This window comes from Schistocerca cancellata, chromosome 3 (assembly GCF_023864275.1).
Source record: "Schistocerca cancellata isolate TAMUIC-IGC-003103 chromosome 3, iqSchCanc2.1, whole genome shotgun sequence".
NCBI lineage: Eukaryota > Metazoa > Arthropoda > Insecta > Orthoptera > Acrididae > Schistocerca > Schistocerca cancellata.
Window position 1 is genome coordinate 772,578,025 of NC_064628.1, and position 72,089 is coordinate 772,650,113.

The following is a 72,089-nucleotide window of genomic DNA, read 5'->3' on the forward strand; positions in this document are numbered from 1 at the left end:
CATTATCGAGTATAACAATGCATAGAGAGAGACTGCTGATTTTCCATACTAGTTGGAGTTCGCTTTGTGTCCTTAAAAAGTTTAGAAGTACTTCCTTTTGTCATTAACAGACATTCCACAAAGCATATCACCACTGTTCAAAGAAACATTTTCGGTAAAATTTGCATTGTCACATCTTACACTTTTGCATGAATAATTAATAATTTCGAAAAGAGAATCAATAACTAATTTGCTAAAACAATAGCTTAAAAGAAATAATAATAAGAAGGCAAACTGCAACATAGTGATGTATTACACATCATCATTTGCATTGCAAACAGAGCAGTCAACTTATCTGTTGCAAGGTAAGAATTTGCTGTCAGGCCAAAAGAAATATTTTTGGACAGAATGTGAGGAACAGTTTTCAGTTAGTGAAATTTCATGTAAATTCAACAGATGCGTTTTATGATGGGACACATTAAAATTATATAACACTTAATCATTCTGAACATTCTTGTGAATCATTCTTTTACGCAACTAATGGACAACTAGTTAAATGCATTTCAGATTAATTGTAATCATGCTGCGAACGATTAATTTGCCTAAAAAGTTCATATTCAAAACAAGGATAACTACACGGATTCTAGATCTGAATCTGTGATCGGAATTTAGAAGTCTGACAGTTATCAGATTGTTAGTGAGAAATACAGTTACACAGTTTTGACTATACAACTCCCACTTTATAGGTCATGATTGTAGGTGTGCCGGCCGGAGTGGCCGAGTGGTTCTAGGCGCTGCAGTCTGGAACCGCACGGCCGCTACGGTCGCAGGTTCGAATCCTGCCTCGGGCATGGATGTGTGTGATGTCCTTAGGTTAGTTAGGTTTCAGTCCCATAGTGCTCAGAGCCATTTGAACCGTTTTTGTGATAGTTGTCTGTCTCTCATTCACAGAAACAATTTTAAAAACCAGTTCTTTCAGTCTGGATAGGAACTATGATTTGAACACAAAAATAATTTTGGCGACACGATAACATTTGCTTTAGACTTCCTTTACTTATTGCAATCGAAGTTCTTAAAATTACTCCACAATTCTCGACAGGTCGTACTGTGCCGGAATCAGTCTCTCAGTTCTCTTGGAACAAAGTTGCACTTCAAGCCTTAAGAAAGTTTGGCTTTAGCGAATATTCATATTTAATGTTAGTTTAATTAACATTTACTGCCACTACACAAGATATCACCGTTCATTCAAATATATTGATTGGGTATCTTTGATGTGACGTCATAAGCGCGTGACTGCGTGCAAGATCGCTTTCTAAGTTTTCATATATTTTTAGGTTTCAGATACATATTTTAACGGTTTTTGTGATAATATTTACTATATAAGTGACTTATTAGTGGTTTCTTCATTCACCTCCGCCTTTCATGTGTTGTGACCTGATATTTGTGAGTGTTTCGTATCGAGCAACTTAACCTCTTACCTGTGTTTACATTCCGCGCTTTCCAGTTGCAGCTGTAGCGGCGCATCGAAAGCTAAGTACTAATTAATTGTTTGTGTATAGTGGTTTATTTAGGAACTTTAGTAGTCTTCAACCGGTGTTCTTGGTGTTTTCTGGTGAAATAATTTCAGAAGAAATTTTTGGGAACTGTTTTCAGTTTCTTTACTGTGGCATTAGACGTTTGATTTTCTTTCTGTGTTAGTCTTTTGTTATATTCTCATTTGCTGTTGATTAATACTGTTAATAATAGTAGTTACTTCCCCTGTAGACAAAGTTTGTGATTATTGTAGTCAGTTTTTTAACATCTTCTTATTGTACTAGCGGAACTTAGATAAAGTAGTTTTCTTGTTTCAATAATTGTAAAATTTTACCATGAGTGAGAAGTGTGGGCTTTGCCATACGTTCGTGAGTAGGGAATTGCGGTGTGAGACTTGTTCGAAGTATTTTCACTGGGGGGAATGCAGTGGAGAAGCCAGTGGGCATTCTGGTGAGATCCTCTCCTGGAACTGCAGGTTATGTAGCAAGAGTAAGTTGATAGAGGAGCAGGAGCGTAAGATCTGTGCCCTTCAGGTGCAGTTGAAAAGCGCACAGTAGGAGCTAGATAGGATGAGGAGGGAGAAGGGCGTTGGGGAATGGGAGCTGGCTGTTGGCAAGAGATCTGCTAAGAGAAGGAGATTTTACTATTGGTGTTTGCAATAGATATGACCAACTGTCAGAGTCTAGTGGAGAGGAATCTCTAGTAGCTGTAGATGTAGGAAGTATGCAGCAGACCTCAGCAGTTACGGTGGCTAGGACAATTGCAAAGTCTAAGAGAAAGAAGAAGGTTCTGCTGTTAGGTAGTTCTCATGGTAGAGGTGTAGACCAGCAGTTGCAGGAAGTGTTGGGGAGCGACTACTAGGTCACCAGCATTGTGAAGCCTAATGCAGGATTGGCTCAGGTGACTGTTAACATAGGGGGGTTATGCAGGGATTTTACTAAAGAGGATCAGGTAGTGATTGTGGGTGGGGAGTATGACATAGATGGTGACCTGGAAAAAGATAGCCACTCAGACTGGCAACACTGATTCAGCGTCACGATCGGCCTCATCTTAATACAGCCGTCATGAGACTTGGGGGTGCGCTGATGACAGAAGGCATGAGTCACATTTCAGTGGTGTCGGTGGAGTCTATCAGCAGGACGGGTTTCACTAGACATGGCCTGCACCTCAACAGGTATGGAAAGGGGAGGTTGGCAAAGCTTATAGGTGACAGCATAGGTGGGGGTGGTGGGATCACTCATGGGAAAATTCCTGTACTAGTGGGTGTTAGAGCTGCACCTTTTTGAGATTGAAGTCAGCTGATAGGTATTCCTGCTTAAGGGAAGTCTCTCTAACAAAGAAACCACTTTCGACAAAGCTTAGGTATCCGAGTAATGAGGGAATTAGTATATTTCATCAAAATATACAACGTATTAGAGATAAAGTTTGTGACCTGCTTACAGATGTTGACTCTGAAATTATTGGTATATCTGAACACTTCCTAAATAAGGAGATAATTCAGAGGCTTCCTTTACCAGGATACAGGTTGGCTGGCAGCATTTCTAGGAGCTCTTTGCGGTGTGGGGGAGTAGCCATGTATGTGAAAAACGGTATCCCATTTGAGTCAATCGATGTTTCAAAGTACTGCACTGAAAAGGTGTTTGAATGTTGTGCAGGTGTGGTTAAATTTAGTGGAGTTAAACTTCTAACTGTTGTTATTTATAGATCCCCAGAGTTCGATTTCACAACATTTTTGCTTTAGCTAGAGGAGGTTCTTGGTTCACATTATAGGAAATACAAAAAGTTAGTTATATGTGGTGACTTCAATATTAATTGTATAAGTGATTGTGCAAGGAAAATGATGCTGGTAGACCTCCTTAATTCATATAATCTTATGCAAAACGTATTCTTTCCAACGAGACTCCAAGGGAACAGTAGAACAACCACAGACAACATTTTTGTTCATTCCTCGTTACTAGAAGGGCATTCTGTTAGCAAAAAAGTGAATGGCTTTTCTGATCATGATGCTCAGGTTTTAACTCTAAAAGATTTTTGTGCTGTAACACATGTTAAATATAGTTATCAACTTTTTAGGAAAGCTGATCCAGTTGCTGTAGAGACGTTTGTAAACCTTATCAAGGAACAAGAGTGGCAAGATGTTTATAGTGCTGATACAGTAGACGATAAATATAATGCTTTCCTCAAGACTTTTCTCGTGCTCTTTGGAAGTTGATTTCCGTTAGAACGTTCAAAACAGGGTACTAGCACAAACAGGCAGCCTGGGTGGGTGACTAGAGGGATAAGACTATCCTGTAGAACAAAGTGGCAATTACATCAAAACGTTCAGTCAAAGTCTAAATCCAGCAGCCCATTACAAACAGTACTGTAAGGTGCTTAAAAAGTTATTAGAAAGGCAAAAAGTATGTGGTATGCAGATAGAATAGCTAAATCTCAGGATAAAATTAAAACCATATGGTCAGTCGTAAAGGAAGTGAGTGGCTGGTCTGCAGAGACAGGTCGAGGATATAGAATCAGTGCGTAGTAGGAATGTCCGTGTTACTTAAGTCGCATATGTATACAGTATTTAATAATCACTTTCTGAATATAGCAGGTGAACTAAATAGAAACCTAGTCCCAACAGGGAATCATATAGCGCTCGTAGAAAAAAGTGTTCCGAGACTGTTACCTGGAATGCTCCTCCATGATACTGACAAGCGGAAGATTGAGTTAATAATTAAATCACTAAAGACCAAGAACTCTCATGGATATGACGTGGTATCTAGCAGAATACTGAAGTATTGTTCTATATATGTTAGCCCAGTACTTAACCATATCTGTAACTTTTCCTTTAGGAGTGGTCGGTTTCCTGACCAATTAAAGTACTCGGTAGTGAAGCCACTTTATAAAAACGGAGACACGGATAATGTTGACAATTATAGACCTATTTCTATGCCATCGGTGTTTGCTAAAGTTATCGAGAAGGTTGTATATACAAGGTTACTGGAGCATTTAAATTCACATAATTTGCTGTCAAATGTACAGTTTGGTTTTAGAAATGGTTAAACAACTGAAAATGCTATATTCTCTCTTCTCTGTGAGGTTTTGGACGGATTAAATAAAAGGTTGCGAACGCTAGGTGTTTTCTTTGATTTAACGAAGGCCTTTGGACTGTGTTGACTAAAAAAAATTAACACTGCAGAAGTTGGACCATTATGGAGTAAGGGGAGTAGCTTACAGTTGGTTCGCCTCTTACCTTAAGAACAGAAAGCAGAAGGTAATTCTCCACAATATTGAGAGTGGTAGTGATGTTCAGTCCCAGTGGGGCACTGTTAAGTGGGGCGTTCCCCAATGGTCGGTGCTGGGGCCACTGCTGTTTCTTATTTATATAAATGACATGCCTTCTAGTATTACAGGTGATTCAAAAATATTTCTGTTTGCTATTGACACCAGCTTGGTGGTGAAGGATCTTGTGTGTAATATTGAAACATTATCAAATAATGTAGTTCATGATATAAGTTCGTGGCTTGTGGAAAATAATTTGATGCTAAATCACAGTAAGACTCAGTTTTTACAGTTTCTAACTCACAATGCAACAAGAACCGATATTTTGATCAGACAGAATGGGCATATTATAAGCGAGACGGAACAGTTAAAGTTCCTAGGCGTTCGGATAGATAGTAAGCTGTTGTGGAAAGCCCATGTTCAAGATCTTGTTCAGAAACTAAATGCTGTTTTATTTACCATTAGAACAGTATCTGAAATAAGTGACAGTTCAACACGAAAAGTAGTCTACTTCGCACATTTTCATACGCTTATGTCATATGGTATTATTTTTCGGAGTAATTCTTCTGATTCAAAAAGGGTATTTTTGGCTCAAAAACGGGCTGTGCGAGCTATATGTGGTGTAAGTTCGAGAACCTCTTGTCGACCCCTATTCAATAGTCTGGGAATTCTGACATTGTCCTCACAGTATATATTTTCTTTAATGTCGTTTGTTGTTAGCAATATTAGCTTATTCCCGAGAGTTAGCAGCTTTCATTCAGTTAATACTAGGCAGAAATCAAATGTGCATGTGGAATGCACCTCCTTGACTCTTGTGCAGAAAGGAGTGCATTATTCTGCTGCATCCATTTTCAATAAGCTACCACAAGAACTCAAAAATCTTAGCAGTAGCCCAAACGCTTTTAAGTCTAAACTGAAGAGTTTCCTCATGGCTCACTCCTATTCTGTCGAGGAGCTCCTGAAAGAGCTAAAAAATTAAGCAAATTCCAGTGTTACATTGTTGATTTTCTTTATTTAAACTTACGACTTGTCGCCTGAATATGTTTTTTATATTTCATTTTTTCTGTTTATAATATCGTGTTATAATTTCATGTATTGACTCGTTCCATGACCATGGAGACTTCTCCTTAATTTGGTCCCACGGAACAATAAATAAATAAAATATAAAATCCTGTAAACGTTTAAAAGTTCATTTCTCAAATCCACACCGTTCTAACGCTCAAGATCTAAAACGACACGACTGTTCATAAGACACCATTTTTAATCACCAAACGCAACAAACATTATAGCCACTAGGTCTTCTAGGCACAAGCACGCTTGAAGAAAAATGCGAGAGATCAGCTCTCATCCTAACATGCCACACACGTTCTTGAATATCACTTAACGCAGGACATCTGCACCGTGTGAACTACGTACAATCTGACAATGTTATTGGGGTAGCTGGACGAATACAATTTTCTATTTAAAGCTATACTTTTATATTTATATTTATATTTACTATTAAAGACTATAATTCGTGATTCGTGAGTTTGTTAGAAAGTTCTCAGTTCTTAGTAACTGACGGTAAGCTATAGAGTAAAATAAAAATAATATCTGGCGTTCCCCAAGGAAGTGTTACAGCCCTCTGTTCTTTCTGGTCTACATAAGCGATTTAGGAGACAATACGAGTAGCCCTCTTAAACTGTATGCAGATGATTCTGCCATTTACCGTTTTGTAATGCCATCATATGATCTCTGCGTGGTGAGAAAAGTGGCAACTGATTCTGAATAATGAAAAGTGTGAAATTATCCACATGAGTATTAAAGGGAATCCGTTAAATTTCGGTTACGTGATAAATCACACAAATCTAAAAGGTGTAAATTAAATTAAGTACTTGTCGATCACACAGGTGTTGTTGGGAACGCAATCCAACCGATCTATTGGCAGAACACTTACAAAACGCAACAGGTTCACTTGTGAGATTGCGTACACTATGCTTGTCCGCCCTCTTCTCGAGTACCGCTGTGAGTTGCGGAATCCGCATCAGTTAGAATTGACAGGAGACATCAGACAAGTTCAAAGAAGTGCAGGTGGTTTTGCATTATCGCGAAACAGGAAAGAGAGTGCCACGGATATGATACTCTAATTGGGATGGCAATGAAGAAGGGATTTTTCATAGCGGCAAGCTCTTGTCATGAAATTTCAGCCACCAACTTTCTCCTCAGAGTGTTAAAATATTTTTTGCCAGGCACTTAATTGTAAATTGCAGATTAATCATGTAGATGTAGATTTTTTTTTTATGTTTCGGTCGTTTACTCAGTGTTGAAACGTTTAGATGAACGGTAAACTCTTGATTATCCGCTTTGCGGATCATTCGCGACCTATTTCTCCTCTTTTTTTTTTTAAACGGTAATCTAACGTTACAATACGAATTTAATAAATAATTTGCTGCTCGAACACCTCAAGTGCTGTACTGTATTGTTGCTTTGGATACTGTGGTCATTTGATTTCTATTAGTGCCGAACAGTGTCTGCAAACCGATAACGTGTTGTGCTGACGGTACACGATACAGCAGAAACAGGAAATAATGCACAATCTCGAAGAAGGAAGTATTGATAACGTGGAAGCTGGCACTGATTTGCTTTGTGGGTGAGGCTACAGTCTCCGGTATACGGAAAAACAAATACGATAGAATTGAGTTTGCTAGTATCTAAAGGTGTTGGTTCAAATGGCTCTAAGCACTACGGGACTTAACATCTGAAGTCATCAGTCCCCTAGAACTTAAAAACTGGTTCAAATGACTCTGAGCACTATAGGTTGGTTCAAATGGCTCTGAGCACTATGGGACTTAACATCTGAGGTCATCAGTCCCCTAGAACTTAGAACTACTTAAACCTAACTAACCTAAGGACATCACACACATCCATGCCCGAGACAGGATTCGAACCTGCGACCGTAGAGCACTATGGGACTTAACTGCTGAGGTCATCAGTCCCCTAGAACTTAGAGCTACTTAAACCTGACTAACCTAAGGACATCACATACATCCATGCCCGAGGCAGGATTCGAACCTGTGACCTTAGCAACAGCGCGGTTTCGGACTGAAGCGCCTAGTACCGCTCGGTCACAGAGGCCGGCTCTAAAGGTGTGTCAAGCAAAAGGCTATGAAAATTTCTGCACACTCAGAACTGGATAAACTCATGTTGGAATAGTTTCAGCGGAGGAGAGCAGAGGGCATACATATATCTGGCCCAATATCCGCCAAAGAGACCTATATTTTCTTCAAAACCTTGGTGATTGAAGAAGATTGAAATGTATCTTCTGTCTGGCTGACAAGTTGAAATAGCGTTGTAGTAATGGAGAGATTCCTTCGAAGGGGAAATGTTAAGTGAAGATAATAAGTCTGCTTCTTCATTTTGTGATGATTTCCATGAGTTTATTGCACCAGAAAATTTAGAGCTGGAACAAAAGTACTACACGGACGAAATCGAGCTATTTTGGAAGTGTCTACTAACAAACGTTTTACCCTTAGAGACAGAGAGTAGAGCGCCTGGTTATAAATCAAGTAAACAAAGAATAACTGTATTGTGTGGTCCTAATAGTAGTCTATGGGATCACATAAAGTTAATCCTGGTATAATCCGTAAAGCCAAAACAACCGCTCTGTTTCAATTTACCCGTCCATTATTTTCACCAGGAAGGGGCCGGGAAGGTCCGCACTATATTTCAAGCATGGTTCAATAAACTTTTTGTGCCACGGGTGCAAGAACATACAATAGAGGGTCTGCCTGTGAGGGTTACTGGACAGTGCACTATCGCATCCGCATGAACTTGTTCTGACGGGATGACATTCGTAAAATATTTACCCCTGATGTGATAGTCTTAATTCAGCCAAATGATCAGAGTGTCATTGCTGCCATGAGAAAAATTTATAGAGGAAATCTATTGCAAAACTTATTGATGAGGGCAGCAATCTTCAAACATTTTGAAAACAATTGACTGTGCTAGACGTAATTAGGAAGTGTCGAAGGCTTGGCGGAAGGTAACACAACCATAGCCAAGTCATGGAAAAACATTAATCCTAAAATTGATGAAATCAGTCATTCTGATGACGAAGAAGGCTGCTCATTAGCAATGTTTTTTAATGTACTCAGGGTGTGAAAATGTTGCCAAAAACAATTTTTTTGACTGGTTTAACGTGCACCGCCCACAACCAGATCATGAGGTATTATTGAGTGACAGTGCTATTGCTCAGCGAGTACAAGGGAAATACGAGTAGGTGAACGACAGTGAGCAAGATGACAACACTCCTCTAATTCAGATACAGTATACAGTTATGCAGCGGTACTTCAGTGGACCGGAGAGTTACTAGACTATCTGGAACAGCAAAAAGGTGCTCCCCTTTCTGATAAGTTGTTGTTGCGTAAAATTCATATTAAACAAAAGCTACCTCACTGAGGTAGAAATCAATACAAGAATATTTTGTTTCAAAATGGTGTAGTGTGATGTGAAACTGGATTGCACTCTATTCTTTGTAAGTACTATATTTTGAAACATAATGCGATGAATAAATTTTAACTTATTATGAACACAGTTAAGTAATCTTAATTATGGCATTGTAATTAATTTTTGTTTTTTACAACTCTAATACATTTAATTACGGGTTATCCCTAGAATTCGATTATCCTCGGTTTTCAGCTGCCCAATGATCGCGGGTAATCGAGAGGACACTGTATCTGAACACTTAAATCCGCAAGCCACGTTCTGGCGTCTGTCGGGGGGTACTTTGCGTAACATTTCTTTCATTTCTCCTCTTACCCCTTCCAGTTGCGAGTACTGTAAGGGATGAACGATTGTTCGGTAAGCCTCAGTGTGAACTGTAATCCCTCTGATTTTACCTTCATATTCTGTTCACGAGATATGCTCCACATTTTCAGTTCTAGAGATGAATGTTTAATGTTGACTGTCTAAGTAATCTGGAAAGTGCTTCGTGTAGCGATTATTAAGCAGATATTTTTGTCACTTTTCCATTCACTACTATTCACAGCCGTAGTTACAGATGCTACAATGTAGCTATATCAGTAATATCGTGTCGAACGTTAACTCCGCCGATAAGTGCTGGCCCATTTGTAAACGGAAGATCTTAGATGCTATCCTCACGAGTCCATCGTCTGGTTAACTGCTAAAGTTAATTTTTAGGTAAGCCATTACAACAGTTTCAGACGATTCCTGGTTCCTACTAACCCTTTCGCTACGGTGAATTTCTGTATAAGTCTGGAGCGAAAGGGCCGCCCAGCCGGTAAACTGCTGTAGCAGTTCCGCCTCGTGTCATACGAGGTGCATTCAAGTTCTAAGGCCTCCGATTTTTTTCTAATTAACTACTCACCCGAAATCGATGAAACTGGCGTTACTTCTCGACGTAATCGCCCTGCAGACGTACACATTTTTCACAACGCTGACGCCATGATTCCATGGCAGCGGCGAAGGCTTCTTTAGGAGTCTGTTTTGACCACTGGAAAATCGCTGAGGCAATAGCAGCACGGCTGGTGAATGTGCGGCCACGGAGAGTGTCTTTCACTGTTGGAAAATGCCAAAAGTCACTAGGAGCCAGGTCAGGTGAGTAGGGAGCATGAGGAATCACTTCAAAGTTGTTATCACGAAGAAACTGTTGCGTAACGTTAGCTCGATGTGCGGGTGCATTGTCTTGGCGAAACAGCACACGCGCAGACCTTCCCGGACGTTTTTGTTGCAGTGCAGGAAAGAATTTGTTCTTCAAAACATTTTCGTAGGATGCACCTGTTACCGTAGTGCCCTTTGGAACGCTATGGGTAAGGATTACGCCCTGGCTGTCCCAGAACATGGACACCATCATTTTTTCAGCACTGGCAGTTACCTGAATTTTTTTTGGTGGCGGTGAATCTGTGTGCTTCCATTGAGCTGACTGGCGCTTTGTTTCTGGATTGAAAAATGGCATCCACGTCTCATCCATTGTCACAACCGACGAAAAGAAAGTCCCATTCATGCTGTCGTTGCGCGTCAACATTGCTTGGCAACATGCCACACGGGCAACCATGTGGTCGTCTGTCAGCATTCGTGGCACCCACCTGGATGACACTTTTCGCATTTTCAGGTCGTCATGCAGGATTGTGTGCACAGAACCCACAGAAATGCCAACTCTGGAGGCGATCTGTTAAACAGTCATTCGGCGATCCCCCAAAACAATTCTCTCCACTTTCTGGATCATATCGTCAGACCGGCTTGTGCGAGCCCGAACATGAAAAGCCTACTGTAACTGCTTCTATATCAGGTACACGTGCAACTCCAGGTGTCCCACTGACATCCCAGACTTGGATTTGTGCCGGCCGCTAGTGGCCGAGCGGTTCTAGGCGCTTCAGTCTGGAACCGCGCGACTGCTACGGTCGCAGGTTAGAATCCTGCCTCAGGTCTGGATGTGTGTGATGTCCTTAGGTTAGTTAGGTTTAAGTAGTTCTGAGTTCTAGTGGCCTGATGACCTCAGAAGTTAAGTCCCTTAGTGCTCAGAGCCATTTGAACTTGGATTTGTGCACAGACACAATATCAGAAACATGTGCAATTTGTATAAATATTTTCCCGAGTAAATATATAGTATAAAGTCCAATAATTGCGAAAACACAACGAGTGTGTGTGTGTGTGTGTGTGTGTGTGTGTGTGTGTGTGTGTGTGTGTGTGTGTGTGAAAGCAGGACAGAGTAGCGCCGCGGGGAGCGCGAAAATTGCGCCGTACAGCGGCCACGGCAGGCCGGGACTGATGCTCGTCCACAGCGCACGACGCAACAATCACGGTGCCGGCGTGAGAGCGTTAATGGATATGAAATATTCATTGTTGCTACGACTGTGGAACATCTATTAGATTGCATTTCCGTATTACGTTTCATGGCATAGGCTGGTACTACACTATCAAACTTCTTTCTCAACGATTTGATCAAAGATGTGATCCAATATTCCGTCAAATATATCTGACAAAGATCTTTGACGTAGCGCTAGAAGAAATATTACACTGTCATCAAATTTTTCGTCAAAGTTCAAGGTGGCTTACAGCTACAAATTGTTATTAACCGCAGCAGCTGCATGTACCACAAATGCACTGTGTGCACATGTGATACAGAAGCAGGGGGAAAAAAGAAACGTACCTGGGTAAAGCCGTGGGTTTCACGACGAGACGATAAAAGCATTCGACAAACCTTGTTACGTCAGCTTATAGTGGAGGACGTCAAGTCGTACATCAAATACCTACGAATGGATGAGCATATATTTCTGTATGTACTCAGTGAAGTGATTCCTCCTATCTTAAAGCACAATACTCACTTAAGAACTGCTGTATCTGCAGAAGACAGGCTCACTGTAACACTTCGATTTCTTCTTACAGGAGAAAGTTACTCTAGCTTACAGTACAGCACTCGAATTCCACAGTGCACATTAAGTAAAATAATACCGGAAACGTGTGAAGCAATTTATGAAGCACTAAAGGACCAATGTCTCAAGGTAAATAAATGTTCAATACACTTTATGTTCATTAAGAACATTTTTTATTTTATTTTATTAACATAGCATGTACCAATCGGTGTCTGAAACTACAAAATTAACAGAGATGCGTGAAGCTGATAAGGTGTTCTACAACGTGAGGCATCCTGAGTACAAAAATAGATTACGAAGATTGCAGAGATACAAAAAATTTATATATATATATATATATATATATATATATATATATATATATATATATATATATATATATATATATAGGGTTATTACAAATGATTGAAGCGATTTCACAGCTCTACAACAACTTTATTATTTGAGATATTTTCACAATGCTTTGCACACACATACAAAACTCAAAAAGTTTTTTTAGGCATTCACGAATGTTCGATATGTGCCCCTTTAGTGATTCGGCAGACATCAAGCCGATAATCAAGGTCCTCCCACACTCGGCGCAGCATGTCCCCATCAATGAGTTCGAAAGCATCGTTGATGCGAGCTCGCAGTTCTGGCACGCTTCTTGGTAGAGGAGGTTTAAACACTGACTCTTTCACATAACCCCACAGAAAGAAATCGCATGGGGTTAAGTCGGGAGAGCGTGGAGGCCATGACATGAATTGCTGATCATGATCTCCACCACGACCGATCCATCGGTTTTCCAATCTCCTGTTTAAGAAATGCCGAACATCATGATGGAAGTGCGGTGGAGCACCATCCTGTGGTACGTTTAGCTCCCTGCTTGCTTTATTCGTCGACTTCCGCTTGCTACGCGTGAAACTTGGCCGCACGCGTTCAACGGTTTCTTCGCTCACTGCAGGCCGACCCGTTGATTTCCCCTTACAGAGGCATCCAGAAGCTTTAAACTGCGCATACCATCGCCGAATGAAGTTAGCAGTTGGTGGATCTTTGTTGAACTTCGTCCTGAAGTGTCGTTGCACTGTTATGACTGACTGATGTGAGTGCATTTCAAGCACGACATACGATTTCTCTGCTCCTGTCGCCATTTTGTCTCACTGCGCTCTCGAGTGCTCTGGCGGCAGAAACCCGAAGTGCGGCTTCAGCCGAACAAAACTTTATGAGTTTTTCTACGTATCTGTAATGTGTCGTGACCATATGTCAATGAATGGAGCTACAGTGAATTTATGAAATCGCTTCAATCATTTGTAATAGCCCTGTATATATATGTAATGGACTCTTCCTTTTCTATACCAGCCTGCTTCAAGGCAGCCAGGATATACCCAGAGGCGGAAGGTTGTGCTTGGAGCAATGGACGGAAAGCATATTCGTGTTAAATGCCAACAAGTTAGTGGATCTCACTTTTTCAATAACAAATCATTCAACAGTGTCATTTTATTTGCCATGGTAGATGCTTCCTACAAATTTTTATATGTTGATGTAGGAACTAATGGGCGTGTTGGTGATGCTGGAGTGTTTTCATAAAGCAAACTACGTGAGTGTCTCATTGACCGATCTATTCTCAACATTCCTGAAGGCAGGAAGCTTGGGAACACAAACATTACAACTCCAGTGGTTGTACTGGCAGATGACGCTTTTCCTCTGAGTTATAACATTAGGAAGCCACACCCCGTAGAAGGAATCACAAAAGGAGAAAAGGTTTTCAGTTAAAGACTGTCACAAGGAAGAAGATTAGTGGAGAGCAGCTTTGGCATTCTTGCATGTCGTTTCAGGATATTTCTTACTACCATTAATCTGCCTCCAGAAAAAATTACCGCAATTACATTGGCTGCCTGCAAACTGCACAACTTGTTAACTGAGAGAAGAAAACATTTGTACACTCGTCAGGAAACAGTGTCTGCCGTCGTAGGAGACTGCACTTATCTTGATACACAAAGCAATGAGGACCTACAGCGAAAGGAACCAATAGCTTGCCAAGCTGCTTCTGGACGTCCAGTACACGTGAGAGCAGTTAGAGAATAAAGACATTTTACAGTGGCGCTGGGAAAGTGCCCTGGCAAGATAATCACACTCAGTTATGTAAAATGTAAACAAATGTACAAACCTCAAACATTTCTTCGAATGTTGGTGTAGTACGTTCACTTCCACTTTCTGTGCTCTCGATATTACTGATACTCTCTTCCGCCTCTGTGGCCTGATCGAGTAACTTCAGCATGTGGAACCAGTACACTTGCGGAGTGTACGCCGCCTGTGCACTGGCTCCACTTTTGCTTTTATGCATCTGCAATAATAGTAATGAAAATAATGTAAACTACTTGTAGGTTACGTGAACATTATTGTATGCTTCAAGTTGCTACAGTGAACAAATTAAATCTTATCATTTGTATGACATGTAAACTTTACTTGCATAAATAAAAAGAAAGAAATATGTCGATACGTACGTTTGCTTTCTCGTAGGAGGAACTTGTGCGGAGGCTATTAATTTTTTTTCTTTAATGTCGTCAGCCGTACACCCAGGCCGTATGTCACGGCTAATAACCTCCGCAATATTTTTGTAGCTCTCCAATCTTCGTAATCTACTTTTATAATCAGGGTGCCTCAGATTGTAAAGCGCCTCATCAGCTTCATACATCTCTATTAATTTTGTACTAGACGCCACACACCAATTGTATTTTCCGGCCATGTTTACAAACACACTAGAGGTGACAGAACGCTGCAGCGATGCTAGAGCTCCACGGGGTAACATATCGCATTGCAGTGAACAGAAGACAAGCGACTTCTTTGATCAAATCTACAGCGAAACCCTTGATTTGATCAAATATTTGACGACATTTGTCAAAATTCCCCATTACACCATCAAATTTCTTTGACAAAGATATTGGACAAGGAACTTTGATAGTGTAATACCGGCCATAGTCAAAGTTACTGGCAAACAAATATTTCTGCCACGTAACAACGCACATAGTCACAAGAGCCAATAGTTGCATATAGTTAACAAAAACAGATACTGACTTGCTGCCAATGAAACAATTAGAGTATACAACTTTCATCTGTAATCAGTGCAATGGTGATTTCTCCTCCGGGTTTAGTATCTAAAACACCAGTCACAAAAACATGGCATGTTTGTGTCAGTTTTTCTAAATTTTGATACAATCAACGTGCGTCAGTGACCCATGGAAAATCCACACGCCAGTGATGCCGATATTCTGTTGTTCGTGCGCTGACTATCTTGGAATATTCGTCATCACCAGAACCAGCAACGAATCTGTACATACAATCTTAAAACGATAAGAGCGAGTGTCGAGAGGCGAGGTAATCGTGAACAAAATAGTACTAACTCCTCTGGATATCAACATACATTTCTTTTATTTGCCATTTTGTACTGAATGTAGGTAAACTTAATTTTTTCTAGACCTGGACGTGACAATAGAGCCCAAATGACTGCCGTGTCCTCCTCTGCCAGTGCCGTCATCGCATAAATAAAAACGTAGAAGTCCGTTTCTTAAAAGTCGTACATCTCTGGAACTTCTCCATTGATTGCTTTCAAATTTTGACACAATGATACATTGGAATACCTACTGTACTGCAGCATATAAAATATAAATATATATGTAAAAATTATGGGGGATACCATAAAAATTTTAAACTTCATTTCGTCAAAATCTCACATCTCCGAAAGTCCTTCAGTGATTACTTTCAGATTTTGACGCAACGTCGCATTCCAATACATGTGTGTTTTACACACCTATTTTTGGAAATCTTATGTAATAAAATATTTGATACATAAAGGGGAAAAGTTACTACAAAAATATGGAGTTCTTGACCTATTTACTTTAAATTTTTATACAATACTCGGAAATGAACACTCGGACGGACATAGGCTACACATTTCAATGTAATGTATATCATATATAAATATAAATGTAATGTACAGTGGGGAAACATTCTTTAAAAAAATCTCAAAACCTACTCTTTCGTTCAACGTTTGGACACACACATACACCTACCGGTGAATATCAAGGAGACCTACACTCTCCAGGGACTGATTAGTGACTGGAAATGGAGAAAAACAGGTCTTATGAACATGTGTCAGGAAATGCATCGTTGCCACGCTACATAGCGCTGATGGATGAAAGTTCCTCTAACCATAGGCCGTGTGGCCCTTGTGTTTTGCAAGCTGTGATATTGACGCAGTGGACTGTAAACAGGAACGAATGTTCCGGTATTCATGTCGGGAACATGCCGAGATGGTGTTTTTGTACGGCCAAGCAGATGGAAACAGTCGAGAGACAGCACAGTTGTACCAAAGCAAATATTCTCACAGATACCAACCACACCACACAACATTTCAAGTCCTTCTTGGGCGTTTGTGTGATCATAGGTCCTTTCAGACAGACGAACGTGCAGGGAAGCGGCGTACTGTCCCTACACAAGATTTGGAGGACCGGAACGGACTCTGAGTCTCGACCGTATCTGTGTACTTGGCCGTACAAAATCACCATCTCGGCTTGTTTCTGACATGAATACCGGACCATTCTGCTGCTTACAGTGCGCTGCGTCAATCATCTAGCCCGCAGACTCGTGGAATACACGGCACGTGCTCAGAGGAGCTTTCTTTCGTCAGCACCATCTACCGTGGCAATGATGCATTACGCCACACTTTTTGTAAGACCATTTTGCGTCCATTTCCACTCAGAAATCCGTCTCTACAGTTTATTAATGTTCACCCTGTATATATACGAGGGCATTTCGAAAAGTAAAGATACAATGGCTCGCAGTCCTTAAATAGAACATTTATTCAGAAAACGTCAAGTACATCTTATTAACTGGATTATTTGTTATTTTTCGACATAATCACCCCCGTTATCCAAACATTTGTTAAGACGGTGCACAAGATTTTGTATTCCACAGTCATAGAAGGTTGCCGCCTGTTGTCGGAACAACATTTCAACTTCATCTTTGATCTCTTCATCGTCGTGGAATGATTTTCCACCAAGATGTGACTTCAGGTAACGGAAGACATGAAAGTCGGTGGGCGCAAGGTCCGGGCTGCATGGCTAATGGTCCAATACGTCCCATTTGAACTGTTTGAGTGGTGCTTTGGTTACGAGCGCTGTGTGAGGCCGAGCGTTATCATGAAGCAAGCGGACTCCACTTGTCAGCATTCCCCTGCGTTTGTTTTGAATTGCCCTTCGAAGACGTTTCACAGTCTGGCAATATGCAGCAGCATTAATTGTCGTTCCAGGAGGCATAAATTCCAACACAGAATGCCTTGTCTGTCCCAAAAAACAGAAGCCATGATTTTCTTCGCTGAAATCGGCGTTTTGCATTTCTTGGCTTTTGGTGAATTCGAATGGCGCCATTGCATTGATTGTTGCTTGGATTCATGTGTATGGTGACAAACCCACGTCTTGTCACCTGTCACAATGTGATCAAGGAACTCATCACCTGCTTCGGCATACCGTGTGTGGAAATGGAGTGCAAAGCCATCCTTTTCTTTTTGTGTTCTTCCGTTAACAGTTTTGGGACCCAGTGCGCACACAATTTCCTGTACCTTAACTTGGCAGTCACAAGGTCATAAAGAGTTGTCATTGGCACGTCCGGTATGATCTGATGCAATTCTTTCAATGTGAGACGTCTATTCGCACCAATTGCCTCCTCCGTTCTCCGAAGAAGGTCACTAGAGATCACAGATGGCCGACCTGTTCGTTGTTCCTCATGAACATCGGTCCTACCTTCAGAGAAATGACGACACCATTTCGTTACATTTTGTTGATTCATAATGTTCCCACAAACATAAACAATTTCTTTGCGAGTATCCGCTGGTCGCTGACCTTTTGCATGAAGAAAACGTATGACGGAGCGCACTTCGCAATTGGCGGGATTCTGAATCGGCGCAGCCATTTTAAACACGACCTTCTCCAACCGCAAGCAACATTAAACTGCCGAACGACTGTGAGGAGAAAGCTAACGGTTCAAGGTTAACACCAGTGTTGCCAACTTGCTCGCAAAAACTCTTCAGTTCCTCTGGCGTGCGGTGTATCGTTACTTTCCGAAATAGTGAAACTTTGTTATCAAGCAGGAGAGTTGTATTTATGGCTTATTGGCTTATGATTAGAATACAACTACAGAATCTGAATTTGCTATAAGAGTAAACAAGGATCAAGGTCATAGAGCGGGCTAATAGTAGGTTGACAGATGTGTGGGAGGAACTGGTCATAAAAAGCGGAAAAAGGGGGAGATGGAAAGACAGAAGCGTAGGAGGAGATGGAGAGAGAGGGGGAGAGTTGAAGATAGACACAGAAATGGGGAAAAATGATGGACAGAAAGAAGGCGAAAGACATGAGGCAGGAGGAGATGGAGAGAGTGAGGGGAGGAAGAGATGGATTTGGAACTGGGCAGGAAGCAATGGAAGGAGAGAGGGGAAGGAGGAGGAGATGGATCAAACGAGTGGTAGGAAGACATGGACAGATACCTGGGGGGGGGGGGGGGAATGAGATCAGGGCCTGTATCTTATTCCCATACGTATTAGAATGCTTCCACTTTTCTTTCCTTTTACATTTAACCAGACTGTTCCACAACAAGGCGTCTTCGGGAACAGCTAGTATTTTATAAGAAAATAGAAATGTATGTCCCAGTTCGTGTTCTTGAAACTACAAACTCGCCACGAGACAGCATTGTAGTTTGGAATTTCGTACAAGGAGTCCTAACGGAACAGGGACACACTGTATACAGTAAGGCGTATAATGCACTACTGAAACCATATAATTGTCCTACACATGAAAAACCTGCTGAAAGCATCCACTTTTCATGTAGTCACTCTGGCGGTCTAACCTAACATTTCAGTTGCCATTTTTGGTGTCTAGTATCATTTGTTTTTGTAAGTGTAGCCATCTTTCCAGTTTCACTCATTTTTATATGACTGTATTAGCATTGATGTGTGTGTGTGTGTGTGTGTGTGTGTGTGTGTGTGTGTGTGTGTGGGTGGGTGTGTGTGTGTACTTTTTTTTCTAAGGCTTAGCAGAGGAATGACATTTATTAACATCTATTGCGCCGTTTGTCTGTTATATAATTAGTTAGTCAACATTGACTTGTTACTCATATTCACTTGGTAATTTATTACACTACCGGCCATTAAAATTGCTACACCAAGGAGAAATGCAGATGATAAACGGGTATTCATTGGACAAATATATTATACTAGAACAGACATGTGATTAGATTTTCACTTAAGTTCGCTGCATAGATCCTGATAAATCAGTACCCAGAACAACCACCCCTGGCCGTAATAGCGGCTTTGATATGCCTGGGCATTGAGTCCAACAGAGCTTGGATGGCGTGTACAGGTACAGCTACTGCTACCCATACAGCTTCAACACGATACCACAGTTCATCAAGAGTAGTGACTGGCGTATTGCAACGAGCCAGTTGCTGGGCCACCATTGACCAAACGTTTTCAATTGGTGAGAGATCTGGAGCATGTACTGGCCAGGGCAGCAGTCGAACATTTTCTGCATCCAGAAAGGCCTGGGTAGCAATCTAACATTTTCTGTATCCAGAAAGGCCCGTACAGGACCTGCAACATGCGGTCGTTCATTATCCTGCTGAAATGTAGGGTTTCGCAGGGATCGAATGAAAGGTAGAGCCACAGGTCGTAACACATCTGAAATGTAACGTCCACTGTTCAAACTGCCGTCAATGCGAAGAAGAGGTGACCGAGACGTGTAACTAATGGCACCCCATATCATCACGCCGGGTGATACGCCAGTATGGCCATGACGAATACACGCTTCCAATGTGCGTTCAACGTGATGTCGCCAAACACGGATGCGACCATCATGATGCTGTAAACAGAACCTGGATTCATCCGAAAAAATGACGTTTTGCCATTCGTGCACCCAGGTTCGTTGTTGAGTACACCATCGCAGGCGCTCCTGTCTGTGATGCAGCGTCAAGGGTAACCGCAGCCATGATCTCCGAGCTGATAGTCCATCCTGCTGCAAACGTCGTCGAACTGTTCGTGCAGATGGTTGTTGTCTTGCAAACGTCCCCATCTCTTGACTCAGGTATCGAGACGTGGCTGCACGATCCGTTACAGCCCTCCGGATAAGATGCCTGTCATCTCGACTGCTAGTGATACGAGGCCGTTGAGATCCAGCACGGCGTTCCGTATTACCCTCCTGAACCCACCGATTCCATATTCTGCTATCAGTCATTGGATCTCGACCAACGCCAGCAGCAATGTCACGATACGATAAACCGCAATCGCGATAGGCTACAATCCGACCTTTATCAAAGTCGGAAACGTGATGGTACGCACTTCTCCTCCTTACACGAGGCATCACAAAACTTTTCAACAGGCAACGCCGGTCAACTGCTGTTTGTGTATGAGAAATCGGTTGGAAACTTTCGTCATGTTAGCACGTTGTAGGTGTCGTCACCGGCGGCAACCTTGCGTGAATGCTCTGAAAAGCTAATCATTTGCATATCACATCATCTTCTTCCTGTCGGTTGATTTTCACGTCAGTAGCACGTCATCTTCGTGGTGTAGTAATTTTAAGGCCAGTAGTGTAGTACCAGTGGTTGAAAATACCGCTACAGTTGTAAGATTCTCTTCTTCACTTCAAACTTTTGGGCTGATAGGCCGTGGTCTAAGTATAAAACTCTCTCCTGACGTTTCGTCTCCGACTGCGGGAGACATCCTCGGAGGTAAAGCGGCGAACTGCGAAGAGAACTCGAGGAAGCACTGATTATATAGACAGTACAGAGGGCGCCACTGTCGATCACGTGGCGTCGGCTATGAGATTGTCTTTGGTAATGCCAACATTCTCTATTGAAAGTAATCGATCGTCAGGCTTGCAATAGAAGAAGAATGGGTAGCTTTGTGGGATGGACCAGTGAAGGTAGCAGAGGATCAATTAGGCAAAAAGACTAGTATTAATCCTTGGATAACAGTATATTGAATTTAATTGATGAAAGGAAAAAATATAAAAATCAGTAAATGAAGCAGGCAAAAAGGGATACAAACGTCTCAAAAATGAGATCGATAGGAAGTGCAAAATGGCTAAGCAGAGATGGGTAGAGGACAAATGTAGAGATGTAAAGGGCTTATCTCACTAGGGGTAAGATAGATACTGCCTACAGGAAAATTAAATAGACCTGTGGAGATAAGAGAACGACTTGTATGAACATCAAGAGCTCAGATGGAAACCCAGTTCTAAGCAAAGAAGAGAAAGCAGAAAGGTGGAAGGAGTATATAGAGGGTCTGCACAAGGGTGATGTACTTGAGGACAATATTCTGGAAATGGAAGAGGATGTAGATGAAGATGAAATAGGATGTATGATACTGCGTGAAGAGTTTGACAGAGCACTGAAAGACCTAAGTCGAAACAAGGCCCTGGGAATAGACAACATTCTATTAGAACTACTGATAGCCTTCGGAGAACCTGCCCTGACAAAGCTCTACCATCTGGTTGGTTGGTTGGTTGGTTGGTTGTTTCGGGGAAGGAGACCAGACAGCGAGGTCATCGGTCCCATCGGATCAGGGAAGGACGGGGAAAAAAGTCGGCCGTGCCCCTTGAAAGGAACCATCCCGGCATTTGCCTGGAGCGATTTAGGGAAGTCACGGAAAACCTAAATCAGGATGGCCGGACGCGGGATTGAACCGTCGTCCTCCCGAATGCGAGTCCAGTGTATAACCACTGCGCCACCTCGCTCGGTACCATCTGGTGAGCAAGATGCATGAGAGAGGCGGAATACCCTCAGACTTCAAGCAGAATATAATAATTCCAACCCGAAAGAAAACAGGTGTTGACAGATGCGAAAATTACAGAACTGTCAGTTTAATAAGCCACGGCTGCAAAATACTAACACGAATTCTTTACAGACGAATGGAAAAACTGGTAGAAGCCGAACTCGGGGAAGATCAGTTTGGATTCCGTTGAAATGTTGGAACACGTGAGGTAATACTGACCATACGACTTCTCTTAGAAAATAGATTATGGAAAGGCAAACCTATGCTTCTAGTACTTGTATACTTAGAGAAAGCTTTTGACAATATTGACTGGAATACTCTCTTTCAAATTCTGAAGGTGGCAGGGGTACAGGGTGCTAAAGGCTATTTACAATTTGTACAGAAACCAGATGGCAGTTGTAAGAGTCGAGAGGCATGAAAGGGAAGCAATGGTTGGCAGGGAGTGAAATGGTTCAAATGGTTCTGAGCGCTATGGGACTTAACTTCTGAAGTCATCGGTACCCTAGAACTTAGAACTACTTAAACGTAACTAACCTAACGACATCACACACATCCATGCCCGAGGCAGGATTCTAACAACGATCGTAGTGGTTTTGCGTTTCCAGACTGTAGCGCCTAGAACCGCCCGGCCACCTCGGCCGGTGGGAAGTGAGTGAGACAGGGTTGTAGCCTATCACCGATGGAATTCAATCTGTGTACTGAGTAAGCAGTAAAGGAAACAAAAGAAAAATTAGGAGCAGGAATTAAAATCCATGAAGAAGAAATAAAAACTTTGAGGTTCGCCGATGACATTGTAATTCTGTCAGAGACAGCAAAGGACCTGGAAGAGCAGCTGAACGGAATGGACAGTGTCTTGAAAGGAGGATATAAGATGAACATCAACAAAAGCAAAACGAGGATAATGGAACGTAGTCGAATTAAATAGGCTGATGCTGAGGGTATTAGATTAGGAAATGAGAAGCTTAATGTAGTAAATGGGTTTTGCTATTTGAGGAGCAGAATAACTGATGACGCTCGAAGTAGAGAGTTTACAAAATGTAGACTGGCAATGACAAGGAAATCGTTTCTGAAGAAGAGAAATTTGTTAACATCGAATCTAGATTTAAGTGTCAGTAAATCGTTTCTGAAAGTATTTGTATGGAGTGTGGCCATGTATGGAAGTGAAACGTGGACGATAAATAGTTTGGACAAGAAGAGAATAGAACCTTTCGAAATGTGGTGCTACAGAATAATGCTGAAGATTAGATGGGTAGATGACATAGCTAATAAGGAGGTATTGAATAGAATTAGGGAGAAGAGAAATTTGTGGTACACTTTGACCAGAAGAAGGGATCGGTTGGTAGGCCATGTTCTGAGGCATCGAGGGATCACCAATTTAGTGTTGGATGGCAGCGTGGAGGTTAAAAATCGTAGAGGGAGACCAAGAGATGAATACACTAAGCAGTTTCAGAAGGATGTAGGTTACAGTAGGTACTGGGAGGTGAAGAAGCTCGCACAGGATAGAGTATCATGGAGAGCTGCATCAAACCAGTTTCTGGACTGAAGACCACAACAGCAACAACATATAGGGTAACGTGGAATAACGCGGCACAGTCATCAGTTAAAAGAACATACACATGTGCCACTCCTATTGAAAATAATCTCGCTTCTGAACAAAATGGAAAGTAGCGAAACCTTCAGTCCACCCTATCAAAAACTGTTGTGCCAATTAATAGGTAGCAGCAATAGCATTAAAGGGACACATTAAAAGCGTGGTCAATTTAAAACCTGCTAACTCCAATCTCTTGCCATTTCCAGTACAACACCAGAAGGTGTGCGTATAAGAACCTTAAAACTGTAACGGTAGTTTCGACCACTGGTATAATGCTCAGTTGCGCATGTTCCTCCAACAGGATTGTTTGCATTTATCAGTAGTTTCTTTTCTGCTTCTTTTTGTTTACGCAGTAATTTTCTTACATAATTAGCAGATCTATTTTCTTCTTTATTCTAAGTCTTTTCATGGCTTTTTCTCTTGGAGGTGGCCTGAGAGTCATTTCTATTAAATGTTCTGCAAAAGTAGTGGTCTTTTACCGTACTTCCACACTCTTATATGTTCTTTTCATTGTATACGACGAATACATTGAATACGCTTCTCCAGCTGCGACGTAACCCTTTACCTGAAGTTTCGCAGTTTTATGTAGCGTGAACATAGTTATTTTTCTCATCATGACCACTTGAGTAGCTCTATCACTGCGTTGCCCCATTTTCTAATGTCTTAAGAATAAATGAAAAAGGCAGATAAAGATCTAATTTGTCTTCACCTGGTGTATGCTTAACTGAGCGGATGCAAAGAAAGACGAGCCCACTCCTACGCAACAAATTTGTGCAATAGACGGTGAGTTTGTAAATACTTTGGTGTATACTAAGTTCATCAGAAACCATTCAAAGACTTTGTAACACCACAGCTCTTATGCTGTATGGATTTATTTTTTTTTGCTTTATTTAATGTCACATTGTTGATCATCTGTAAATGTGTTTTAATCGATAACATAAAATTGTGTATTCTTTTCTTTGTCAAACCTTTGATGTCGTGATTTGATTATATGCAAAGTAATGTATCTGTAATTTAAAGTTCTTTGTCCCATTTGGAGGGAACAAAACTTATTGTATGTAATTGTAATCTTGTAATTTTGTGTGAATATTTTTTTGTAGAAGTGTCAATATGTGAAAGTGTTCTGTTTTATTTAATGTATTTGTTTGCTGTTATGTAAATTGCTGATCCTCACTTAGGGTTCTTAGTTAGTTTGTATGTAAATGGTGTAGTGGTTCCCCTCTGGAACGGAACTGTGTAGTGCGCGCAAATTGTGGTTGGCATAGGTGGAAAAGGTGGAACTGATAGTCAGTAGGAGACGAGCAGTCAGTCGCAGACGAGCCACCAGTCGGAAAGGAGTCTGGGCACTGCCACTATAAAGGTGCATATTGTGATGATTCAGAGAGAGGCTTTTCCTGCTTCTTTCCAAGGCCTCGGATGGATGGATAAATAGCTGGACCTATTCTGGAATTTGTATGAATCATCGCCACGAAGAAATGACAGAGTCCAGCAATTCTGTCTGCGAATCCACCTACCAACATGCAGTTGCCACCACGTTGCGCAATCACTGTAACGTAATACTATATTGATGTACAGTGAAGGATCAGCCTAATGAATGTGTTAGTGTGCTGAAATATAAGGTGATTCATATCGGAATTTATTTACCTACCTTGATTTTACTCCTCATCATAACACCTCTCAGGGTCCTCTCCGTTTGAAGTAAAGTGATTACCGAGTGTCCTTACTGAAAGTACATTTATGACCAGAGTTTTACCAATTAATGCCTCTTGAACTTAGTAAAGAGAAAGTTAAAATCAATGATGCTTGTTGAAATAATTTTCCTAGTAAAACTGCTTACTAAAGTGCTGTTACCAACTTCAAACTTTAGGCTGAGTCTTATAAAGTAAATGATCACGTTGTTGTCTGTAGTAACTTCTAAAACGTGAGTCAGTTTCTTGCAATTTTGTCAACATTGTGTTTCGTTGTAGTAAAAATGAGAAAGCTGCAGTTGTGAAACGTTACATTCTCATGTATGCCAAGTGTTTGTCTCTCTTGTGTGCGTATTAACAGTATAAAGACCACTCAGCTTGTGTAAACCCTGAAAGTGATAGTGTTTTTCTGTACCTGTTATAATTTTGAAAATAGTTCCTGCTGCTCTAACTGTTAGCTTCAATCTTAAAACATATGTGCGTCAGAGCTCATTGCACTCGCGTGTTACTAAGTCTAGGTTGTGTCTGTTGTGTTGTCCATTATAGTTACTTATACCTACTTTCATAAACGAGAATGTTAATCTTTCTCTTGCCTAATTAGGCTGGCGACCGTTTCCCTTATTCTAAGAATAGTATAGCTAGGCAAAATTTTGTTTGTCACTATTCCAATATTTACGTAATTCTTACTTTCATTTCCGATAAGCCACCTCCGTTAGGAACAACACGGTCAAATTAACAAAATTCCTCTCAGAGGGTAACACTGCTCTGTTGCTTTGTGCCATAGTTGCTTTTACAAAATTGCTTTATGTTACAACCTGCTTCTAGCATAGAGGTTATGGTACAATAGTAGCAGACAAGGGAGTGTTATAACTTTATCTTTATGTTGTTAGAAAAAGGATGCAGAATGAGAGTTGCTCAGAATGGAAAGAAATAATTTCTGCTGTCAGTCGTTGTTTCTTACAGGAGATGGGGCGATGTACTCCAGGACAGACTGCATCTCTGGATTCAGTGTTTGATTTAGGATTAATTCGAAGGAATAATAACAGTAATTTATCTATTTCAAAAGCATTCAATGCATATTCGCTAATAAACGAAGAGAGTACACAAAAACAACCGAAACGGAAGGAGACCTCGACAAAGAAAAAGGACGAGGTGGGAGACTAAATACTCAATTTCCAGAAGTTTTAATGCGTGTATTGTTGGACAACACTATTCATTCAGTATCTATTTCTTGGTAACTGACGGTGTGTAGTTAGTAATGTATTTCAGAAACTGATGGAGACGGATCTCAATAAGCGAACATGTACGAAATTTAAATCATTATTAAAATCATATTTATGTCAGTTTGGACCGATAATAACAATTAACTATTTTGTGTGTTTAAAATAATATGCACTAGTAAAATTTGTTTCTTTACTCAATGAATTGGAAAAATAACTGAACAATATGCAAACATTTAAGACAATATCGAGGATAATAAAGCGGTTAAATTATTAGACACTGATAATTACAACAATGATAGGATCCTAAGAGATACTGATTGTGACAGTAGATTGGATGACTGAGTTATAGAGGAATTTAGCCCCAAAATTCAATGACATTAATAACTCACAAAAGGAAAAGACTGTGTGCGTAGATGCTTTTTGTGAGAATAACATTCAAAGTGAGCTATAGAAGAAGGTATGAATAATAAATTCCAGAATCAAGAATACAATTTAGTAAAAAAATTCCAAAGTTGGTTAATCGCTTGGAAAATTAATTTGGCATGGGCGTTCAACAAAAAGAGAAAACATGTAAATACATTTGATAACGAACTAAAAGGGTAACACAAATGATAAGATAAAAAATTGTCAGGCTGGAGAGAACCATACACCAAGTAGCTCTAGATGTTTTCGATGAGTAGAAGCTGCAGACAAACATACATATGACTGGAGTAATCTAAAAGCAAATCGTTGCTCTAGAGAGGAACTGCAAAGAATTAAAAATTAAAGTTTTGAGACAACAGACAAGGTGCATGAAGCTGTTAATCACGAAATAAACACAGAAAAGGAGTCACTTTCGAATGGAAATGCTGAACAACGAGATTAAAGTTCAAATTAAAGATTGTAGTTTAAGTTAATGATATTTGTGAGCAAAATTCAATGTGTTGAGATCACCATGAATGAATTACGTTTTGTAAGAACAGCTGATGGCTTGGAGGCTGATTGACATGACAAAGGATGGTATAATACAATAAAGGCAATTTTCTAAATTTATACTCTGAAAACACAGCGTAATCCGGTGGTAGCTGCAGAGTCTTTCAGTGATGCACTTATGTAACTTGAACCAAAACCAGAACACGAGATTTGTCAGAGTCTGTATGCAAGGCGATGTACTATAGTAACTGACAGAAGTTGATGACACATGCCAGACTTACCAATAGTTTCAGAGTGTTATTTTGTTGAAAGATTGGTCACGTGCAGTTGACAGATGTGCTAGTCAGTTTTTAACCAGGATTCAAACAACGTAATACGTGGGATGCTATGTAGCTATTCTACATCTTTGTCTACATCTATACTCCTTATTACACTGCATGGCAGAGGGTATGTCTCACTGAGAGTTACTACAGATATTTCTTGTTCCATTCATGTATGGAGCATGGGAAGAATGATTATTTAAATACCTCTGCACATGCTAATCTAATATTGTACTCATGGTAACTGTGGGAGCGATATGTAAGGGTTATAGTGTATTCCTGGAGTCATCGCTTAAAGCTGGTTCTTGAAACTTTGTTCGTAGATCATTCCGAAAGGTATCATAAGGAAGTGAAATATTGGGATCAATACATGCCACCAGTAGACATTTTGAGGATTCTTATGGGAAGAATGCCACACCACATCGGAGGAAAACCATTAATGGCACCAGATTTCGACTTAATGGAATTTTTGGCGGTACTTCATAGCATTGGCATTTTAGACATAGATGAGGATCCTTCACAGCCACAACTTTAGAATGACCAGATAATGTGGAAGCATTAATAACAACAAAAAAGTACGACTTCTGCAAAGTTCTATGGGAGACGTGCACAATATGAGAATTGTGGAGGAGAGAGAATAGAAGCGACTGCATGCACTCATGTCATGAGTAACAGTAGAAGGCATAATCAGTCGCACCACAACTTCAGATAGCAACCTACCTAAAAATACAGATTAGCAATGACAACATAAGGGACAATAATAGCAGGAATGACAAACTTGAACAGACCAATGTAGATTCAAATCACAACAAAGGTGGTCTGACACAACATTATCAGAAAAACTAATGACTGAAAGTCGCAGCCCTAAATCGCTGGTCGAATGTATTGTTGGAAAAACAGATGAATCTAAAGGTTTCATTGTTTGCAGATAAGCAGTGGACTGTCTAGTGTACATAAAACTGGCAACATACGTAAGTCACGGCATCATGTGAGATGTGTGAACAACTATATATCTATATATAATTTCCAAATTGGTGTCATAGGCCTAATTCTCAGTATAAAAAAGCGTTCACTATTAGTGCCTCAGTTCTGTGAGTTGTGTCTTTAGATGTACATGTAAATCAACGTAAAACATGACGCCTTACAAGCGCTGCTTGGTGACTGTGAATAGCTTTAAGCCTCAGTGCATATAAGTTCCAGAAGATATTAACATGTAATATTAATTTACAGAATGAAAGTAAAGAATTCCATATAGAAACAGTACAGAAAATGCTGAGATACATTTCGATAAAACAGAAACTACTCAAGCTGTATCTTGCATATAATAGAATTTTTCTGTACTTTTTCTTAGCAAGCACGGAGAGTAAGAAAGATAGCAACATCCAAAATATGATCAAAGCCTTTCGTTAGTAACAGATCAGATTTTATTTACCGGTTTACCATGCAGTTCTCAATGCAAATGCCGTCAGTCGCACCATATATGAATAGCATATGCACATACTCTTCGTTATTGTAAGCTTCCAGCGTTTCTAAATTGCCCCTTCCGATACAAGTGACGTAGCAGCTGTTAGTGCACACCCCGTCGAGATTGTACATCCTGTACGTATGATGCGATCACATACCCATCTGGCAATTTTAAGTTCTGTAAATAATACTGCATCGGGGATTTGTTGAGCGTATTGAGTAAAGCATATTGTTGTTTAGACGGGATGAAATTAATGACAGCTTGTAACGACGCACTGGCAGTTATCTTGTAAACTGTTCGTTTATTAGCATGTTGTCGATTTTGTCATTTCACCGGAGACGGCTTTCGTTGTTAATAACAATAGGCCTATACTATTGACATTTTAATATTTAATATCTTAATGTCTAGCAAACACCCAGAAAACTAATATTTGGCCGAGATTTATGGATTTGAAAGTAACACTGGTTAAGCACGTTGAGACTGTACTTTGTGTACTTAAAAGTTGGAAATTTCGCAACGAAGCTCTTAAGGCTATTTATCGCTCTGATTACAACGGGACATCACATATAACCCTCAATGCTCTCAGTCATGAAGGTTGTACTCCAAGAGTTAGTACGAGTTAATCATTTCAGTAACATATGTACGTGTAATTCCTTCATACATGTAATTCCGTAATTCAGCGGTATTAACCACTTGTCATCATAACGCACAAACTATAGAGACACTTTATCGCCATGTTACCAAATTTTGTTTTCTATAGTGTTTTAACCTGCTTTTATGATATCTGTTGTCCGTGATTTTATTTATCCGTTTTCTTCAGTGTTTCCTGCCTTTCGTTTGATTTGGCTGATCTAATTGTTTAGATATATGTGATTGTTTATCAGATGTTTACTCTCTGTAATGGCATTTTACATATGCTATCAACTGTAAGTGTTAGCCAGAAGCATAAAGAAATCAGAGCTCTCTGAACTTCCGCTACAGAAGCTAAATACGTACAGTGAATTACAGCCATCAGTTCTGTTTCAGCAATATTGTATTCGGTTACACACGAGAGCTATACGATTGGACGAAAACGTAATCCATACCGATCTCTGAAACCAATGGAAATCGGCTACCAACCAGGCAGGAAACGGATTATCAGTTTCTGCGCTGTTTATAAAGGCTTGAACAACGTATACAAAGGGGGCTTTAATCACAGGGACGTTTCCAACAAAGCAGGAGATACATGACCAGCTGCTATTGTTTCCGTTTAAACGCTGCAGTGGAGCTGCGGCCTTTCATACCTCGACAAACAAAATGGTAATCAAGAAAAAGATTACTACTAGAGAATGTGTTACAGTTAAACAAAAATGCGTTATAACCGGCACGGACGACGTGTAGGACACAAGCATGTTAACTGCTGTGTAAAAAATAAATAAATAAATAAATAAAATTAAACTAAATTAATTTAAATTAAATTTTAAAAAAGTAAAAATAAGAAAAATTCAAGCCCATAATGATGAAAACTAAAGTTATTTAGTTGCAATAAAATGTAAGTTTGCACTTAGTTTCTTCTTAAAGATATTCATAATGGAAGTGACAGAGGGGGAATGGTAACTAAAATGTGTGTCGATCAGAAAATTCATGCGCAAGGGTAGAGAGAGAGAGAGAGAGAGAGAGAGAGAGAGAGACAGACAGAGAGAGGATAATACGGTATGTAACTTGAAAATTAAATTCAAGACACTGCCTCACATCAGGAACGAGGAAAATAATAAAACTAAAGAGGAATTCCTGAGGCTTTAATTAAGATTCTGACTCAACATTCTAACATCACTGATGTATCGTGGGCTCACTTGTACATGTTGGTGGCTACTCATGGGTCCCATCCTTCCGAGCAGGTCTTTTCCTACACAGATACAGAGTCAATAATGAGGTCTCTTTGGTACTAAGAAATATATCCTAAATTATCAAAGTATCCTGCAACGTATTAATGGATAGTAATATAGGGCATGTCCATCCTTTACCTTTACGACGGCTTGGTCTCTGCAGTACATGCTTTCAAAAAGGTGTCCCAGTGCATGTGGAGGAATGGTAGCCCATTCTTTCTCAATAGCTGTAACCAGAGATGGTAGTGCCTTTGAACGTTGACATTTGCAGCGACGTCCCAACAGTGTTCCAGAGTTCAGGCTTGGACTCTAAACAGGCCAGTCCCATTCACGAATGTTATTTCCACAAACCATTGCATCTTGGATGATGCTTTATAAAAAGGTACATTGTCACACTGGTATAGATGATATCCCTGAATACAGGACAGGATGGGAAAACAAGACATGGAAGAACAGACCCTCAGTTGTCGTCATTTGTCATTTACAAATTGATATTTGTTTTCAATGAACGTAATACTTTAACAAAGTGCATGAACAACATACATCAATTTAAATATGCTGTAGTTGTCACTGCCAAACGTAGATGCTGGCGTGCGGTGGAGGAATGTCGGATGTGGATGGAAACTGACAGGATGCGACGTATTAAAACTCGGCTGCGATCTTCAAGTGTTTTATTGTTCCCAGCTACAGTGCTGCGTTCCTCGCTGTCTATGTCACAGGATCCTGCGATGCCGAGGCGCCACTTCGCTGTCTGCTAAACAGCTTGCCACGGAATAATTCACAATTGATGCAATGTCAGGAACCGTGATCTTGGTCGTTGTTACGAATGGACAAACGCTGTTTGGATAACTGTTTAATGATTACTGGTTTCAGTCTTCTCATCAGGTCTTGTAGAGATCTTACCTGATAAAGGGAAAAAAGAGACGTTGAGACGTCAGTATAAAAATTATACGATTGTAACATTAGAAACAGTACCATCAATAGTATAGCAAATAACGTCAAAACAGCACAACCTACGCGCACTGCCGGGAATCGAACAAAAACTAACACTAAAATGCAAAGAATGTAATGAGGAATAAAATTATACAGCCAGTCACGTGACATGTACACAAGTCATTCGCCAGTACAGTGATACCGTGTACAGGCTTTACTTCCACATCAAAACGAAAATAATCAATAAAATTAAAAATTAAAAATACGTTAAACTGATACAGTTCAATAAGTATGACGTATAATAATGTATACAAATATATAAAACTACCCCGCAGTTAACTATGTATTGCGTATTTTCGTTCCTGTTTATATACTTCGTAGGAAAGTGTGAAATTAACAAACACATCTAACTTGCAGTATTTGAGTCCTCCATTTGTTATGGCGATTTTAAGAACTTGAGTTCATTAATAAATATGATTCTTACTTTAAGTGAAACTGGAAAAAGCAGAATTTGGTAACAAAAACAACTGTAACTAACAACGTTACTGAATATTAAAAAAAAGCGTGTTATGACAGGATTGGGAAATAACTTTAATAATTATTTTTATTTTATGACGAAAGAATATTATTTACGCTGTATCACTGTACTGGCGAATAACTTGTGCATGCTTTTTCCCGTTAGATCCTTCATATTTTCACATTTGCATTCATACCACTGTTGACAACTGTACCATGGGGCTCCAGATATGCGTGGCTACAGGATGTTTTAGTTTTATGTTTGGTTCTTTTGATGGTATTGACTGTAATGTTACACTTACATACCTTGTTTTCTGGAGCCTCTCTTTTCCTCTTCCAACATTAACTCTGAAGGTGATATGATAGGAAGGTCGAAACCAGTAATCGTTAATAAAAGAAATAGAGCCAGACATTGTTCATTCGTTTCAGTAGGTGAAACCATGGTTCCTGGACATGATGCCAATTATGAATTATCACAATAATGATAAAATAATAATATTACTTAATAAAATGGTAATTTTAAATTACTAATAGCGATAATGACCTACTGCTTCTAATATGATAAAAGAAAAAAATAAGTTAAATATATTTCAAATTTTATTCAATTATCTGATAATTATATATATATATATATATATATATATATATATATATGTGTGTGTGTGTGTGTGTGTGTGTGTTTCATACTAGAATGTCGTGTTCCCAGTTTGGCACAGATTTGCCCCAGGAAACACGAAAGCGGTCTAAGACATTCATCTTCTGGTCGGCTCCTGATCGTTGTCAGAAGGAAGCTAGTTTTTGATTACGCAAAGGCTTCTATTATTTGAAAACAACAACCCGGATTTCTTTACGTAATCAGTATGAACTTTATAATTACCTAAGGGGCCTTTAACAATGAACAATAAAAAATTGTATTTGAAAATGAAATCGTTAATGAATGGGGCATCTATCAGTAGTATAGAAGACAAGGACCGGCCTTCTGTCTACGACCAGGATGCCGCAGTATTCTCTGCTATAGTAAAGGCTGTTTGACATTTATAAAAATAATATGACATGGAGGTTAAAAAAATAAAGGAATAGAATAGAATAAGAAATCCGATAAACACTAAATATATTCAAATAATTCTCACAAGCAGTTAGGGATTATTTATAAACAGTATAACTTACATCAGTAATTTTATAACTGTATGGTGCGATCCGTTTTCAGCCTATCCTTCTTGGTTCACATTTTTGTCACAAATTACAGTCATTACTTTTCTCCTTCCTTCGAGACAATTCTTGCATCGTTCAACACTTTCATAACAATAACTTGCCGGTTTACAGTATCGAACATAAATTACGTGAATTTAATTAATTAATTAATTAATTAATTAATTAATTAATTAATGATGCAAGCTGATACGACCGCTCACTTTTAGGGCTTAAAGACGACCTTCTTTACACTTTCACATTACAAGCAGAATTACGATAAAATCTGAAGATCTACAAAAGTTTTTACTGTCATCTTTTATTTAGATCGAAGCGGAACGTTCAGTTCAGCTTCTGTTAAAATGTTTCTTTGACTGCGCAATCGATGTATTAGCGTCCGCGCTTGATTCGCATCTTTACAGTTACGTAAATTATATAAAACAAATGTCTTTGAAAGAATAGGTCTCATCTTATAAGTTGATCATTTGATACACAGATAGGTGAACGCCTTTCCAAGGGTACTCACAGCTTTCATACGGGGAAATCCGAATAATATTACATGCTCAAACTATCCTGAGATACAGTTTGAAATACCTGGAGAAACGATATAAAACGCACATCTGCTGCAATTAGTAGCATTTATGACTTGAGTCACATAGTGTTTGTGTATGATTATGTAAGTTTTTCCAGCAAAATTTCGCATGTGTGGAATATAGGTCGTACAGCAAAACTGTAACTTTTCACCAGGTTTCGAACAAAGAGATGTTCCTTCCTGGCAGATTAAAGCCGTCTACTGCACCAGTGGCTGAATCCTGACGGTGGTCTGTCGCTTCACAAGATGCAGAAACTTATTAATCTGTAGGAATGGCTCAAGCCCATATGGTGTTCTTACATTGGCTCTATGATCGACGATTCGTTGTTACTATGCAAGAGTGTTACAGTTTTATGATGTCAGAGTACAGGTATGGAGAGTGTGTACACGATTATCAATGCCTGAAGTGAAATTACTGTAATTAAATTACCAGTAGATCGATACCTTCGAGGTGCAGGAATGAACTAAGGTGGTTGGCACTTGTGATATCACAGAAAACAGATTACCTGAATACTTAAGGATTAGTGTAATTTGTAATGGATATTATTACGATATTTATGCTTTCCGACCTGATCTTAAGAGTTACGTGTGCATCAATACCTGCAAGCGGCAGTTACCATGAACAAAATCGAATTATGTGGAAAGCCAATAAACAGCAAGAATCCACATATCTATAAAAGATACATTCACTTCTGAACTATTCACTCTACACATCGAATCTAAAAAAAAATAGAAATTCTTTTCAATTGTTTAAATAGTAATAATGTCCTAATACTTGCTGTATACCTAAAGTGGAGTGAAACGCTGTGTATATGCCGAAAGGTAAGGCTCCGTTTAAAATCTTACACAAACACAAACCGCTTTTCTCCAGAGATATCGAAAGAGAAATTGTACAGTGCCAACAATTACCTGCCCTCATCCACTGTGATGATATAAACAAGAATAAGCTCTTTGAATTCGCTCTAAATTCGTATGTAAGAAGCATTGCCTACACAGCAATCTATGCTCAAGACTTCTTCCTTCAGAAAAATATCGCCGTTACCTACGAACTGAGTACCCTATCGCCTAAGGCTGCGTTTCTTCCGTTGTCGTCTTAGCAACTGCAAATATAAATTTCAGTGCAATGTTACAGTAATAAGAGCTAAGAAATACGCGATCGCTTCGGCCTAAATTACGTTTAGTTCCCCATGTTAATGTAGCTCCGTGTTCCGAAAATCTGTAGATATCTAGCTCTGTAACACTAGGGAAATACACAAAGCACTTCAACAATAAAATGTGTTTATCTCATGAAATTTTGGTAGTGGAGCGGTACCAATCACTAGACCTCCGTACTCTATAATGCACAATATCTGAAGAAAAATGGAAAAATCTTATCGGTTTGAAACAGTTCCTACACTTTGTTTCCTCTTCTTCTTGTCGTAAATTTTAATTTTCTATTACAGTTATTTGGCTGCTACCTTTATTTAATGTATTTTGGAGAAATGGAGCTATTCCAGAAGCATGGTCATAAGCAAAGGTAATATCACTACTTAAAAAAATAGACCACAATAATTGCGAGAATTATAGAGGAAACAGTGTGCTGAACATCGCATACAAAGCTTATGCAAGAATAGTCTACGGAAGGTTAAAGATTGGGCGAAGAACAAATGGTATTTCCTAGAGGCTGATCGAAAATAAATATAATGCTTATAATTAAAAAGATAATCCGAAAACAGGGACAATACAGTAGGGAAATTCACTTAGTATTCATTGATTTTATTTAGGGGTTCAATAATATTAATCCGAAGAAACTTTTGAAAATTCTGAGCAAATGAGGATGTCCAGAACCAAGCTAAACGTTTTAAAAAATTTGTTCAAACATAGAACTGTAATTATACGTAAAAATAGCACTCTAATACAGCATGAAGCCATAAACAAAGGAGTCAGACAAGTGTGTATCATTTCACCCACACCTTTGAAGATTTAGCAATCTGGAAATGCAAGGACATTTTTAACGGAGGCCTTAAGATCAATAGAAATTCCCGATTGAATTGCCACATTGCTGGCAGTGAAGAAACACGACCTACAAATGGGAACATATTTATTAGCTAAGTTATGTGAAGATTACTATTCGATTATTTCAGAAAAGAAGATAAAAGAAATGGCTTTTATAGGAAAACATCATGTACGGGCAAGGACTGTGATTTAAAACAGAACAATGGAACGTGCAAACATTTTAACCACTTAGTTTGCAACGTAACATATGAGTATGACGAAGACATAGAAAAGAAATTAGCAAAGATTGGGAATATATGTGGAAGAATAAATGATGTCTAGAAAAACGATGAAAGAAACAAATTGAAATTATATAAGACAACGGCAGTTGCAAAGCTTGTTTGCAGGATTGAGTCGTGGTTTACAGGTAAATGCCAAGAAAGTTGCATGAATGTAACTGGGATGAGATTTGTAATAGCTCTATAAGGATGCACAAGAGCCGACAGACTTCAAAATCCGGAAATTAGGGAAGAACTGAATATTTTCAGTATTCTCAATAAAATACAAGAAAATACCAGAAACAGGAACGGTCATCTCGAAAGAAAGAGTGGAGAAAGATTACCGCTCTAAACATAAGCTTTAATACAGCTGAGCGAAGAAGTCAAGGAAGACTGAGGAAGCAATCGGTACCATAACAGGAGAAATAAGAAAAGAGCTAATGTCTATAGTGAAGATAATGATGATGATGACTACGGTTATTTCAATACAAATTGGTAACGTATATCTACATCTGACACATACAAAACAGTGTTCAGTAAAAATGAGGTAAACGATTCCTTTTAATTTTATTTGCAAAAATTTTCTATATTATTAATAAAAATATACCGCAGATGTTTATGTTTACAATAATTGTACAAATATAGCAAAAATTATATAAAATTAAAAGAATCGTAATTTTATGAATAGAGTGCATGGATTATATTGTCACTGGTTTCCGTACGAGGTTTATGAACATATCGACAAACGTGTAACGTCACTTGGTAGACAAATCTGAATTTAAGAAACGATAGTAAGGAATCATAGAGAGCAAACAGCAGGTATTATTGCGACCGAATGTTACTGCAGCTAGTAATTTCGAAGTGTCAGAAGTGTTACAGTGCTCAACGTAAGTAGTCGTAGAAATAAACCACGGCGGATAGAATCGTAGGCAGCGCTATAAGAAGATAACTGCAGGAGGATAACGTGCACGTAAACTAAGTGAATACGATCTCAGCCATCGTGAAAGGCGTACTGCTGATATGTCACATACATCAAAGAGTATGCAGTGTGTCGACACGAACGGAACTGAAGACGACACTGTCTGTAAGAAACGAAGCATATAACAGAGGCAATGCTACTACTGAGCATTGAAACTAAATCATATACATCCATGGCGTTCTTCTAGTACGAGGGGAGCAATATAATATACTTCAACAGTGTTGTTTGGTTGCCGACTCTATTCTTTTGGACATTACTCTTGATGCCTAGCATCACTGCCCCGCGCTATGATCAATTGACCTAGATGTGCAAGTAAATAAAACAGTGTACGATGCTGAAATATCCTATACATGGCAAGAGGAAAATCATAATTCCTCACAGACTCCAGTTTATTTGTGAGCATTAAACTGGACTGTGTGGTTTATTCCAAGGATAAGAACACGAAAGATAGAAATGGCAGCAAATGAAAATCAAATGAACCGAAGTATTTGTGGGTGGAAGAGTAAGATAGTGAAGACATAACCTCAGCAAGAGTCATCATTAGTTATCACAGTGGCAGTGGTCACTTGGAAAAGAATGGTCCGGTAGTAGCATACATATATGAGAGCTTTCGACTGAAAGTAGGCTGTAGCGGGTTTGAAAAGTGTGTGTGAGTGTTTGATCCTTTCTTAATTTATCTTTTTCACCTCAATAATCTTTGTTCAGTAATCGGTGTATTGTGAAATGAGTCATACGAGGCATGTTGAGCAAGTAAGGTAGCACTGTTTTTTTTTTTTCTGAGAGCAGGTTAGTTTTATTCGAGACTCCGCTATGCTATGTTTTTCCCCATTATTTTCGCTAAAAAACCTATTTTTTCAACATAGGCTAATCTCCCTTATATGCTTCACCCATACAACACCTTACTAGGAGGGCCCACAGTATATGCCCGCACGGTACCTCTCTGCTGGTCTACGGTGGAACCACCATCTTTCAGCATCAGTTCAAAAAAATGTTCAAATGTGTGTGACATCTGATGGGACTTAACTGTTAAGGTCATCAGTTCGTAAGCTTACACATTACTTAACCTAAATTATTCTAAGGACAAATACACACACACATGGCCGAGGGAGGACTCGAACCTCCACCGGGACTTAGCATCAGTAACCCCCCAATTACCCACATACTGTTTCCAGTGGTGTGCATGGTTCATTGGACCAAACAGATGGAAATCGGAAGGTGAGAGGTCCAGGCTGTAGGGTGGATGAATACCAGTCCAATGAAATTTTGTGAGCTCCTTTCGAGTGCGCAGACTTGTGTAAGGGGCCGACCGCAGTGGCCGAGCGGTTCTAGGCCCTTCAGTCCAGATCCGCGCTGCTGCTACGGGCATGGATGTGTGTGATGTCTTTAGGTGAGCTAGGTTTAAGTACACTCCTGGAAATGGAAAAAAGAACACATTGACACCGGTGTGTCAGACCCACCATACTTGCTCCGGACACTGCGAGAGGGCTGTACAAGCAATGATCACATGCACGGCACAGCGGACACACCAGGAACCGCGGTGTTGGCCGTCGAATGGCGCTAGCTGCGCAGCATTTGTGCACCGCCGCCGTCAGTGTCAGCCAGTTTGCCGTGGCATACGGAGCGCCATCGCAGTCTTTAACACTGGTAGCATGCCGCGACAGCGTGGACGTGAACCGTATGTGCAGTTGACGGACTTTGAGCGAGGGCGTATAGTGGGCATGCGGGAGGCCGGGTGGACGTACCGCCGAATTGCTCAACACGTGGGGCGTGAGGTCTCCACAGTACATCGATGTTGTCGCCAGTGGTCGGCGGAAGGTGCACGTGCCCGTCGACCTGGGACCGGACCGCAGCGACGCACGGATGCACGCCAAGACCGTAGGATCCTACGCAGTGCCGTAGGGGACCGCACCGCCACTTCCCAGCAATTTAGGGACACTGTTGCTCCTGGGGTATCGGCGAGGACCATTCGCAACCGTCTCCATGAAGCTGGGCTACGGTCCCGCACACCGTTAGGCCGTCTTCCGCTCACGCCCCAACATCGTGCAGCCCGCCTCCAGTGGTGTCGCGACAGGCGTGAATGGAGGGACGAATGGAGACGTGTCGTCTTCAGCGATGAGAGTCGCTTCTGCCTTGGTGCCAATGATGGTCGTATTCGTGTTTGGCGCCGTGCAGGTGAGCGCCACAATCAGGACTGCATACGACCGAGGCACACAGGGCCAACACCCGGCATCATGGTGTGGGGAGCGATCTCCTACACTGGCCGTACACCACTGGTGATCGTCGAGGGGACACTGAATAGTGCACGGTACATCCAAACCGTCATCGAACCCATCGTTCTACCATTCCTAGACCGGCAAGGGAACTTGCTGTTCCAACAGGACAATGCACGTCCGCATGAATCCCGTGCCACCCAATGTGCTCTAGAAGGTGTAAGTCAACTACCCTGGCCAGCTAGATCTCCGGATCTGTCCCCCATTGAGCATGTTTGGGACTGGATGAAGCGTCGTCTCACGCGGTCTGCACGTCCAGCACGAACGCTGGTCCAACTGAGGCGCCAGGTGGAAATGGCATGGCAAGCCGTTCCACAGGACTAGATCCAGCATCTCTACGATCGTCTCCATGGGAGAATAGCAGCCTGCATTGCTGCGAAAGGTGGATATACACTGTACTAGTGCCGACATTGTGCATGCTCTGTTGCCTGTGTCTATGTGCCTGTGGTTCTGTCAGTGTGATCATGTGATGTATCTGACCCCAGCAATGTGTCAATAAAGTTTCCCCTTCCTGGGACAATGAATTCACGGTGTTCTTATTTCAATTTCCAGGAGTGTAGTTCTAAGTCTAGGGGACTCATGACCTCAGATGTTACGTCACATAGTGCTTAGAGCCATTTGAACTTGTGTAAGGCCTTGCGTTCTCATGGAGAAGGAGAAGGTACTTCGAATGAGAGTGTCCAACACTGCAGGAGTCACAGCTGCGTGGGGCCAGCTGGCACGAAGGACATCGGACGGGTTTGTGCGACCTTGTTGCGGACAGGTGTTCAAAGGGCTCTGAGTACTATGGGACTTAACTTCTGAGGTCATCAGTCCCCTAGACTTAGAACTACTTACACCTAACTAACCTAAGGACAGCACACACATCCATGCCCGAGGCAGGATTCGAACCTGCAACCGTAGCGGTCACGCGGTTCCAGACTGAAGCGCCAAGAACCGCACGGCCACACTGGCCGGCGCGGACAGGTGTCTCGCCCAACTACTCACCTTATATTTGTTCACTGACGGATCTCCGTAGACATTCTGCAAGCGCCTGTGAGAACATGCAGTGCTCTGGTTTCCCACAAAAGGAAACCCAATGACAGCAGTACGCTTGGAACGCACCTCCGTAGAGACGCCATTTTTGAAAGATACGTATACCTCCACCATCTATCGCAATTACATAAAACAAGAGTGGCCAAACGGGAATAGTCTATGATGTCCCACAAAATATTTCGTATTTTTTCAACCGATAATGGTCGAGAAAAATATGTCGCATTACTTATTGAACGCACCTCGTACTTTATACCCAGTAAGAAACTTGCAATGTGAATATTCTTACTACTGTTCAATATGCGTATCAACACCTGCCTGACAAAAAAAAGTGAACCAAAAGAAGACATTGTTGGATATCAGTGTAATGTCGTACAAATACACGCCAACGGCAGGTGTGTAAACGATCGGAGTTGCACTTCTCTGTGACGAGTAGAACGGTCCAGAGTGCACGAGCGTTGTTTAGTGTTGTTGTAAAGTGTAGCAGGGTACCTAAGGAGCGTGAACAGCGTTTAAGGACACGGAGGTGCCACGTACACTTTGGAGTCAGTGTTATCAGCATATGATAGAGATTGACAGGGTTCTGATTATGGGGCTCCATTTTCTGGCTGGTCGTATCTTGGAATATCTAGGTTTGAAGGACATAGAGAAGTTGCAGTGGCCCGATGTTGGACTGCAGGGGACGTAAGAACAGGCACACTCGATGTCAGGATTCCGGTCGAACAAGTCTGACTAGTACAAAGGGGCACCGTCGTGTTGTACACCAAACACATCGTAGCTCCCCATCATCTGCGTCTGACTTCCGAAAACAAGTAATGGACTCCGTGCAATATTCTAGGTAATCCCACACGGTTGGTAGGAGAAAAGCAGCTGCCGTACTAAAGAATTACTGTCCCATACACAGACTGCCGATAACATTACACAAGCGGCTGCGTTTGGAGTGGTGCTGTGACTGGCAAACATAGACTTCTAGTTACTGTCGTCACAGTGTGTTCAGTGATGGCCGACCGCGGTGGTCTAGCGGTTCTAGGCGCTCAGTCCGGAACCACGCGACTGATACGGTCGCAGGTTCGAATCCTGCCTCGGGCATGGATGTGTGTGATGTCGTTAGGTTAGTTAGGTTTAATTAATTCTAAGTTCTAGGGGACTGATGACCACAGATGTTAAGTCCCATAGTGCTCAGAGCCATTTGTTCAGTGATGAACTGCAGTTCTGCCCTACGCTGGATGACCGTCGTCAGTGAGTATGGCGGCGACATGAGGAAAGGTCGCATTCTTGCAAAGATTCGGAGCTTACTTCTGGCGTCATGGTGTGAGGACCTTCCATTGTGACCTAAGGTCACGGTTGCTAATGATTCAGGAAACTATGACTCAGTGGTATCTCATCGACATTCTGCGCCCTCGTATGCAACAATATCGTTGTGCCACTTTTTTTTTTCAAAAGATAATGATCTTCCAAACATGATACCAGTCTCTCTGAAGTACATTTGTGATTTAGAGTTACCCTTGTGGCAAGCAAGATCCTCTATTTCCGTCCCCCATAGAACACGTGTGAGACCAGGTCAGGAGTTAACTGTGTCCCAGCGACAATATCGAGGATGTCAAGGACCAGTTACAACAGTTACGGGCTTGTTTTCATCAGGGGTGGACGCAGGTGATACTTGCATTCCGACTACGTAGCGCCCGTATCGTTGGCCAGAGTGTTTACCTCGCAGATATACTTCGCAATGGCCTTTTTCGTTTGACCAGGGTCTTAAATGGAGCCACTGGGGAGGTGACGGTCTCCATAAACTGGCACACGGGCGGGAGAGCGGTGTGCTGACGACATGCCCGCCCATATCCGCATCCAGTGACGTCTATGGTCTTAGGATGACACGGCGACTGGTCGGTACCGTTGGCCCTTCATGGCATGTTCAGGCGGAGTTTAGTGTTTATTGGGGAGGTGAGATGAGAGTCTGCTGAGGGAGCCGGCTAGCTGCCGGTGGAACGGCCGTGTGTGTGAAGGAGCAGTAGACCTTGGCGGAACGTGGCAGGCGAGGGTGCGCCCTGGCGGAAGTAGTGACTTAAGAGTGGGTAGTTGATGTTTCATCGCTTCATGGGACTTGTGTGTTGTATGTCGGAACTGGATTTCGTAGGGACAAAGTGTGTCGACTCACTCATTGCTTGCAGCACTGAGGCCGTGCGATCTACTGTGATGGGCACTACCCTTCTTAAGAATGCGCTTTGTTTGAATGTTGCTGTTTGCAAGTAGGCTGTTTAGGTTTTGTTTAGGTTTTTATGTTGGTAACTCCACGCAGCGCTCTGTATGAAAATCACTGGCTGTGCTGTGTGCAGTCTGTGGCTGGTTGGCATTGTTGTAATATTATCTATTGTAGTGTTGGGCAGTTAGATGTGAACAGCGCGTAGCGTTGCGCAGTTGGGGGTGAGCCGCCAGCAGTGGTGGATGTGGGGAGAGAGATGGCGGAATTTTGAGAGCGGATGATCTGGACGTGTGTCTATCAAAGACAGTAAATTTGTAAGACTGGATGTCATGAACTGATATATATATCATGACTTTCGAACACTATTAAGGTAAATACATTGTTTGTTCTCTACCAAAATCTCTCATTTGCTAACTATGCCTATCAGTAGTTAGTGCCTTCAGTAGTTAGAATCTTTTATTCAGCTGGCATTATTGGCGCACGCTGTATTGCAGTAGATTGAGTAACGAAGATTTTTGTGAGGTAAGCGATTCATGAAAGGTATAGGTTATTGTCAGTCAGGACCATTCTTTTGTAGGGATTATTGTAAGTCAGATTGCGTTGCGCTAAAAATATTGTGTGTCAGTTTAGTGTTGATCAGAATAAGTAAAGAGCGAAATGTCTGAGTACTTTCAGTCCTGTTCAGCTGCTTGAAAATCAAATAATGTAAGAGGTTTATCAGCACAGTAATTCATAAATTTTTCTAAGGGGACGTTTAATCTTAAGGATTCGCTTTGTTTGAATGTTACTGTTTAAAAGTTGTTCTTCGGTTTTCATCATCAGTGGTTTCTGTTAAAGCTCCCCAACGTGCAATGTACTGTGTTCCTACGCCATGTTGGCTAGTTGTTATTTGATTTGGCTTCGTTGCGCCCGCCCTTTTAGACCCCCCACCCCCCACCACCAGTGTCTCACCTTCTACAGAACTTCCATCTTGCTAATTGCTTGTTAGTATTGTAATTCTGTCCCCGACCTGAGGGCGGATCTAGAAGATAGAGTGCTCAACGTGTCAGAGTGGTCAGTGTGATGTTACTATTTCTTTAGGATCTGAGAAATTATCTCTCTTTAAGGACTGCTCCCAACAGCACTATTTTCAGTTGTATAAATTTATTTAAAGGTGTAAGCCTCACTTTTAGAGGGGCCTGCAGATAATTTTTTTTTTCTATTTTATTTCAGCCTGTTTGTGTTACATTGTTTGAAGTTACTCAAAGCTAGCACCTAGGTCAATTAGGCGAACTGGCACAAGATCGATATGTCATATATTGTCATTTGATATATTGTCCGTAATATGATGAGGAATGTTCCTTCCATCTAAATTCTGAGTAAAGTTGTGGGTTTATGTATATGTAAGTTTCAAGTATCTGATTTTTCTCCAGTTTTATTGAATTTAAATCTTTTATTTGGGTCTGCTATATTAATCTCTATTTAAACGTTGTATTGAAGTCTGTTTTGCTATTCAGATTGCTGAGTCTACCTGCAAGGTGATGTTTCTCTAATCGTTTCAAGTTTAATTTTGCTTTAACTGAACCTCTATCTAAACTTTGTACATGAGTCTGTTTTCCTATTCAAATTTCTGAGCCTGCCCGAAAGATAAAGCTTATCTAATTGTTTCAAGCTAAATACTGCTTTAGTAAGTCTCTGTACAAATTTTGAATTTGATTCTGTTATTACTTATAGTTGCGAGCCTGATTGTGAAAGAAAATTTGCCTTAATGGTTTCAAGTAAATTTAGGTTTAATGAACGTCTGTCTAAAGTTTTGTTCCGATTGTTCAAATTGGTGAGCTTGTCCATAAAATGACAAACTGCTTAATTTTTCTGTGCATTATACCATTGTAAATTCTCCCAAGTGTCTCAATAAATAGAGAAAATAAACTGTATTTTTACTATATCCTCGTCTTTGGCTTAGTCCCGTGGACTGCTATTCTACCATATCAATAGTGGCTTCATGACTCCCTGCCCAACAGAATCAGAGCTTGTATCCAGGCCAGAGCGAGTGTAACGTCATAGTGATAAGTGAACAAGGTAATAATGGCTTGGGATCGAAGATTTTCGCTGTGACAATCTTGCATGTCACACAACTTCTTCTTGGTGTTGCAATTTTTTTACCCTCAACGTATAAGTGTTTCAGGTTGACATACACTCTCAGACAAAAAATAAAAAAAATTATGCACCACGAAGGAATTATCCGAATGGTATGGAAGTCGCTAGATGTGATATACACAGACATACAAATAACTGATTACAGTTTTAGAAAAATGGGACGATTTATTCATGAGAAAGAGCTTCACAGGCTGAGCAAGTCAGCAACGCGTTGGTCTACATCTGATTATTATGCAAGTAGTTATTCCGTTTATCAAGAATTGAAAGAGTTGTTGGATATGATCCTGAGGGATATGCTTCCATATTTAGTCCAACTGGCGCGTTAGAGCGTCAAAATCCCAAACTGGTTCGAGGGCCGAGCTCATAATCCTCCAAACATCGTCAATTGTGGAGATATTCGACAACCTTTCTGATCAAGGTGAGATTCAGTAATCACGAACACAACCATTAGAAGCAATCGCCATGTATGGGCGGGCAATATCAGGATGGCTTGCCATGAAGGGCAACAAAATGGGGAATGGAATGTAGTCAACGTACCGCTTTGCTGTAGGGGCGCCGAGGATGACAGCCGAAGGGTTCCTGCTACGGAGAGGAATGTCACCTCAGACCGTGAGTTGTGATCGGCGGCATGTTGGCGGCCGACAGTCAGGTTGGTATCCCACCGTTGTCCGGGGCGTCTACAGACATATTTTCGCTGGTCATTGGGGCTCAACTGAAAGTTTACTGAAGATAATTTGCTCCGGTTAGTAACATCACAGGCCTAAGACGTGTTTGGAGACGTACAGGGCAGTGATGCGATAGCAACGTGGCTGTCACCCACCATACGGTCCGACAACCAGGAGTGATGGTCGGGGGTAACATTTCTTTTCGTAGCAGGACCCCTTTCGTTGTCATCCGCGGTATCCTTACGGCACAGTCGACCATAATATACGCCCCGTTTTGTTGCCCTTCAGGCAAGCCATTCTGGGCTTACATTTCAGCAAGGTAATACCAGCCCTCACAAGGCAAGAGCTCTTACTGCTTCTATTCCTGCTTATCAATCTCTACCTTCTCCAGCAAATTCGCCAGATCTATCCCCAGTTGAGAACTTATCAGAATTATGGACAGGGCCCACCATCCAGTTCCGCATTTTGATAATACAAAGCGCCAGTTACAGAATTTGGAACGATATTCCCCAGGATGACATACAACAACACTATCAGTTAGTGCCAAGTCGAATAACGGATTGCATAATGGCCATAGGTGGACCAACGCGTTAGTGAGTTGCTCAATCTGTGAAGCTCTTTCTCTTGAATAAATCACCCAATTTTTCTGTAATTGTAATCATTTGTTAGCCGTCCATCTACGTCACATCTACCGGTTTCCGTCCCACCGTCCCATTCGGACTTGGTGTGACCCTTTTTATTTTTAGTCTTAGCTTGTTACGTACTTATACTACTGGCCATGTTTTGAGTGTAACCACCCAAGTTCTCGAATAAGACTTCAAAACACTTTGGACAGTTATGTCTCTTCCCTCGATTTCAACATCGTATGAATAACATAACTGTTCTTTAGAGCCGTATGTGGCAGGGGATAGACCAGAGTTGAATCTCAAAAAAAAAAAAAATTGTTGAGCGAACGGCGGCTTATGCACCAGCGCAATTTTTAATAATTCATAATTACTTAACCTGCTCGGTCACCTTGTAAACTATGTATCACACTTAAAATTATAAAGAATGTAGCACCCGGTCGGGCAAACTTACGTAGCTAATCGTTGTTTCAACGAATATTTTAGGCCATTAGAATGTAAGTTTGCTGCATTGGGCAGATGATATGTGATCATAAGATTGTTCGTATTTGATGCATTAGAACGATATAATACAGTATCTTGTGTTGTTCTCTTCCTGATGATTATTTATGTCACCTTACATGGAGTGACATGTATTAATTCTACAATTTTAACTTTTGGTTTTATAAATGGTTTTGTATCTCCTTATACGCATTAACTTTAAAAGAAAATATGTATTTTGTGAAATCTGATGCAATTGCGAATTTTCGCAGCTAAACTGAGCCATCCTTATTCAAATAGTGGTTGTTAGATGGTAAATGGATTCCGGTCTGCAGAGTTGGTTTTACATATTTTCAGCGTGCTGTTCTTGTTGTTTTATGATTGACTTTTGAGCACCTATTTTATGGCTGGTGGTTGGCAGTGATATGGCAATCCTTGTATTAGTTACCATCATACTCATGAGAAATACACTCCTGGAAATTGAAATAAGAACTCCGTGAATTCATTGTCCCAGGAAGGGGAAACTTTATTGACACATGCCTGGGGTCAGATACATCACATGATCACACTGACAGAACCACAGGCACATAGACACAGGCAACAGAGCATGCACAATGTCGGCACTAGTACAGTGTATATCCACCTTTCGCAGCAATGCAGGCTGCTATTCTCCCATGGAGACGATCGTAGAGATGCTGGATGTAGTCCTGTGGAACGGCTTGCCATGCCATTTCCACCTGGCGCCTCAGTTGGACCAGCGTTCGTGCTGGACGTGCAGACCGCGTGAGACGACCCTTCATCCAGTCCCAAACATGCTCAATGGGGGACAGATCCGGAGATCTAGCTGGCCAGGTTAGTTGACTTACACCTTCTAGAGCACGTTGGGTGGCACGGGATACATGCGGACGTGCATTGTCCTGTTGGAACAGCAAGTTCCCTTGCCGGTCTGGGAGTGGTAGAACGATGGGTTCGATGACGGTTTGCATGTACCGTGCACTATTCAGTGTCCCCTCGACGATCACCAGTGGTGTACGGCCAGTGTAGGAGATCGCTCCCCACACCATGATGCCGAGTGTTGGCCCTGTGTGCCTCGGTCGTATGCAGTCCTGATTGTGGCGCTCACCTGCACGGCGCCAAACACGCATACGACCATCATTGGCACCAAGGCAGAAGCGACTCTCATCGCTGAAGACGACACGTCTCCATTCGTCCCTCCATTCACGCCTGTCGCGACACCACTGGAGGCGGGCTGCACGATGTTGGGGCGTGAGCGGAAGACGGCCTAACGGTGTGCGGGACCGTAGCCCAGCTTCATGGAGACGGTTGCGAATGGTCCTCGCCGATACCCCAGGAGCAACAGTGTCCCTAATTTGCTGGGAAGTGGCGGTGCGGTCCCCTACGGCACTGCGTAGGATCCTACGGTCTTGGCGTGCATCCGTGCGTCGCTGCGGTCCGGTCCCAGGTCGACGGGCACGTGCACCTTCCGCCGACCACTGGCGACAACATCGATGTACTGTGGAGACCTCACGCCCCACGTGTTGAGCAATTCGGCGGTACGTCCACCCGGCCTCCCGCATGCCCACTATACGCCCTCGCTCAAAGTCCGTCAACTGCACATACGGTTCACGTCCACGCTGTCGCGGCATGCTACCAGTGTTAAAGACAGCGATGGAGCTCCGTATGCCACGGCAAACTGGCTGACACTGACGGCGGCGGTGCACAAATGCTGCGCAGCTAGCGCCATTCGACGGCCAAGACCGCGGATCCTGGTGTGTCCGTTGTGCCGTGCGTGTGATCATTGCTTGTACAGCCCTCTCGCAGTGTCCGGAGCAAGTATGGTGGGTCTGACACACCGGTGTCAATGTGTTCTTTTTTCCATTTCCAGGAGTGTATAAGGGAGCATAGTACATTTGTTCACGAGGCTATAATTCGTATAGTAGATCTAAAGTCGTTATCCACATATATGGTTCTTTATATGCGCAACACTTTCTTAATCGCTTTATTTAAGTAATACGATTGTTTGTCTCGTACTGTAATTTTTACCTGAACGCTGTCAACTTTGGATTTTTGAATTCAATAACATAGCGTCATCTGTTGGAATTAACATAGATGTGCCTTTTGATGCACTTGTAGTTCGTATGTAGAACGGCAGATGGTCATTGATGCCACTATGCGGTTTCGTCATTACGACAGATAAGTTTCATTCCCTAAATTTATGTGAATGGAATCATATTTTCAGCGAGTTTATCTCGTCTTACAATTTTGACGACCGTAGTTTTGACGTATATATTTAATTTATTATCATCTGACAAACCATGTTCAAACATTTTCACCTGTTGCAATTATTTAAATTGGTATTATCAATAACCATCACTGTATATTTTTTCTTGTCCGTAATGTGATACGTTCCTTATAACTTGTATTTTACATTACTTTTGTATTTTACATAAAGGGCGCTTATTGCAACTCGGCACCACCTCATGTTGCCTTGTTGTAGTGTTGGCCTATGATGTGTCACTTTATGATAGAAATCTGCCAAGGACAGTACTTCTACTTATGGCATGTATCGGTTAGAAAAATGGTATATTATGACTTTGAATTTTAATTTCAGACGTCTGTAAATGATGTAATTGATTTAACTATGTTTTATTGTCAATTTTTTTCGTTTGTTGAAGCCCTGTCTCTTGTATTTGTTTTAGCACCGATGGTGACTGATATCGTTTTGCAGCAAGATAAATAAATTATATTTCAACGACTGGTTGCTACATTCTTTGTAATTTTATATTCCACAGTCACTGCACAGAATGGGAACCTTATGGAGCTCAACATTCAAAATATGTATCAGACAATTTCGTCTTTTCACCCTGTCAGTTTGACATCTGCACTAACGTCTACACATCAGAATAGACTTTACGGTGTGTGGCGAAGGTTATGGTCGGCTAGATTAATTGATGTAATTGCTTCCACAAAGGAATTCCTTAAATTCCAGGGACCCTGCCACCCATACTGTCTCTCACTGGACACAACATTGCCTTCATCTTACTTGATGGTCGGAAAGTCTCACTCTCCTTCTTCTCACGACCCCAGCTATCTTGGTAGATTGTTCAACTTTTTCTCTGTTTCGTTTCTTTCGTTTCTTAGAGAGCACAATATATAGGGGTCCAAAACAATGTGTCCACTGTTTAAAATGCCATAACTTGCAAACTAATTGACGGAGTTGTCTCATTTTTGGTGAAAGTGTAGCTTAAAGTCCAACTCAAAGATATCACTGTAGGTGTTCGAAATGGTCACCACTAACATCCACATACAAACGATGCCGCTGAACTGCAGCATGAACTACTGACTGCAACGTGTTCAGTTGGATATTTGCACATGAATGTACGATGGATTCTCGAAGTTCATCCAATGTGCGTGGCTTTTGTCGATAAACGAAGTCCTTTAGTGTTCCCCACAGGTAAAAGTCCAGAGGAGTTAGATCTACGGAACGTGGTGGATACTCCACAGCACCTCTACGGCCTATCCATCTTCCTGGTAGATTTTCGTCGAGATACGCCCCAGCACGATTTTGGTAGTGGGCTGGGGCACCATCTTGTTGAAAGTAAACTCTTCCATACAAGTCTCGGATGGCAGGTAAAATGGATGTCTGAAGCTTCTGAAGGTACACCTCACCGGTAACTGTGCCTGTGTGAGATGAATATGCAAATATCCAACTGAACACGTTGCAGTCAGCAGTTCGTGCTGCAATTCGGCGGCATCGTTTGTGTGTGGATGTTAATGGTGATCATTTCGAACACCTACAGTGATGTCTTTAAGTTGGACTTTAAGCTACACTTTCACCAAAAATGAGACAACTCCGTCAATTAGTTTGCCAGTTATGGACTTTTAAACAGTGGATACATTTTTTTGGACCCCTCATATATATATTGCATGGGGGCTTAATTAAATTTTTTTTATTATACAAATAATTTTTACTGTCTGTCCGGTTACTCGGTCTCGTAACCGGTTCGCCCTGACTAGTTTTAGTACGCAATCTGACTGCTTAGAATAACAACAAAGAATGTAAGAAAATTTCCGTTAACACAGTTAATTAATTAAGTCCCCAGCAACTATAAAACGTACGAAACCAAAGCACAAGTGTAACTGTTCTGTGTGTGGAAGTGTGATTCAACGTACACATCTGGCACGGTTCTTCTTCAATAAGACAATAAATTTTAAGTACCATTTATATTGAAGTAATTAAAAAAAATAGAAATACTATAATTGCGCAAGAAAACCAGAATTACACTCTAATACAAGAACACAAACCAGATGCTTTGTTGACTGAACCTGTAATGACGCATTATTTAAGACACTGAAATAATAAAAAGAAAAGGGAATTTTTTTTTACCTTCATATATATTGACGAAAAGCACTCTGATCATTACAATATCTCCATTCGAACAACATCTGCTGTCTAGCCCATCAAAACTGCATAAGACATGGAACAAGCACTCTCCACCACGACTTCACAACTCTCCACTCCGACTTCACGACAAGCACTCTCCACTACATCTGAGCAAGAACTGCCTGTGGAGGCGGCTGAATAATACTCTTTGGCGCAATCTCTGGCAATGTGGCTCAGTGTAGCCACCTTTCATATGCCCTTCCTCCACGGGCCAGAATTTGATGGTATTTTTGGCAGCATTGGTGGTGAAATACCACCAAATTCGTTCACAAAAATACAGACAAAAATAAAAGATAATATTAATACGTAAATATCACATAATTAGATAAAATTTTGGCTTTGCACTGACCTTTCAATAACCTAATATATAAAATACAGTAAACAATACAAATTCTTTCATACATGTGACTTTACATAATAGTTTACACAATACACAAAAAAATCAGTTTATACAAATGTTCACATAAAATGCTTTCAATGATTAAAAAAAAAATACAAGTAGTTGATAGTTCCAGCAGTAGCACCCAGCAATGGTAAACAGGTGCAAATACCAACAAGTGACATCATCTCAGTAGAAGCAGTCCATTAGTGGCACCCAGCAATGTTGAGCAAGTGCAGACATCAACAGGTGACATCTTTTCAGTAGAAGCAGTCCATCAGTGGCACCCAGCAATGTTGAGCAGGTGCAGACAGCAACAAGTGACATTATTTCAATAGATGCAGTCCATCAGTGGCACCCAGCAATGTTGAGCAAGTGCAGACATCAACAGGTGACATCTTTTCAGTAGAAGCAGTCCACCAGTGACACCCAGCAATGTTGAGTAGGTGCAGACAGCAACAAGTGACATTATGTCAGTAGAATCTGTTCCATCAGTTGCACCCAGCAATGTTGAACAGGTGCTACAGCAACAAGTGACACCATTTCAGTAGAAGCAGTCCATCAGTGGCACCCAGCAATGTTGAACAGGTGCAGACACCAACAAGTGACATTATTTCAGTAGAAGCAGTTCCATCAATCCAGTAATGTTGAGCAGGTGCAGACAGCAACAAGTCACATTATTTCAGTAGAAGCAGTTCCATTAGTGGCATCCAGTAATGTTGAACAGGTGCAGACACAAACAAGTGACATCATTTCAGCAGAAGCAGTCCGTCAGTGGCACCCAGTAATGTTGAACAGGTGCAGACACCAACAAGTGACATCATTTCACTAGAAGCAGTTCCATCAATGGCACCCAGTAATGTTGAGCAGGTGCAAGTAACAGTCCATAATATTCACTATCACTAATCAGACAGTTCATCAAGGTTCATTAGCACAAATTACACTTCCAAGTGGCACCCTTCATGTTGAACAAGTGTACGTAACAGTCCATAAAATTCACCATCACTAATTAGACCGTTCATCAGCAGAAATTAAACATTTCTAAGTGTCCCACATCAAAGTTGAACAGGTGCAGGTGTGAACAACAGTTTGAATGCACACACAATTGCTTTTACAAAATTATTCTCAATGCTCTTACACTAAACATACAAATTATAATAAACACACAAATGATATCAGATAATTGTCATATTAACTATTACAAAGACACAAATATCAGTAAACCTATAATATTTATGGGTGTCAGTGCAGGCCACAACAAACAAGTAAAATAATATTTAGGAGATAGGTCGGTAGCAATGATGTGAGATTAGGAAAGGAAAACATACAAAACACACTCACTCATCTTTCATCCACATTTAAGTACTACTGTGTAATTGAATAGTGTTAACTGTGTAAATGCAATTCTGTCCAAAATTTGATGTTCATCATGTGTATCAAGTAGTAGCGGCAGCAATGTATAACAGTCAATAATAGTTAGTCAACGTCATAGTCATCATGTCAAGACCAATGTTTGCCAAGCCAAATCAACTGAGCAACTGTCAGTGTGCCAAGATATGCAAATGCTTCCTGTCTCCAAAAAAAAAAGTATATACTGCTTAGTGATTTAACAAAGTGTGTGTGTAGACAATCTTCTTTCTACTTGAGTGTTCTAGTCTGCCAACTTCATCTTCCTTGTTCCATATAAACCAACAAAAAAAATATGCTCCTCACTTACTTTACCTCTTATCCACCAAAACTCCAATAATCATCAACTTCACACAATCTCAATACCTCAATAATACCTCTTAAATACGTCGATACATATAAACCTTATTATCAATATCATTTACCTTACCTCTTGTCCACCAAAACTCCAATAATCATCAACTTCACATAATCTCAATAATACCTCAATAATACGTCTTCAATACGTCGACACATATAAACCTTATCGCCAATATCATTTCACTTCCATAACAACTCTTTCCTCTAGTCAGTCTTCTCGAACAAGTACAGATAAAATCCTAGTGCAAACTTCAATTCATCATCCCATGCAATCCGAAGACACAGTGTCCACACACAACATCTGTGTAATCCATCTGACCCAAATCTTCTACTCATTATGAATTATAAAATACATTTTGGTTACCTTGTCCATCATTAAATAAAAGAAATGCATACATGACCTCTAACAGACTTAGTTCGAATAACTCTCAGTAATTAAGTACGATTACGGAGTGGGAATGATCATAATATTTCACAGTGTGTACACCACTTCAAGAATCATGGCAGAAGCAAACATGTGGAGTATTTTTGTGTCAAGTGTCACTTGCTATTTCAATTGCTCACGAAGAATGTAGTGTAATAACTGTCAATGGTCTAAAACTAGTGTTGGTGTGTCATGTCGTTAGCTTCCTTCCTAGTAACATAAATTTATACAGCTTCCATAAAACCTCCAGCTCATGTGACTTCTATGACGTTTCTTGTACTAATGTCGTTCATCGAATTACTGCAGTTCATTTTCTTATGTTAAAATATAAAGCACTGAGCGTAAGCAAAACATGCATTAGCGAGTAAATATACCAGTGGAGAACAGAATGTCAACAAGTGGATGCAGCACAATTCCTACAACAAGGCTCTGCCAAGCAAACAATCTATAATTAATACCATAGTGTGACCTAAGCTCCATGTTTGTACACCATATATCAGCATTTCTATATACCAAATTAAAGAGTAGTTATGACAACAAACAGAAATGTATAAATATGCAATCCATACGCAAAGCAGCAAATATGTATCTTACATAATAAACAGGTCATTAGCATCGTATCAGCATAAGCAAATAAATGTTAATATGTAATTTTAATAAGTAAACATGAAGGCGCAAGCAGATAAATCACAAAGTGTAACCTACATACATAACCACATCAGCACAATTAATCAAGTGACAATTATAATTTAAATAAATAAGCACAGCAGACACATAATAAAAAAATGTGACATCAGTGAGAAAGCAGTGCAGCCAAGCGATGCATAATATACATAAGTAACAACCCTGTTCATTAATCAATCATTGTCAATATCAGTTAATGTACGCAAGCACGTCGCTTCACAAGTAAATTCATAGAACATGAAATTTAGCACAAAGTAGAAATCACGTAATCGCGAGCAGCAAATTACATCTAAAGTACGTATCTAAGTGTAAATATGTTACCTGAAAAATAAACTCAATTAATAGTTACCTTTTTAGTTTATTAGTTTCTTCTTCGAAATTACATTCTTCCTAAAATTTTCTCGATAGCAAGTCCTCTTAACGTCGGACACACACAGAATTTACCTGAAGGTCTTAAATATTCTATACAACCGTATCCTGAAAAATACTGAACGTTAATAACATAATTTATCAAGTCACTATAGCTTTATACTGAATTTAATCGGAGATATTAGACTGTGTATTTGTTTACGGCTGTCAGGGCATTCGCACTGAGCGCTCGATCAGCTGTAGGCGCGTGACGTAGGAAGTAATTGTTTGCGGTCAACGACTGCCTTGTGCGGCGCGCAGACTTCACTGTTGCTTTGAGTATCTGCCGCCGCCGGAACACGGCGCGGTATCCTTGCATTCTCCGTGTGTTTACGTATCTGTTGATGTCTCAAAAGTATGTCATTCCACAAAAATTTTAACGTTAGATATATGATGTATTCCCTTAGAGCGTCGAGATTTAAGAGTTTCTACTTCAACAGTGTTATCATGAATAATTTTGCGAACTCTATATGGACTGTTATATAGCAGAAAAAATTAGCGACACAAGCCTTTTCCTTTGTGAGACAAGCGGTGAGACTTAATTAATACCTTTTGACCAACTGACAAGGTTTTTAAACGACCAGGACGCTTAGCTGATTTCTCTCTTCTAGCAGCCGCAGATGCAATATTTTGTAGAGCCATGTTGACAACTTCAGAATGCCGCAATTTCCGTGTAGGCGGAAAAGGAACGATTTCAGAAATGCGATTTGTCGGTGCTTTATTTTTTAATATCAATATAGGCGGTAAAGAAGTTGAATCATTAGGGAGTTCATTCAGAATGTTTTGAAAAATATGAAGATACTGGTCCCACGTTCTGTGATTCTGATGACAATAAAGTCGACACAATTTATTGATTTCCTTTATCCATCTCTCTGAAGCGTTGGATTGAGGGTGAAAAAGTGAAATGAAAATTGGTTTAATCTTACGACGCCGTAGAGTACGAAGCCAAATTTTAGAACGAAACTGTGATCCATTATCTGATATAACCTTATCAACATGACTCACTTCTTTAAGAAAATGTTTGATGAAAGCGTTAGATACTGAACGAGCTGTTGCTTTGCGTAAAGGTGTAAAACACACATATTTTGATGTCAGTTCCACTGCTACCAAAATGTACGCAAAACCATTAGTAGAACGAACCACTGGACCGAACAAATCGACTGCAGCCATGTCCTTTAATTTCGCTGGAATGATAGGAAACAACGGTGCTCTGTGGGAAATAGTTGGCGGCTTAGCCTTTTGACATAATTTGCATTTGGCAAGAACAAATCGAATACGTTTTTCCATATTACTGAAGTAACAATTTTCTCGTAATTTATGAAAGCATTTTCTGGGACCAAAGTGTGCATAACTGAAATGTGTGTACCAAATCAATTTATTAACCCACTCATCAGGAATACAAACTAACCAAACAGAGTTGTCGACCGATTTTCGTTTAAAAAGAATATCATTGCGAGCTAAATAATGCTGTTTAATCGCTACGCTTTCCTTTCTCCTCCACTTCTCCTTAATGTCCTTCCAGATTGGATCCTTATTTTGCTCCTTAGCGATGTCCTGGAGCGAAGACGAAATAAAATTCTCAAACGCAACACCTTGAATATACATCAAACAATAATTGTTTTCTTTGCAGTCCTCTTCGGCACTTTGTTTCAAACCCATAGGTGCACGTGATAAAGCATCAGCAATAATATTTGATGATCCCTGTATGTAAACAATACTAAAATCAAATTCCTGTAGGTACAGCGCCCATCGTGACAATCTTCCATGAGTTAATTTCCTGACATTAGAAATTCCAGAGCTCGATGATCGGTGTAAACCTTAGTATGTCTGCCAAACAAAAATGTCCGAAATTTTGTAAAAGCCCAAACAACAGCCAAAGCTTCAAGTTCTGTAATCGAATAATTCTTTTCTGATTTAGAGAGAACATGACTTCCAAATGCAACAGTTTTCTGTACTACAACGCCGTTTTCTTCTATCTCTTGAAATAAGTGTACACCTAGGCCTTTGTATGATGAGTCCGTCGCCAAACAAAATTCTTTAGATAAATCCGGGTGTGAAAGAAGTGGAGCAGCAACTAATGCATCACGAAGTTGTTCAAATTCTGATTGAGCTTCCTCATCCCAACACCAATTAGAATTCTTTCCTGACAGTTCACATAAACGAGGTGTGGCCAAATTGTCCAATCTAACAAAGCGTCTAAGAAAATTACAGACACCAAGGAAACTACGAACATCACGTTTTGTAGTAGGAACAGCATAATTACGAATAGCGTCTAGTTTTTCTGGATCAGGAAGAATACCTTCTGTAGAAATAATGTGACCAAGAAATTTCACCTGAGAACGACCAAATTCAGATTTTTCCAAGTTCACTGTAATGCCAACTCTTGCAAAAATACGTAATAATGAATCCAAAATTTTGTTGTGCTCACTCCAAGAACGTTTAGCAATAAGAATGTCGTCAACATATGAAGTAATATTGTCACGAAGATAAACAGGTAAAATTTTGTTTAAACTACGAATGAATGCTGCTGAAGCTACAGTAAGTCCAAACGGTAATTTCCGAAACTAGTAGCAATTACCAAAGGCAGTGTATTTTCTACAATCAGGGTGGAGTTCTATTTGCCAAAAACTTGCGCGCATATCAATCGTGGATAAAACTTTAATTCCATGGAAATGTTGAAGTTCATCTAAATTTTGTGGGCGGTCAGTTTCAGGAATGATGATATTATTTATCTGTCTGGAATCCAGAACCAAACGAATTGACCCATCCTTTTTAAGAACGACGTGTAATGGGCTGGTATAAGGACTGATTGCTGGCTCAATAATGCCTTGATCTAACATGTATTGAAGTTCACTCTTAACCTTGTCTCTGTAAGCCAAAGGAATAGCGTACGTTTTCCCCCGAAATGGTGTGTGTTCTTTTACTTTAAATAATTATTGTAACCCTTGTATAGTTCCTGTGTGATGACTAAATACTGTAGCATGTGAAGTCAAAATGTGGTGCAGCTCTTCTCTTGCAACGTCATCTGGTACTTCAGCTTTCTTAACCTTCTCATTAATTAATTCTTCGCTATTAATTATATCATCCATCGCGTCTCTGTATCTAATGTCATTGTCATGAATAAACACACTGTCATCATAATGCTCAACGAAAACATCAGAAGTAAGAAACCTTAAACATTTTGTATCTGATTCAGATCTTGCTAAACACTCGAAAAATTTCAAGCATTTCGGCATTCCGGCAACAGTCAAATTCACACTTCCTTCTTTAAAGTTCAAAATTGCTTTATGTGCGTTAAGAAATTCCATTCCTAATATAATTTGTGTGTTGAGTAATGGAACAATAATAAAATTAGCAGAAAATTCGTATCCTTGACAAATGAAATTTAGGTTGGTCTGTTGTTTAACTTCCACACTTTTTCCAGAAATCGCTCCTCGAATTGTAGTTTTAGAAACAGGTAACACAGGACAAGCAATGGTTCTTACACATATACGAAAAACTGATTCACTAATGACATTCAATGGGCTCCCAGAATCTAAAACTGCAGTAAACTTATTCTTACCCACACATACTTCAATAACAGGATGTAAAAATGCGTCTACATTATTTTCCTTTTCGTCTAGCAAAATGTCTCTCATGTCTTCCAGCCGTACGTAGTGTAAAGTCGTAGTGTCATTACTTTCTGAACCGTCTATATTTCTGCCAGAAGCCGAAGCTACAAGTCATTGTCGATTGTTTGCGTCACGTCTTTGATTATTCCCGTCATTTCGCGGATCAATTTCTACGATTTGCACTTGTCTCTCTGAAGTTCTGTCACGTGGAAGATGCCAGTTAGGTCCTTCCTGTCTGTTGGATGCAAATTCTTGGTTGTGTCTGTTATTAAAATTTCTATTTTCCTGTCTGTCTGCATAACTACTTCTTGTGTAGTTTCGACTGTCACTTCTGAAATTACTGTTAGATCTACTACCCTGGTTATTTCTGTAGTAAGAATTTCTATTATTGTATGAATAATTTCTGTCTTGATGATACCGATTACTGTTTCCGTATGATTGATCATTCCGGTAGGAATTACCGTTATTATAATTGTCTGTGTAATTTCTGTTAGAACGTCTGTTATTGTCATACGGTTTATACCTATTATCCTGTATGTTTCGTCTGTCATTCTCAAAATTACCCATATAACGTCCGTTCCGATCACTATCCCTTCTCTCTGAAAATCTATTGTGATTACTGTTACTGAAAAAATTACAAGAAGTCCCGTCGTCGTTGTCATACTCAAGTTCTTGTAGCAACGTCTTAAAAGTCTCAATGTCGTCTTTACATCTTCCGGCTGAAGCAATTTGTCTTATGGATTGTGGCAGCTTAGTTAAACAAATGCGAATTAATTCAGTTGGGCTATAAGGGTTGGACAGGAATTGATTCTTTCGAATCATGTCTTCGAAGTATTCTGCCGGCGTGCGGAACTCAGACTGTTTAAAATTATGTTGCATAATAAGACTATGTTTGACTCTGTCTTGAGTGTTTTCGGACCAATATGCCGATAGAAAAGCATTATAAAAGTCATTTAGATTATTACAATCTCTAATAAGTGCGCGCATGCGCGTCGCCGGTTCGTTTTCTAAATATCCACACATAAATTCCAATTTGTGACTTAGTGGCCAATTTGGTGGAAGTGCGTACATAAATTGATCTAACCATGAACATGGATGTATGTCGTTCTTAGAATTGAGAAAGATCTTAAATTTTCGAACAGTTAAGAAGTGTTTATAGTCGAAGTTTTCTCCTCGTGGCGACAAAGACCTACCGCGTCTGTCCCAGTCCGAATGTCGATTATTGTCAAGTTCGCGCGCCTGGCGCTCTCTTGTTGCATCTCGTAAATGAAATAAATTACTTTCTTCAAACCCTTCAGCTATTTGTGATTCTAAATTTCTTCTGCTGTCTTTTCCTACGATTTCGCCTTCAATTTGTTTGACTTGATTTCGTAATGCCTCAAATTCCCTTTTAACGCGATCATTAATTTTTCCCTGATTTTCAACATGCTTATTTATGTTCTGGTACTCTTCGGTTTCTGAAAATGGCAATGGAGCTGTATCATCTGAATCTCTGTCCCCATTTAAACTAAGACTTGTCAATTTATCTGCAATCTCCTCAACTCTTTCCGATAAGTGACCTATTTGTCCTTTCTTTTTATTTACGTCTTCCGTAAATGTCGTGACTTGGGTTTCAGTATTGACACATTTAGTAGTTAACTGTTCATACTGTTGTGTTAAGTTATTTATTCTGTCATTTGGTACAGATTCCTCGATTCTTTCAAATATTTCTTCCTTATCGTGTGCACGTTGTAAATTTAACTCTGAAAATTTTATTACTATCGCGCGATCTCTATCTTCCTGTTCTCTATTCTGTTCCTTCTGTCTCATTTCTATTGAAATTAATCTATTATTGTGAGCATTCAAAATCGGTTGTACTTCTTCTCTAATTTCTTTCTTTAATTCATCTTTCATATTTTTGAAACATGTCCCTATTCGTGAGTCTGAATTTCCATTGTTCCCATCTCAGTTTTAATTGTTCCTATCTCTGTTTTAAATTCAGATCGTAACTGCTCCATTGTTCCCATTTGTGAGTCTAACCGTGTTGCCATTGTTCCCATTTGTGAGTCTAACCGTGTTGCCATTGTTTCCATTTGTGAGTCTAACCGAGATCCCAAATTTAATATTGCACTCATCAACTGCTCCACAATGACTGGTTCGAAATTCCTTTCGCCCCTAACATTTCCCGCAAAACCAGCTTCCCTCGTCATAGCTGTAAAGCTATCTGTGTTCGATACTATTCCAGAATCTTCTGTCATTAATCTCGTATTCTGAAAATTCATTGATTGTGAAAAATTTTGAACTGGTTCCGGACTATTTTCCCTGCGTGTTAAATTGTTTTCCACTTCATTATTCATCATCCTGTTCTCCTGTGTTGGCGAGTTCACCATGTCAACAATTTCGTCACTCTCACTATCCATCATTTTTGCCTTTTTCATCGATCGCGTAATCATTTACAAAACATACAAAACTCATCACTATACGATAATTACACACAATGACACTCTGTCTCCAACAAAACCATTCACACGAAATGCTTCCTGACAAACACGATTAGCGAACAACAGAAACCTTCACAATTCCACAAAATTGTCAAACCCGTGTACAAGACAACAAAAATTAAAATCTGCAAAAAATACCATTAGAAGAATGACAAGACAACTGCAAATGTTCAATTACCAAATCTACACATGCAATGTAGACTACAATTACTAAACTACAAATTACTACAACAATACTATGGTCTACTATTTTTACAAACAGAAGAATTCCAAAGGACGATCCGAAGCAGCGGTCGCCACGTGCATGGGGGCTTAATTATTTATAATGCAAATAATTTTAATTTTTTAGTAGCTGACAGTCCGGTTACGCTGTCTCGTAAACGGTTGGCCCTGATTCGCTTTAGTACGCAATCTGACTGCTTAGAATAACAACAAAGAATGTAAGAAAATTTCCGTTAACACAGTTAATTAATTAAGTCCCCAGCAACTATAAAACGTACGAAACCAAAGCACAAGTGTAACTGTTCTGTGTGTGGAAGTGTGATTCAACGTACACATCTGGCACGGTTCTTCTTCAATAAGACAATAAATTTTAAGTACCATTTATATTGAAGTAATTAAAAAAATAGAAATACTATAATTGCGCAAGAAAACCAGAATTACACTCTAATACAAGAACACAAGCCAGATGCTTTGTTGACTGAACCTGTAATGACGCATTATTTAAGACACTGAAATAATAAAAAGAAAAGGGAATTTTTTTACCTTCATATATATTGACGAAAAGCACTCTGATCATTACAATATCTCCATTCGAACAACATCTGCTGTCTAGCCCATCAAAACTGCATAAAACATGGAACAAGCACTCTCCACCACGACTTCACAACAACTCTCCACTCCGACTTCACGACAAGCACTCTCCACTACATCTGAGCAAGAACTGCCTGTGGAGGCGGCTGAATAATACTCTTTGGCGCAATCTCTGGCGCTGTGGCTCAGTGTAGCCACCTTTCAATATATATATATACAGCGTGAGTCACCTAACATTACCGCTGGATATATTTCGTAAAACGCATCAAATACTGACGAATCGATTCCACATACCGAACGTGAGGAGAGGGGCTAGTGTAATTGATTAATACAAACCATACAAAAATGCACGGAAGTATGTTTTTTAACAAAAACCTACGTTTTTTTAAATGGAACCCAGTTAGTTTTGTTAGCACATCTGAACATATAAACAAATACGTAATCAGTGCCGTTTGTTGCATTGTAAAATGTTAATTACATCCGGAGATATTGTAACCTATAGTTGACGCTTGAGTACCACTCCTCCGCTGTTCGATCGTGTGTATCGGAAAGCACCGAATTACGTAGGGATCCAAAGGGAACGGTGATGGACCTTAGGAACAGAAGAGACTGGAACAGCACATTACGTCCACATGCTAACACCTTTTTATTGGCCTTTTTCACTGACGCACGTGTACATTACCTGAAGAGCCAAAGAAATTGGTACACTTTCCTAATATCGTGTAGGGACCCCGCGAGCACATAGAAGTGCCACAGCATGACGTGGAATGAACTCGAATGATGTCTGAAGTAGTGCTGGATGGAACTGACACCATGAATCCTGCAGGGCTGTCAATAAATCCCTAGGAGTACGAGGGGGTTGAGATCCCTTCTGAACAGCATGTTGCAAGGCATCCCAGATATACTCGGTACTGCTTATATCTGTAGAGTTTGGTGGCCAGCGAAAGTGTTCAAACTCAGAAGAATGTTCCTGGGGTCACTCTGTAGCAATTCTGAACGTGAAGGGTGTCGCATTGTCCTGCTGGAATTGACCAAATCCATCGGATTGTACAATGGACATGAATGGATGCCAGGTAATCAGAAAGGATGGTTACGTAAGTGTCACCTGTCACGGTCGTATCTAGACATATCAGTGGTCTCATATCGCTCCAACTGCACACGCCCCACATCATTACAGAGCCCCCACCAGCTTGAACAGTCCCCTGCTGACATGCAGGGTCCATGGACCCATGAAGTTGTCTCTAAACCCCTACACGTCCATCCACTCGATACATTTTGAAACGAGACTCGTCTGACGTGGCAACATGTTTCCAGTCATCAACAGACCAATGTCGGTAATGACGGGCCTAGCCAACCCACAAAGCTTTGTGTCGTACATTCATCAAGGGTACATTAGTGGACCTTCGGCTCCGAAAGCCCATATCGATGATGTTTAGTTGAATGTTTGACACGCACACCTGAAATGGTCGGACGGGAATATGTCCACTTCATCGCTACCTCGGAGATTCTGTGCCGCATCGCACGTGCGCCGACTATAACACTACGTTCAAACTCAGTCATATATTGATAATTCGCCACTGTAGCAGCAGTAACTGATCTAACAATTGCGCCAGACACTTATTGTCCTATGTAGGCGTTCCGTCTGCAGCGCTGTATGTTGCCTCTTTATATACCTCTGTATTTGCATACGCATGCCTATATCAGTTGCTTTGGCGCTTCAGTGTAGAATGAACCTATCTTTATACTTCATACTTTTATCATTGTTCTACTGTGAAAATCGACTATTGTTAACTTGGCACTGTTGTAACTACTGCAGGCTGTGTGGTGTTCGTCTTCAAGTGTATTATTTTATATTAAGAACAAATATTTGTACATAGAACTATTTTATTATTCTACTGTGGATATTGCAATTATGTTAGTATGACCCTTTTGCAAGTACTGTTGGCTGTATCGTCTTTGCTGCCTAAACCCAAAACTAAATAAATAAATGAATAAAAAGTTTACATCATGTGAAACAGCCACTTGGAACAGTTTCGCAAGTAAACGTTGTCCTCAACGCAAAGCGCGTTGCGAGAGGCTTTTGGGCGTCTGTTTTCCTCTACATCGGCAACTAATGACAGAAAATGAACTATTACGTCTAATATGAAACAGCTTCTCGTGCACATACTTTTTTCTACTGTTAAGAAATACTACGCCTTCTAGCATACCTACTTATACTATTGTCCTATTGCTAGTTTCCTACTTATCTGTCATTACTATCGATAATAGCTAATCGAAATAGATTTCTGACAACATCAGTCAATATCATTAATAATATTACCGCTAGGAAAAACGTAAGGGACTGCTTAGTAAAACTTTCGAAACTAAACCAACAAGCTGTATTTTTTAAATGAGACAACGCCTAACAAACCATTAATAGTAACAAAAACTATGAATTATTAGATTACTTTAGGAAGCTCCTCAGTTGTGAGGAGCGAATGGTATCTTTTGACAAAGGAGAAACTGATAATGTTTTCTATATGCGAAACAATCAGATAAAACTGAAATTCAGTATATGATTAAAGAAGTCAACAATAACAAGGATTTGGGAGAGGTTTCAACTGTCGCCAAAATGCGGAGAACTACCAACGATAAGGTGATTTGAGAACTTTAGAAACTTTTAAAGGAAACTTTGAAACAGAAAATTTCAGAGGAATTGAAATGCGCTCTCATGCATCCTTTACACAAAAAAGGAATAACGAAATCTTAACAACCATAGAGGAATCTCTTTAGCGGCCCTTACGTGTAGATTCCTGTTCAAGGTCCTTCAGAATCGTTTGGGCGAGCAATTAGACCATCAGCTTCGTAAATTCCAAGGGGGATTTACAGAGACGCGATCCTGCGTAGAACAGATTATGAGTTAGGAAATGATAGGAACTATTGTCTAAGAAGCAAAAATTTTGTCGTACAAAGTCAAAAAAATCCGTGTTGATATTTCAGAACGATTTGGCATAAAAACTTGAGTAAAGCGAAGTGACGGCCACTCTCCATTGTTCAAGTGCTTTTTGAAAGTGGTAGTGAGTGAATTGATTTTTAGACTTGAGGAAAAATGAATACAGGAAGGAAATCAAATTGGGTTATGAAAACTGGAACATCAAACTCAACTGTTTATCTTTTGCAGATGATTTAGCAATAATGTTCGAAAACATTGATGCAGCAACTCAGCAAATCAACCTGTTGAAAGAGACGGCAGAAAAGGTGGTGTTACAAATGTCTTTCGAGAAGACAAAATTCATAATAAACCTTAGAAATGCTTGAAAATTCATAATCACAAGATATACTAGACTCTACAGAGTGAATAAATTAAACAACTATTTCCAATTCATAGCAGTATGATGCAGCAGCCAGTGATAGATTTTGAAGAGATAAACAGTCTTGGCTCCAACTTAAGTACTTAGGGGATGTAATACAACCAAGTGGTCCACATAAAAAGCAAATATAGATAGAACTTCCAAAAAAGGAATTAGCTTATCAGTCAACGAAGGTCGTCTGCAATAAGAAATCACCATCAGTACAACAAAGTGTTCAGTCCTCAACAGAAAAGAAGAGATTTAAGAGCTGGAGGAAAAGGAAAGGAAAGTACTACCGAAAACACTTCGTTCAAGAAAAGTTGGGAGTATGTGCATGAGAAAAAGTAATGAAGAAATCGATGTCGAAAAATAAAAATCTATCTGCTGCTCAAAGGGAAAGGAGAATTTCGTTTTATGGTCTCTTGGTGCGGATGAACCTGGAAAGACAGGCTGATAGGATATTTGACCAATTCGCAAAAATCCCAAAACGCAAATCAGTTGCTTCAGGTAAGTGAATCCTATGCAGATCCACTTTCTAAATAAGGTTTTGAAGTTCATGAGTTTTGAGAAAAAGATCACAAAGCGCATAGCTATATGGAAAGATGAAAGAAAAAAGAATACACTGAAAGAATGAATAAATACTGGAAAGACCAAAAATAAGGAAGCACGCCACTGCACTAAGAGAATAACTTCACTTGGTTCGTAGGTGGTAGAAATTGAAGAAAGTAGTAGAGTATCATCGCTTCCCGATCCGCAGGCGCACGCTGTTGGTTCATTCTGCGCTGCAGAGGGCGTTGTGGTGGACTCAGCCTCTTCCTTTGCCTGCCGGCTCCACGCCTGGAAGTGACGACTCCCCTGTTTCAAGGGCGAATCGTTGTTACCAGTGAAGAGCGCAGCCACTTTCCAGCCATCGTCACTCCGGGTTTAACCTGTAATCCATATAAACGTCAAAATTGAACTAGACTCTGTCGGCTATTGGCAGTGCACCTTTTTATTTTACGCGCATTGAAATGCTTGAAAAGGTAGCTTTTGCTGAAAACGGCGTGCAAGTTACCCACACTATATTTCCCCTATGCTTTGTAATGTGGGCACTTAGCGACCTTCGAGCTTTTAGCATAATTTCAAATCTTTCTTAAACTTTTTCTCTTTTGCGCTCTTAAAGTCAGATATTTAACAAACTGACTAATTTGTTAAACAGTCGGGCTTTAGGACCAGTTTAACACATGGGAGTTCCATTATTTAAAGAATCTGGGCTCCACTGGTATTACCGATTCCATCGGCTGTTGTACCTTCAGGCGCGCCCGCTCTCGTATCAGAGGCGCTGGATCCCGGAGACCGTCCACCGCTTATCAGCAGAGGATTCAATCATATAATGACAATTGACACTGGCGTCATTGCACTAATTAAAATGCCAACATCTGGTGCTAGATCTCATGTCCGCAGGCAAAGTGACCTACGCATTGATTCGGATGCTCTGATCAGGGGTTTTGCCCGCATCTCGTGGTCGTGCGGTAGCGTTCTCACTTCCCATGCCCGGGTCCCCGGGTTCGATTCCCGGCGGGGTCAGGGATTTTCTCTGCCTCGTGATGACTGGGTGTTGTGTGATGTCCTTAGGTTAGTTAGGTTTAAGTAGTTCTAAGTTCTAGGGGACTGATGACCATAGATGTTATGTCCCATAGTGCTCAGAGCCATTTGTACCATTTGATCAGAGGTTTTCATTTTTTACTTCCATTTATTTATTTTTGTTATTAACGTGTCACACGTCTATCAAAGTGAAATAAAATTTTTGCTGTGTTATTTATGCTACCATTAATTATTTGCCTATGTCTTTTATTTCTCACGTTTATTTCGGTGCTTTAAATGGAGGACTACTCCATGGTAAACTGTTCACCGTTCAGAGCAGCTAAATAACGAATCAATTAAAGACCTAATGGTCAATTAATATTTCTCACACTTTTAGGAAACATTACATATTTAGTTCCCAAGATATCAGAGACTAATTAATCGTTGTCACTTTTGACTATCTCTGTCACTATTATTAGCCACCGTTTTGAAATGAATAGTCAAACAGTACCCCAGCTTTATAATTATTTTCTAAACACAATTATTATATATAAAAGTTTTAAATTATATTTGTGGTATCACCGCCAGACACCACACTTGCTAGGTGGTAGCCTTTAAATCGGCCGCGGTCCGTTAGTATACGTCGGACCCGCGTGTCGCCACTATCAGTGATTACTGAACGAGCGCCGCCACACGGCATGTCTAGTCTAGAGAGACTCCCTAGCACTCGCCCCAGTTGTACAGACGACTTTGCTAGCCATGGTTCACTGTCTACATACGCTCTCATTTGCAGATACGACAGTTTAGCATAGCATTCAGCTATGTCATTTGCTACGACCTAGCAAGGCGCCATATTCTTCAAGAATGTATTCTGAACTGATAATATTGTGAATCATGAACCGTCAAGAGCGACGTTCATCATTAATGGATTAAATTAAGTGTCAAACTAATTACGTCCGCTTTCTGAATTCTAATTCCTTGTCATGTTCCAGACCTCACGTCAGTATAGTTCTTCCCTCCTCATGCCAGCCTGCGTGAGCTAAAACGCGTGCATTTCGGCCTCTACTGGTACCACGGTGTTGGCTCTTCTGCCAACACAACAGTATTACATTCATTTCAATGGTATATTGAAACCAGCGCTCATTATCTACACCTCAACTATAGTTAGCGTAAACTACACACCTGGAAATGGAAAAAAGAACACATTAACACCGGTGTGTCAGACCCACCATACTTGCTCCGGACACTGCGAGAGGGCTGTACAAGCAATGATCACACGCACGGCACAGCGGACACACCAGGAACCGCGCTGTTGGCCGTCGAATGGCGCTAGCTGCGCAGCATTTGTGCACCGCCGCCGTCAGTGTCAGCCAGTTTGCCGTGGCATACGGAGCTCCATCGCAGTCTTTAACACTGGTAGCATGCCGCGACAGCGTGGACGTGAACCGTATGTGCAGTTGACGGACTTTGAGCGAGGGCGTATAGTGGGCATGCGGGAGGCCGTGTGGACGTACCGCCTAATTGCTCAACACGTGGGGCGTGAGGTCTCCACAGTACATCGATGTTGTCGCCAGTGGTCGGCGGAAGGTGCACGTGCCCGTCGACCTGGGACCGGACCGCAGCGACGCACGGATGCACGCCAAGACCGTAGGATCCTACGCAGTGCCGTTGGGGACCGCACCGCCACTTCCCAGCAAATTAGGGACACTGTTGCTCCTGGGGTATCGGCGAGGACCATTCGCAACCGTCTCCATGAAGCTGGGCTACGGTCCCGCACACCGTTAGGCCGTCTTCCGCTCACGCCCCAACATCGTGCAGCCCGCCTCCAGTGGTGTCGCGACAGGCGTGAATGGAGGGACGAATGGAGACGTGTCGTCTTCAGCGATGAGAGTCGCTTCTGCCTTGGTGCCAATGATGGTCGTATGCGTGTTTGGCGCCGTGCAGGTGAGCGCCACAATCAGGACTGCATACGACCGAGGCACACAGGGCCAACACCCGGCATCATGGTGTGGGGAGCGATCTCCTACACTGGCCGTACACCACTGGTGATCGTCGAGGGGACACTGAATAGTGCACGGTACATCCAAACCGTCATCGAACCCATCGTTCTACCATTCCTAGACCGGCAAGGGAACTTGCTGTTCCAACAGGACAATGCACGTCCGCATGTATCCCGTGCCACCCAACGTGCTCTAGAAGGTGGAAGTCAACTACCCTGGCCAGCAAGATCTCCGGATCTGTCCCCCATTGAGCATGTTTGGGACTGGATGAAGCGTCGCCTCACGCGGTCTGCACGTCCAGCACGAACGCTGGTCCAACTGAGGCGCCAAGTGGAAATGGCATGGCAAGCCATTCCACAGGACTACATCCAGCATCTCTACGATCGTCTCCATGGGAGAATAGCAGCCTGCATTGCTGCGAAAGGTGGATATACACTGTACTAGTGCCGACATTGTGCATGCTCTGTTGCCTGTGTCTATGTGCCTGTGGTTCTGTCAGTGTGATCATGTGATGTATCTGACCCCAGGAATGTGTCAATAAAGTTTCCCCTTCCTGGGACAATGAATTCACGGTGTTCTTATTTCAATTTCCAGGAGTGTATATGCCTATGATTTTTTTTATCTATGAAATTTATTCCTTTAGGTTTCCTCCGCTTAGATGTCTTATGACATATCGATTTATGCAATTCTGGGGACATACCGTCAACAAAACTGCATATTATTAAAATCTGTTATTTTGTGTAGGATCTGTCCCATTTCTCTAGTTGTATTTGCATATAATGGAATGTATTCTAATAAAATCCTTATTTTCAGCTCTTGGCCACAACGAAGAGAACATGGATGTATTTCTTTTAGACGGATGTTACATACGGTACTCTGGAAATTTCAGATATTGCAAATGTGTCATATTAATGTATTTCTACTGACTTAAGCTGGGCCGGCCGGAGTGGCCGAGCGGTTAAAGGCGCTACAGTCTGGAACCGCACGACCGCTACGGTCGCAGGTTCGAATCCTGCCTCGGGCATGGATGTGTGTGATGTCCTTAGGTTAGTTAGGTTTAAGTAATTCTAAGTTCTAGGGGACTTATGACCACAGCAGTTGAGTCCCATAGTGCTCAGAGCCATTTGAACCATTTGAACTTAAGCTGGTCAACAGATCGCATGTTTTATTTTTTCAGATTTTACTGCTGACCTGCTTCTCAGCACATGCCCATCTTCATCAACATGATGAATTACACGAATGTAATTAGCACATAAATTATTTTGAGGAATGAAATTCGTAAAGATAATGTTGTCTACAGACATAAATTTTGAGTCATTTGTTAAATATGTGATTGGTAAGTATATTTTGAAATTCGGCATACATCCAGGAGTATTTCCACCCCTTCTCTCTGTCCATTTCCTCCTCCTCTCTGTCTCTGTGCATAATCTCCTTCCACCTCTCTCTGTCCATCCCCTCCTCCACATTTTCTATGTTTATTTGCTCCCCACTCTGTGGCCTCTTACCACTTTCTCTGTACTTGAGTCTTGTTTATTTTCATTACAAACGAGATACTTATATGGAATTAAAATCGCTCAAAATGAAAGAGTAAATCGGTTGGGATTAATGGCACACGGTGTGTGTTAGGTATCTCTCCAGCTGCTGGATTGACGAGATCAGTCCCTTCAGTATTTTAATCTCGGACTGGAGAGAACTACAAAGTTTCTGACGATTCGTATTCCGTAGTAGTATTGTAATCGTAAGCCGATGAGCCACAAATGCAACTTTCCTGTTTTCCGTAAAACCAACGTCGAGGAAGAGCACAGTTTAGCACTTTGCTGCGTATACAATTTTTGACTCAAAATGTAACCTCAAAAAAAGTTTCGCATCACCTTGGTTCTGAGAGTTCCGAAACCTGTACAGAATATTGGAATAGATATAAACATCATTTCCGCCTTTTTTATTGCTCATGAAAACCACATATTGTATGTTGTACCACCATACAGCGAGACCTTCAGAGGTGGTCGTCCAGATTACTGTACACACCGGTACCTCCAACACCCAGTAGCACGTTCTCTCCCATTGATGCATGCCTGTATTCGTCGTGGAATACTATCGGCACTGTAGGTTCAGATTGTCCCACTCCTCAACGGTTATCCGGCGTAGATCCCTCAGACTAGTTGGTGGGTCACGTCGTCCATAAACAGCCCCATTCAATCTATCCTAGGCATGTTCGATAGGGTTCATGTCTGGAGAACATGCAGCCACTCTAGTCGAGCGATGTCGCTATTCAGAACGATGTCATTCAGAAAATGTGCGCGATGGGGGCGCGAATTGTCGTCCACACAGACGAATGCCTCGCCCATATGCTGCCAATATGGATGCACTATCGGTCAGAGGATTGTATTCACGTATCGTACAGGAGATACGGCGCCTTCCATGATCACCAGCGGCGTACGTCGGCTCCACGTATAATGCCACCTCAAAACAGCAGCGAACCTCCACCTTGCTGCACTCGCTGGACAGTGTGTCTAAGGCGTTCAGCCTGGCCGGGTTGCCTCCAAACACGTCTCCGACGATTGTCTCTTTGAAGGCATATGCGACACTCGTCGGTGCAGAGAACGTGACGCCAATCCTGAGCGGTCCATTCGGCATGTTGTTGGGCCCATCTGTACCGCGCTTCGTGGTTGCAAGATGGACCTCGCCATGGACGTCGGGAGTGAAGTTGCGTATCATGCAGCCTATAGCGCACAGTATGAGTCGTAATACAACATCCTGCCACTGCACGAAAAGCGTTATTCAAAATCATGGCGTTGCTGTCAGGGTTCCTCCGAGCCATAATCCGAAAGGTAGCGGTCGTCCACTGCAGTAGTAGTCTTGAGCGAGGCATGTCATCGACTGTTGCTCTCTCTCTGTATCTCCTCCATGTCCGTACAACATTGCTTTGGTTCATTCCGAGCCACCTGGACACTTCCTTTGTTGAGGGCCCTTCCTTGCACAAAGTATCCATGTAAACGCAATCGAACCGCGGTATTGACCGTGTAGGCATGGTTGAACTACAGACATCACGAGTTGTGTACCTCCTTCCTGGCTGAATGACTGGAACTGATCGACTGTCGGACCCCCCTCCGTCTTACAGGCGCTTCTCATGCATGGTTGTTTACATCTTCGGGTAGGCTTGGTGACACATCTGAATAGTCAAAGGGACTGTGTCTGTGATACAATATCCACAGTCAACGTCTGTCTTCAGGAGCTCTGGGAACCGGGGTGATGCAAAACTTTTTTTGATGAGGGTATAAGAAGAAAGAATTATAAGGGACAAAAATGTGTTTAATGGTT